The following is a 72,089-nucleotide window of genomic DNA, read 5'->3' as shown; positions in this document are numbered from 1 at the left end:
TGATACTAGGGACTGACTGGAGCTTGAGACAACCAGGAAATGACAGGCACTCAGAATTATTTAAGAGATAGAGAAGAGGGAAATACAAGCTTGTTAATTTCATGTGAAAAACAAAAATGCCTGCTGTGATGGTCATTTTTCATCAACTTGACACAAAGTGGAGTCATCTGAGAAGAGGATGACTGTAGATGAGCCTGTGGGGCGTTCTTAATTGATGATTAATGTGGAAGGGTCTGGGCCTCTCTGGGTGGTGCCAACCCTGGGCAGGTGACCCTAGGGTATATAAGAAAGCAACTAAGTAAGCCAGGAGGTGCAAGCCAGTAAGCGGTGTTCCTCCGTGGTCTCTGCTTCAGCTCCTGCCTCCAGGTTTCTCTCTTGAGTTTCTGTCCTGCCCTCCACCAATGAGGGACCGTGACTGGGACCTGTGAGTTAATAAACCCTTTCCTCCCTAAGTTACTTTTGTTTGTGGGGTTTTATCACAGCAGTGGAAAACAAACTGGGACACATGCTTAAGTTAAAGGAACTAGGATACATGAATGAGTTATATCTGGGAGATAATATAAACACATGAAATCCAAATCAGCACAAGATAGGTCTCCCTGTATGCTTCTGCATTGAAAGTAAAATATTTAGGGTAGACAGCTAGTATGTACCCAATCCTAGAAGCTTGTGATGCTTTACCCTAATAAAACTCATTACTTCCCAGAAAATATTTCCAGACCCTCTGGTGCATTCCTCAAATATTTTCTGCCCAGAGTTATTTACAGAATGTGATAGTCAATGACGTGATTGCTGTGTTATGTTTCTCTTAGTAGGTTCTGTGCCATGTTCTGCGGCTGTAGGGTCCCCAAAACTAAATCTAGGACACATCGCGGGAGTGTAGCGAGATTGCCTCTGCCTCTACGATAGCTACAGCCCAGTGAATGGGAGAGAAAGTAAAAGCAGACGGTCACAGAAGGATGTGATAAGTACATAGTGTAGACACAGACAGGAGCTGGGGGCACTCAGAGAAGGGCAGGTTCTACTGCCTGGGAACGAAGGAAGCAAGGAAGAGATGGAAGCATCTGTTGACAAGATAATTTTTGAGCTGTGCCTGGAGGGCATTTGCCCAGAGAGAAAGGGAAGGCAGAGCATCCCTGCATGATGGAACAACATGCAGAAAAGCCCACAATGGCGAGAAGCTAGATTCAGAGGCTAGTGTGGGCTGCTTTGGATGGGTTTTAGGGGGGAAATGGAAGAGAAATAGTAACCGAACGCCAAAGGACTAGGCGTGTGGCATTAAGGGTTTTGACTTAACAGGAAGCCGGAGATGCCGCGTCACTCACATGGATTCCTCAGTTGGGACAGTCATTGGGTTTTTGCCTTGCAAGAGAGGAAGTCTAAGGGTCAGGGACTGTCTTAGATGAGGGGAATAAGAAGAACATGAGAGCCAGAGGATGCGGAGGCATGTAACAAAAAGACATCTTCTAAAATCAGATGTGCTGTGCGTCAAGGCAAGTCTAAAGATATGTGCTGGGTGAGACTGAGCCACTAAACTCACGAACCCACTGCAGCTCTGGTTATTTGCATAAGATCTATACAAGATTGGGCCCATCAGCATTTTAACATGAATGGGAGAAGCCTTCCTTGAGGAACTATTGGCAGTTACCAGTTGCTGGCAGAAAGGGTGTCATTTTCTTCAATGGTGTAGTTGACCATGAGTAAGAAAAAACAAACAAACAAACAAAAAACCTCTTACTCATGCTCATACAAGGAATTCTAATTAAATTCAGTTGGTCACACACAGAAAGAAGACAAGGGTATGAAGGAGACTTTTTGGGAAGAAAGGTTTTAGAGAGAGAAGGAGGGAAGTAGAAGGGGATGGAGGTAAAAATAACTAAAATTCACTATGTCCATGTATAAAACTGCTAACAATTAAAACGTGCAAAAAGTATAAAGGCAGAAAGGAAAAGGGGCCGTCTTCAGTGACTGGGAAACCGGTTAAACACGTTCTGGAAGCTCCATAGTCTTCATCCAATTGTCACCTTGGTATTCACCCCTTACAGTCCTTAGCCCTTCAGTACATTGTTCCTATAACAATACTGCATGCTGATTGGTGTTTAAGGCTTGAATTTGCCATTTTAACTTATACATTTTAGTCAGAAATCCTCCAGACAAAAATGTTACTGCAGGAAGAAATTTTTCTATGGGTACCATTTGTTCCAGAATCTTCTGTTTACTTCACCTTACCTGCATAGTTGCCATCATAATTTTATGTTAAAAAATAATATTACAGACAGAAAAGTTGGACTACAAAGCTGTGTGGGGGTATTCTTAGTGCATAATGACCATTTCTAGCAGTGTGGTCACTCTTAACAGTGATGTCTGAAAAGATAGAATTGATCATTTGTCAAAGTGATTTTAAAGATGATTCTCATATAAATAACATTTGGTATACAGGATGTAAAATTATCTTTTTGAAGCATAACAATTAAAAAGGTCAGTGTTTCAAATATTGCTTTGATTTTCAGTCGAATTGGTTGACTTACATAGTTGCTGCAATTAATACCTTTGGAGAAATGTTTCCAAGAGACATGGTGTGTTAGTCTGCATTCTGCTGCTATAACAAAAAGCTTTGAAAATCAGCCCCCAGAATGCCTATAAAATCAAAGCAGAAAGGCTTGGTTTGGCTCCCTGTTTCAGAGATTTTATTCCATGGCTGCTTGGCCCCAATACTGTGGACCCTAGGCAAGGCTGACCATCATGATGGAGAGTGACAATAAAAGCATACTACCTACCTTGTGAACATGATGACCAGGAAGGAGAGATGGGGAGAGAAAGAGAGAAAATGGGGTAACCTTCTACAATATGATTCTAGTAACATACTTTATCCAAGCGTGCTGCAGGTCTTAGTTGCCATGGTGGTACAAAATTATAAACCCATCAATTAGCCCAATGATCAGGACAGAGCCCTCAAGATCCATAAGCTTCTGAAAGGCTTATCAGATAGCAACCATGCCTTGAGCATATGGCCTGTGAGTGACAATTTAGAATTAAACTACTACGGTTGACCAACACCAAATTTACTTGTTTGAGTCAGGTTTGATTACAGAAAAAAGACATCCACAAAATAGAGGTTGAAACAAAAATAAAAGTTGATTTTTCTCGCCGGGCAGTGGTGCACGCCTTTAATCCCAGTACTCGGGAGGCAGAGGCAGGCGGATCTCTGTGAGTTCAAGGCCAGCCTGGGCTACAGAGTGAGTTCCAGGAAAGGCTCAAAGCTACACAGGGAAACCCTGTCTCAAAAAAAAAAAAAAAATTGATTTTTCTCTACATAGAATCCTAAAAGTAGGTAGCCCAAAGACAAGATTAATGTGGGGATTTAACAAGGTAACTCTATGTGGTTAAAAGGCAGTTTATTTTGGAGTAACTTACAGCCAGTAAAGGGGTTGGTTACAGGATCCGGGAGAGGTGAGGCGCAGTCCAGTGGGGTTCTCTGGAGAACTGAATCTGCCATCCAGCATCCAGGATCATGAGGAACCAAAGTCCACCCCGGATGGATCTCTGGTCTTAAGGGTTCCCATCTCAGCCACACCCCAAGGGCAGGTCATAGGTAGGCATGGCAGTTACCTGCTGCCTCAGTGAGGCGGTGTTTCAAGGTCAAAGCTGGAAGAGCTCCCCACTACCCAAGATCACTTGAGAAACGGGTATACCCATCAAGGTTCTGTTGTTTTGTTTTAAGCTGATCAGCTTTCACCATTGTATCTGCTTCTGAGCTATAAGATAATAAAGTATAGGGGACAGGGAAATGAGTCAGTCAGTAAAGAGTGGGCTGTTCAAGCATCAGGATTCAGGTCTGGATCCCCAGCACCCACGTAAAAGCTGTGCATAGTGGCACTCTGTCTATAACTCCAGTGAATGGACAGGCAGATACCTGGCACTTGCTATTCCAGTCTTTCTATTTGGTATGCTCTGGGCTCAGTGACCCTGCCTCAGAAAATAAGGTGGAAAGCAATGAAGCAAGATACCCAACATTGATCTCTGACCTTTACACACATGTGCATATACATCTATATACACACTGTATACATAAATAAAATTTAAATAAAAAGCCCAAGATATTTACTGGATATTAAAGGAATAAGTAGGGTAGGGCAGGGGACTGGGAGAGATCAGGAGACAGGGGTGGGTTAACCAAGCTAAGGCTATATTAAAAAGCTTTATGGAAACCCACTAACTAGTAAGCAAATTTCAATATATATATATTTTAAAGTTTGAATGTTGGCCCATCTTGCATGGGTGGACAGTGGTGTTCTCTGATGGCTTTGGTTATTAAACAAAAATCACAGTGCCATAAATGGGATATCTTTCTATGACTCATTGGTCAGGGAGGCCCTAGAAGTCTCCAAAACAACAGAGGCTACTGCCATTGCTCTCCACTACCCACCATAGCTACATGGTAAGACCTTAATGCTGAAGACACCATTCACTTTGGATGCAGGATGTAGAAATCATCTTGAGCAAACCAGCAACTTTCTCCTTCCTGGCTAGCTTTCTTAGTGCCAGAAGATACCATGCAGGCTTCTAGGGGGGAACAGATATTAATGGTCTTACCCAGTGCTGGACCCTGCATGCTACATATCTGACCCGCCAGGCTAGATGTGTCCACTGATATTGCAGTGGTATGACTGTGAGGGACAACCAACTGCTCTCTGGTTAGATTTGAGGTCTACTCCTCAGCAAGGAATTCCAGCCTAGCAATGCAAATATGGCTGGGGAGATCACAAGCCCTAAGGTAGGTAGAATCCACCATTGTTGTTTTGCTAAATAGTCACTTGCCAAATTACCCTTCTACATATTTAGATTTACTCACATATATACTCACATCTATTAGTGATGCTCTCAACCTTGGCTATACTAGCTTCTTTCTGAAGTGAGCAGCAGTCAGTACAAAGACTCAAGCTCTCAAGATGCTGAGAATAAGCGACGGTGTGTGTTCAGCTACAAATGGGACATCTTTGTCAGTCTCCTGCCTCCTACAGGGCACAGGGAACGTCATGGCTGAGGAGGCAGACTGGATGTGAGAGCTGGAGGATGGGAGGAATGCTCAGAATTGCTGTTTCTGGGTCCGACATGATTATCACACTTAAGAACCAACAGCATCTATAGTTACCTATACAAGACCCACACAAGATCAAGCCAGCCAAAATTCTGACAAAAATGGGGGGTGGGGAGGAAGGCTCAGGAGGAAGGCCACTCTCCTGAGAAACTATCAGCAGTTGAAGGCTGGTGGGGAAGTGAAAATTGCTCTTCTTTGGGGGTGTGGCCTGGCAGGTTTCCTGTGCTCCCAGTCCATGGCCCCATGCTCACGCACATAATGGCAATAGTAATTGGGCCGAAGGGGTTATAAAACAAAAGAAGAGGACATGAGTTGGGAGGGGACATAATGTAGATGCAGGGGAAAGTTGTAGTAGGAGAAACGAGGGATGGCTCGGACCATTATTTCACTGTATATATGCATATAATTAATAAATTTTAGAAAAAGACAAGCATAGAAGAGAAAGAGGTCCATACTGACACACACCTCCCTTTCTTTTTGGCAGTGCTGGAAATTGAACCCAGGACTCTGTGTTTGAGACACTCTACCACCAAGCTGTATTTCCAGCTCCAATACCAGCTCCCAAGTTTTCTGAAGGAAGGTTCCAAATGTTTTCTCATTTAGATGCAGACAAGCGCACACATGGTGGGGGGGGGGGGGGGCGCACGTTCCTGAGTAGCCATGATCCCAGACACAAATCATGAATTCTGTTGCTATGAGCAAAAAAAAGAAAAGAAAAGAAAAGAAAAAAAAATGTATTGGTAGATGCCAGGCTGTCTTTTTTGATACACATCTCCATGGTTCAAACATTTTTTTCTTCTGGAGCTGAGTTGAGGATAGGCAAGAATGGAAAGAATAGTCCCCAAAGGGGCAGTGGGAATAAATATGGTATGATAATTAGGTTCATCTTCCTCTTAAAAATTTGAGCCCAATAATTCCATTTCATTAGCTTTTTGTTTGTTTGTTTTTGTTTTGAAGTACCACAGACAGATCTGGGTTTAAGATAGAGATGAGCTAACCTGTCAGTCTTCAGACTGCATTTCGTGAAAGCACAAGGCAAATGTTATAGAATAAAGAAATACAATAAATGAATAAATATAGGGGGTTTGCTGGCTAAGTGTAAGTCTGTGACGACAGCAAAAGTATGAGGAAGCCCGGGCACTGCAATCGTGGAAACATTTCTGTGGCTGTCTCAGGGTTGGGTACATCCTGGGGAAGCTGGGTCTTTCTCAGGGCTAAGAGTTCTGAATGAGCAAAACCTGATGTGGAAGTAAACCAAGATTCCTTCTAAATTAGTCCCAAACTCGCTAAAATTTGATATGGGTGTTAAAATAAATGCAATTTCTGTTTCCCAACATGATAGAATACACGAAAATGCCATTTGGGCCATATTCATTAAGTTGCACTCTGCTCTTGGCTCCTTCGCATGCAGGATTACATTTCAGGCAGGGTATAAGCTTTCGTTTTTTAATCACTCCAGTTTTTCACTCTTTGAGAGAACCTAATCTCCTCAAAAGTAGAGTAATGTTTAATCTCTTCAATGAACAATGATTCTTAATCTATCAGGAGACAAGTAATTATAAAGACATTCTAGAGTCTACGGAATATAAAGCTGGAACCCCCTCAAATTCTAAATCCCGTTTGAGCTAATCTGTAGCATATATATAGCCATGATTGAGATCAATGAAATCTAATGAGGTGTAAAACACAATTTTTACGTAGGATTATGCTAACTCGTCTTCGACATCGGATTTAGTGACTTTGAGGTTAACTGAATTTTATGGCAGATGTTAAGTCAGTTCATTTCATTACATTCAGTTAATTTTAAATTCTCTATAAAAAGGTATATTTTTAAATATATGCATATCCTTTTTCAAAGACTCTTGAAATTGGCTTCTCCTTTGGGGAAAAAAATTAAATATCAAGAAACAAAGAAATAAAGCAGGGTTCCAAAGTTTTTTGGAAAATCTAAGCCAAAATGAGAGTAAGAAAGTACACAGCTCTGAAATGTCTGTGATTGGAAAGAGTTCTCTCCAGCTCCCACACCAAAGCCATAATCTCTGTCCGAGTCTGTTCTTTAGTTACATAAAATATATTTAATTACAGATAAATTATATGAGGCAAGCCATCATTAAAATGTGGAGGAGAGCCCTCGGGTGGCTCCCTATAAAATGCTAGATCTGATTATCCCAGGCAGGGGCAGCAAAGGGAAAACTGTATTCTACAAAAGATGCATTGTTGGCTTGTGGCAATGCTGGAGTTTGAGCATCCCTTCAGAGTAATCCAAAGTCGACTAAGACTGGTACTCCCTGGATCTGCTAGGGACCACTGACAGTACAAAGCACAACCCCCAGAGGCTCTATATGTGACTGACAATTTCTCCACAGTGCTCCCCGGTTTTAATACCCTCTGTTGTCTCAAAGTTTAAATTATTTGTTCAAAAAACTAAAGGGCAAAAGTGATGATAGTTTTTAAAGGATAAAGAAAACAAAATAACTTTGCTTAGGTCTCTAGGAAGCAATGGATTTTTATAAGAAAGGATATATTTCACTGCTAGCCTTCTTGGTGAGAGTGGAATACGTAAAACTGTGCCTGCCTAGGTTTAGAACAAAAATGACTTTGTGATTACAATTAAGATGTTAAAATACTTCCAGGTCATCAGTTTACAGTTCATTTCTGAACATGCACGCACACACACACACACACACACACACACACACACACACACACGGAAACAAAAATAGTGAACATTGTTATTTGCTTTCATTTTAAAATATTTATTTATTCTTATTTGTCTAAGTATGTTGGCTGCATACTTATTTATGTGCATCTGGTGCATGAAGTGCCTGCAGATGTCAGAAGAGGGCATTGGATCCTCTGGAACTGAAGTTATAGCCGCTTGTCAGCTACCCTGTGGGTTCTGGAAACTATACTTAGAGCAGCAAGTGCTTTCAACCATTGAGCAGCTTTCCAAGTCCCTTGCTATTTCTAAATTTTAAAATTGAAAGTATGTCCTCAAACATAGGTCAGAGCTTCTTCTATGAAAGTATATCTGAAAGTAAATGTAAATTAATTTATTTTCTTAATTAAATTTATTTTTGGCAATTTTATACATAGATAATGCATTTGGATGACTCTCACTCTTATGTTCTCTGACTCCTACCACTGTTAACACTCCTACTCTACCCTACCAGTCCTTTTCCCATGTTCAAGACTTTTCATTTTGTTTTGTTACCCACTGAGTATAACCAGGGCCATTTTTGTAACCACATATGTTGTGGTGGCTTGAATGAGAATGGCTCCCATAGACTCATATATTTGAATGCTTGCTTCCCAGTTGGTGGAACTGTTTGGGAAGGATTGGGAGGTGTGGCCTTGTTGGAGGAGATGTGTCACTGGGAATGGGATTTGAGGTTTCAAAAGACCAAGTTGGATGGAGTTCTCTCTCTCTCTCTCTCTCTCTCTCTCTCTCTCTCTCTCTCTCTCTCTCTCTCCTATCTGTAGATCAGGATGTAAAGCTTTTAGCTACTTCTCCACCATGATGCCCCACCCTGCCCTGCCTGGAATCACATTTTCTGCCATGAATGATCGTGGACTTTCCTCTAAGAGTGTAGGCAAGCCCTAATTAAATACTCTCTTTTATAAAAGTTGCCTTGCTCATGGCGTCTCTTCACAGCAATAGAGTAGTGACTAGCACAGGTACAAAATTATCTGATGAATCAGGGTGGGCTCAGAAGAGGGTATGCAAGTCAAGACAATGACTCCTTCCCCTAGAAGTCACCAGTAGCCAATAATTTAACAAGGAGGTTTAGGATTTCATGAGCCCCTTCCTACCCCTGATTGGCTGTTGACAGGCCCAGATTTGTTGGGCTCAGTACAAGCAACTCTAGCTTCTGTGAGTTCATGGTTGCAAGGCCCGTGTCATGCCAGAAGATAGCATTTCTCTGTCCTTTGCCTTATCTTCTGGCTTTGACATTCTTTCTAGCCCTTCTTCTGCAATATTTCCTGAGCCTTAAAGGGAACGATATCAATGTCCCATTTATGGTTGTGCACTCAGATTTCCCCTTTTTGTGGCACCGCGAGCATCCCAGAGTTTCTGCACTGATTACCATTTATTGTAAAGAAAGCTGCGCTGGTTAAGGCCAAGGGTAGCATTCGTCTTTGAGTATAAACCTAGATGTTTAGAAGGGCAGTTTGACATCATGTCAATTTAGATAAGCAACAGTAACTCAATCCTTTTGAGGGTCTAAGACCTCCTCCCTGTTGGTGTTTGACTGGGTTTATTGTATTAGACTTAACATCCCTCCTGTGAAGTGGACCTTGGATGCTGTCAGAGACTATGGTTTGGTGACACCATAACAGTCACAACACCACTGCACCGTAGGCGCAGCTTGCCTAGAACATTGCCATTGTAGTTTGTTTCTCTCTATATTTATTTATTTATTTATTTATTTATTTATTTATTTATTTATTTATTTATTTATTATGTATACAATGTTCTGTTTGCAAGTTTCTCAGCTGGGTAAGAACTGCTCATGCATTTCCTCCCCAGCAGCCTACATAGCACTTTCCAATATCATCAGAGTTAACCATGTACTATCATAGGAAGAAAACCCAACAGTTACCATCTTCTCAAACAAGTTTAATTACCACCTACCACCTGCTACAATGTACCATGTCATAATAATATAGGTTTCTAGTCTTAAGAAGCATCCAATTAAGTTAAAGTGATAAGACAAATCAATGAAATGAATATATGTACAACAAAGCAATTATCTCGGGAGTTCAGGGGGAAATGACTAAAAGGAAAACTATAATTATTGTGATTATTAAGTGTCTCAGGGTTTTTATTAATGTGAAGAGACACCATGACCATGAAAACTCATATAAAGGAAAGCACTTAATTGGGGCTGGCATACATTTCAGAGGTTTAGTCCATTATCATCATGGTAGGAAGCATGATGAGATACAGGCAGACATGGTGCTGGAGGGGTAGCTGAGAGTTCTACATCCAGATCCTCAGGCAGCAGGAAGCAAGAGTTGACACTGGGCCTGGCTTGAGCTTCTGAAACCTCAAAGCCCACCCCCACTGACACACTTCCTCCCATAAGGCCACAGCTATTCCAAACAAGGCCACACCTCCAGTAATACCACTCCCTATGAGTCTATGAGGGCCATCTTCTTTTAAACCACCACATTAAGGTTAGAAATATTTTCACAAGTAGTTAAGAATTTTAAATTAAAATTTGACTACTAGTCGAAGTAGGTAAGATTGATAATATAATATAATGCACCAACTTGGCTAGGCTATGATGCTCAAATTCTTAGCTGAATTCTGAACTGTATCTGTGTGATGCAAGACTCTTCGGATCCCAATAAAAAGCAATAGCTGGAAGACTGAAAGCTCAGGGGAAGGTTCAGAAACCGCCTATTTTCCATGAGACAACCTTTAGATTCCAAATTAGAGTGACATACAAAAGTCAGTGCTTCCATTAAAACCTGGGAATGGCTACGATTTATGAAAAAAAATTTAAGAACTAATGATTATGCTCTTGAACTAAAAGCAAAATTGAAATATACCTGCTCTAAGAAAGACAACAAACCAAGATTCTTTAGAAATAAAAGTACTTTCTAGTAATTTAGCTGCCTGGTGGAGCTAAACTTTACAAAGTTTAGAGAAATGTAATAAATCCATAGTATCTAAGACTTCTCATCCATAATTCCCACTATTCAATCAGAAATCACTGGGCATGAAAGAGGGAAAATATAGGTAACATAGAGCAGAAAAGGTTAATAGAAGTAGATCTATTAATGTCGCATTGTTAGAATTAATGGATTTTAATAACTAATGACATACCAATAAATATATGAAAAGATAGAGATGGAGTAATGGGATATTGGGAGAAACAGTGTGTCTAAAGAACCAAATGGAAGTTGAACTGAAAAACACATAATTTGAATTTTAAACAATGACTGAATGAGTTTACCAGAATAATTAGTTAGCTTGAGTATATGTCAATAGAAATGATTTGAATTGATATGCTGAGAGAAGAAAGATTAAGGAAACAGCATTTCCATGGCCTTAGGGTAGTGTCTGGTGATGTGTGTGTGTGTGTGTGTGTGTGTGTGTGTGTGTGTGTGAAAGAGAAAAGATACTTAAAAATACCAGTGAAACCCTGGCAAAGAGCTATTTTTAATTTGATTGAAACATCAACTCCACATCCAAGAAGCTTAACAAATCTCAAAATTCAAAGAAAACTGTGTCTAGACTTGTCACAATCAAAGCACCAAAGACAAATCTTAAGGGGAGAGTTCTTCTTCCAGCCATCAAAGGAAAGAATGCCACAGATCAAAAATCCTAAAAAGAATGGCAACTAATTTTGAAATCCGAAGCAAGAATACAAGGGAATAACCTCTATTAGTTGATGACAGAAAACATAACTGTCAGTTTAGAACTCTGTATCCTTAGACATGTGGCATAAAATGAAGATATTTTTACAAAAATGAAAGATGAGAAAATTCATAGCCAACAAATTCATACTTCGGGAAGTTTTAGGTTAAATTTATTAGATTTACGGAGATATTGCCAAATAATTCAGACCAACAAAAACACTAGAAGGCACTGAAAGTAACAAAGGTACAAATACTCTTTTTCTTTCCTTCTTTAATTTGGAGAACAAGCTATTAGGTGTTTAAAACAACAACAGCAAAGGCAACATATTGTAGAATTTAAAAGATACAAAAAACAAAATGTACAACAATAGCACAAAGAACAATAGAACTAAACAGAAAAACTATGATATGCGAGATGATATGATACTAATTCAATATAGGCTGGGATAATTTAAGGATGTATCTTTCAATCTCTACAGGAGTCACTGAAAACAGAACACAGGAAATGAAAGTAAAAAGCCTAGGAGGCAACGGAACGAAGTAGCATGAAAGAGGGATGAAAGGGTGGGAGACACAAAGGACAGACAGGCCAAGGAGACAAAACGTAGCAAGATCCTAGTTAAAGTCAACCATATCAATAATTACATTAAATGTTCGAGGACTGCACCCTCCAATTAAAAGGCAGTGATTACAGACTTGATAAAAAAAGCAAAACCCATCATATTCTATTTAGAAGAAATATACTTTAAGGATAAAAACACAGATGGATTAAAAACAAAAGAGTGTTATAGTCTACATCTAACATGTTGAGGTACTTCAAAGTTGCTACTCCATTCTAATATATATATATATATATATATATATATATATATATATATATATATATATATATATATATATGTACAAACTGAAAAAGCAACAAACTTGAGGCTCTTCCCTCACCCTTATCATTTCCAACATACCAATTGGAGAAACAGACAAGAGGATACAGAAAATTATAACTTACCAGAACTGAAAGTTCTGTGGGAATTAGTCTAGAGAAACCTGTATTGTACTTAAAAGATTTGGGGGTTTCAGAGTACATAAATTGGAAAGATAAAAAGTGGTGAATTCTACAAAAGATGGAATCTCACACTTTTTTTAATCTCTGGAAGCTCCATGGGGATCTCACAATGGAGACCAGAGAACAATCTCCATAGTCTTCTGGGTGCGGAGAACTCATTTAGAAATGGGAAGGCATTCTTTCCCCCTTAACACGCCCAGCCTGCTGGGTTTATTAGCGTCAAACTGACATGAGAGGAGATGGATAGACATACCCATCTGCAGTCCTCTCCAGCCTTCCATGCAGAAGCAGGGAATAATAAAGTCTACCCTCTACGAGTCATCCAGAGTTATGGCTAGGGAAGAATAAAAGGAGAAACAGATGTGCCTGAGGATTTAATGACATGGAGGTACCGGCTCACTAAGAATTCTCATCATAAGACTACAGAACACATTTCCTCCCCACACACCTGACTAAAGACCACTTTCTGCAGCTTCTCATAGCCACGGCATCAGCTCTGCCTTTTGACAAAAGGTCACAAGGCATCCTGAAGGGCAAAACCAGTTCAGGGACTGAAAAAAAATGTATTAGAACTCGATCCACAAATGGAATTATCAGAGTTTGAATTTAAAATCACTGTGATTAGTATTCCAAGGGCTGTGATAGAAAAAGACAACATGTAAGACCAGGTGGATGAGGTAAGAAGAAATGGAAATTCTAAAAAAAGAAGAAAAAGGAATCTTAGAAGGCTTTTAATAAACATATCAGAAATGAAGAATGGCTTTGATGATCTTACCAGAGATTAAATGTGGCTAAAGAAAGCATCTCTGGTATTAAGAATATGACAACGGAAATTTACAAAACTTTGAAAAAAAAAGTAGTAAAAAACATAGAATAGGATATTCAAAAACTATTCAACAAAAGGTGTAGTTCATATAGCATGGGATTCCAGGAGAAGCGGAAGAGGAAAGGAGGGAAGAGAAGCAATGCTGATTAAAATGTCCCCAAATCAACATCAGATGTGAAATCACAGAACCAGAAGTACACACACACACACACACACACACACACACACACACACAGACACACACACACACACAGACACACACACAGACAGACACACACAGACACACACACAGACACACACACACAGACACACACACACACACAGACACACACACACAGACACACACACACAGACACACAGACACAGACACACACACAGACACACACACAGACACACACATACACAGACACACACACACACACACACACACACACACACACACACACAAATGACCAAGCAGAACTCATGCCAGAAAACAAAACCAAGTGCTACATTTAGGAATATGATGTTCCAATCAAAGAATATCAGTGACAAGGAAAAAAAAAGTTCAGAAAGAAGGCAGAAAGAAAAGCACTTTGTCTATACAAGAATAAATATAAGAATGCTATTTAAATCATGAGAAATTGCATGAAACAAGATAAGGGTACAGTGAAATAGCTGTTCAGAGGGAAGGTCAGCAACTTAGAATTCAGTATATATAGAAATTGGTCATCAAAAGTGAGGAAGATAAGGCCGGGCGGTGGTGGCGCACGCCTTTAATCCCAGCACTCGGGAGGCAGAGGCAGGCGGATCTCTGTGAGTTCGAGGCCAGCCTGGGCTACCAAGTGAGTTCCAGGAAAGGCACAAAGCTACACAGAGAAACCCTGCCTCGAAAAACCAAAAAAAAAAAAAAAAAAAAAAAAGTGAGGAAGATAGCTGGACGGCGGTGGCACATGTCTTTAATCCCAGCACTCGGGAGGCAGAGCCAGGCGGATCTCTGCCAGTTCAAGGTCAGCCTGGTCTACAGAGTGAGATCCAGGACAGGCACCAAAACTACACAGAGAAACCCTGTCTTGAAAAAAAAAAAAAAAATGCGAGGAAGAGCCCGGTACGGTAGCACACACATGTAGCCTCAGCATTTGGGAGCCTGAGGCAGAAGAATCTCTAGTTTGAAGTGAGCCTGAGCTCTACAGTGACTATGAGGTCAGCCTGTGCTACATACAGAAAACTACCCTCCCCCCCCCACCCCAACTCCATGACCACCATCAAACAGAAAAGGAAAAATAAGGAAAGAATTACTTGCTCAGAAAAAAAAAATCTGGAAATTTGTTGTAAGTAGGCCTGCTTAAAGGGAGTATTAATAAGAAGTTCCTCCAAGAGGAAATCAATAATATAGGTAGGAGTTCAATGCTTCAGGAAACAAAGACTATAAGAGAAGTAAAAATACAAGTAAAACATAAACTTTCGTTCTTCTTATTTTAAGATTTATTTTGTAAAAAGTTATCCTGATGTGTATTTGATTGTGTGTCTTTGAGTGTATGTCACAGTTGTGAGTGTATCTGTGAAGGCCAGAAGAGGGCATCAGATCCCCCTGGAGCTGGAGTCACAGGCCAGGAGCTGAGTGATGTGGGACTCAAATCCAGCTTCACTGGAAGAGCAGCAATCACTCTTAACTGTTGGTTATTCTCATTTGATTTAAGAAAACAAAAACTTCAAAGCAAGGGCAACAGCACATTCGATGATTAGAAAGTGTGTGTAAATGAAATTAATAATAATGCTTACATGATGGACAGGAGGGAGCAGTTAGGACCCACCTCATATTTGAAGCAGATTTTTACTGACTTCAAATGTACATTGGGAACTCTAGGCTAAATAATAAAAACGGTTTTGAAAACTAAAATTAATTTCCTGAGGAAGAAAAGAAAATGGAGTCATAAAATGCTCAATAAACACTACAAAAGGAAGAAAAAATATAAAACAAAATAGGAATAAAAACAGCAGCAATAAAGAAAAACCATAATCAGCATGGTATATATTCATCCAAACATATTACTAGTCATTTAAAGTTATATTTAAATATTATATATTTTGTAGTGTTTTAATATTTACAAATACATAAGTATTCATTTTTTAAAATGTTATAAGGGTGGATCAAAAACCAACATTTAACTACTTATATTCTTTAATTAATCTATCTTAAATATAAGGATACATATAGATTAAGAGTAAAGGGATGGAGAAAGATACCATAATAAAACTAATTAAAGCAAGCAAGCATTAACTTTAAATTTCAGATAGAATAGACTTCAGATAAAGAAACATTCAGAAGAAAAAAAGAAATACAAGACAAGAAGCATAAATTATTTAATGTGTATGCATGCAATGATGATATCAAATTATAAGCCAAATGGACATAGTTTCAGGGAGAAATACAGGAATTAACTCCATTATATAGAACTTCAAGGAGTAATACAGGAATCAATTACCTGTAGCTGTACATTCTAACTCCCTGGTAACCAAACTGAATGTATCTAGAAGGCAGAGAATACAGTCAAATCCAAGGCCACTTTAATCAACTAGATAGCATTGGCAACTGTAGTGTGTTCATTCAACAACACAAGAATAAATATTCAACAAGCAAATCACATTCTGGGCCATAACACATTTTAACAAGATTTCTCGATTTTTTTGTTTTGTTTTGTGAAATCATTCAATATCTATTCCCAGACAATAAAAAAGAGTTAATTAATGGAGACAATCTTAAAATATTTGAAAATTAAGCAACGTGCTTTAAATAGCACATGAAAAACAAAGAGAAATTAGTGGAAACAGTTAAACTACTTTGAACTAAATGAAACACAATGAAAGGACAGAGAATGTGAGATATAGTTCAAGTGATACTTAGGAAGAAACCTATGGCAATAATGCCCATTAGAAAAGAAGGAAGATGCAAATCAATAACATAAGCACCTTACTTTTTAGGGAACCAGAAAGAAGAACAAATGAATCAAAAGTAAGTGTAGTAAAGAAAACAGAGTTTAAATCAATGAAATTGAAAAATTGCAAATCAATTGAGAAAAATCAAAGAAACCCAAAAGCTGCCTACTTGAAAAGATCAATAAAACTGATAGACCTTTTATAAACTCAATTGAGAAAAAGAGAAGACAAAATATTATTAATATCATAAATGTACAAGGGACTGCTTTAGAAATCTTTCAGACATAGGAGGATTTTGAACTCTTTGTCTACCAATTTGATAACCTAGATGAAATAGACCAATTCCTTGAAAGATATTATCTACAAAACTTGGACAAACAAGGAAAAGTAGGCTGTCCAAGAAGTCTGTTCTCTAAAGCACCAAGACCAGACAGGTTTACTGGTAAATTCTGTGAACTATTTATGAAGAAGTTATATCAATTCCTTACAATCATTCCAGAAAGTGGAATTGAAACCCTTGTGAATTGCTTATATGAGTCCAGCATTATTTATTTATTTATTTATTTATTTATTTATTTATTTATTTATTTATTTATTTTTGGTTTTTCAAGACAAGGTTTCTCTGTATAGCTTTGGAGCCTTTCCTGGAACTCACTCTGTAGTCCAGGCTGGCCTCCAACTCAGAGATCCACCTGCTTCTGCCTCCCAAGTGCTGGGATTAAAGGCGTGCACCACCACCACCTGGCTAGTTCAGTATTATTTGTTGCCAAAACTAAATAAAGACATACTTTTAAAAAGGAAAATGCAGTGACAATCTCATAAAAATACAAACAAAATTTCCCAACAAAAGGTTGGAAAATTGAATTCAATAATAGGAACTAGGCATGACGATAATGTGGAATTATTTGATTTCAGGCATACATATATGGTTAGTTAAGCATTTGAAATCAATTAATTTAATCCATAACATTATCAGGCTAAAAGAATAAAAATTACCCATTTATATCAATGCATAAACACCATTCCCATTCATCTAATAACACTTTTTAAAGTGGGAATAGAGAGAGCGTAGCAAGTAAAGAAAACTCACATAAAGCCACACTAAATGTATACTTCATAGTAGATTTCTCATTAAGATAAGAAATTATACAAGGACAATTCCTTTAAGCACTTCTTTTTGATGTCTTATCAGAAGTCCCAGAAAATTCAGTGAGGAAAGGGAAGTAAGTGGTATATGATTAGGAAGGCAGTAAATTAAACTGCCTTTGCTCCCAGATGACATGATAGTACATACATAAGAAACCTGGGGCTGGAGAGATGGCTCAGCAGTTAAGAGCACTGGCCTGGCTGCTCTTCCAACAGGACCTGATGTTCGACTCCCAGCAACCACATGGTGGCTCATAACCATCTCTAATGGAATCTGATGCCCTCTTCTGGGAATACATAAAGTCATACATGCAGATAGGGCACTCATATACATTAACTAAATAAATAAATCTTGGAAAAAAAACCTGAAAGAATTGACAAAAACTTTTTGGAATTACTAAGCAGTTTTGATCAGTTGCAAGACACAAGGTTAATAAGCAAAAATCAATTACCTTTCTGTAAATAAACAATAGACAAAGGAATTTGAAATAAAAATCCCCACAACACAACTTTATCAGCATATCCAAAAATGAAATAATTATGCATAAATCTAGCAAAACTTTCTTAAGTGCTATGTGAGGAAAATTAAAACAAAGTCCACCTCCGAAGAACTAAGGAAATGCACTGATAGTTCATATTCATGGACAGGAAAGCTGTATACTGTCAAGATGTCATTTTCCCATCTTTACCTACAAAACTGATACAACCCAATCTAAAGCCCTGTGAGTTATTTTTTGAATAGCAACATACTGACTCATTGATTTTGGTGTTTTTATAAAGAAGTAACTATCCAGAATAGCCAAAACAATATTGAAGAGAAAGGATGGATGATTGGCACCACTTGACCTGAAGATGCTACAGAACTACAATAATCTAGACACTGCTTGGTCAATGAAAGAAGATTGATTAGTGGGGTAGTCTAGAATAGAACCACACAGATACAGACAGCTGATACATGACAAAGTAGCAAAAGTAATAACGTGAATCAGTCTTTTCAACAGATGATGCTTGAACAACTGAACATATACATGCAAAAAAATGAAATGCATAAATTTCACCTCTCATAAAAATTAACTGAAATAGTTATGAACAAAAAAATTATAAAAAACAATTAATTCCCCAGAAATCACAAAAAAATGACACTCTAGATGCCCTTTGGTACTGTGTTTTTAATTACTGTGAGAGATAAAAAAAAGACCTGAAAAACAAACTCAAGGAAGAAAAGGTTTATTTTATTTTGGATACTCTTTTAGTGATTACAATCCACAGTTGCCTGGCTTCATAGTCCCTGGGCCTGTTTTGAGGCAGAACATTATGCAGGAAGAATGTGGGGGAGCAGAAATGCTTGCCTCTTGACAGCCAGGAAGCTTAGAAACTGGGCCAAGAAAAGATGTATCACCTGAGTGCACATTTGCAGTGACCTGGTGCCTATAACCAAGCCCTACTGTCTGAAGTTTTCACCACCTCCTAATAATGCCCATTGATTGTGAGTCCATCAGTGGACCAATGCACCTGTCCGCGCCCTGACAGCCCTGTCATCTGATGTCTCATCTTTGTTATTTCTAGGAATTTATGGTTGTCTTCTTTCTGTGACAGGTAGAAAGTCTGCATAGATTAAGTTTTTGTTGCATGTAGATATTTATAGAATGTTATATCAAATTATTGTAGAATATGCATTCTTTGGGGGAGTATATAGAATTATCTCCAAAATAGACCACACACTAGGTCATAAGGCAGCAGAAAATCATGAATAATCAATATGCCTATAAAATGGTGCACCAAAGAAATTCAGGTACAAGAATGGCAAAAATTAGAAAGACATGATAATAATGGATTTTTAAATCCACAGAAATCACAGAAACCATATAGCAGTGGCAAACAGTGGTTTGGCAGTTCATTGAAGATGTTCCCACAAGAGATGTAAGCACGTGCTGGTAAAATCTTATGTGATCATATCTGTAGTATACTTTTAAAATGATTGTCTCAAACTGGAATGAACTCAAATGGCCATCAAAATGAGAATGGAAAAGGAAATTGTGGTATATCCATTCAATGGAATTTAACTTAGTAACTCAAAAAGGGTGGTGGGTCTCAAAAGCATTGCATCAAGCAAGATCAATAGCATATACTGGGGCTAGAGAGATGGCTCGGCTGCTAAGAGTGCTCCCTGCCCTTGCAGAAGACTCTGGTTCAGTCCTCAGCACACACATCATGGCTCACAGCCATCTGTAATTCCAGGACCAGGAAAACCGATCCCTCTCTGACCCCCACCAGCACTGGGCACATACATGGCGCATGTACAAACATTCATACCCACAGAATATACAACCCGAAAAACTTTGAAAAGAGTATGCACTACATGGTCCTATTTACATAATGTTGTAAACAGACAAATTTGTTGCCCAAACACTGAACCAAAACTTTCTGAGTTGGAGATTACCTGTATATAATGAATTCTCTCTCTCTCTCTCTCTCTCTCTCTCTCTCTCTCTCTCTCTCTCTCTCTCTCTCTCTCTCTCTTTAGTTTTCCAGGACAGGACAGGGTTTCTCTGTGTAGTTTTGGTGCCTGTCCCGGATCTCGCTCTGTAGACCAGGCTGGCCTCAAATTCACAGAGATCCTCCTGGCTCTGCCTCCCGAGTGCCGGGATTAAAGGCGTGTGCCAACGCCACCTGGCCTGTTATGATTTTCTTAAAGGCTATGATTTCTATTACATGTAAATTATAGTTCATTAAAAATAATTACAGTAGGAGGACAAGTTATTCTTACTTTTCTTCTTAGAAATAAAAATCCATTCCACCCTCATTTATCCTCACACTTTAAAAATATGCTCATCTATTTCTCCTTTTTTTCAGAAATGAAAGGGCCATCTAATGTGTACAGTGTAAACAGAGTTGATACCAAGCTATGGTTTTGAAGGGAGAAAGTCCAGAAAAAAGTGAATGAATAATTTTATCTCAATCTTATCAAGATGCAACTTTGAATTTTCAGACACTCTGGAGGAATGGTTATCTTTGTACTTACAGCAGGAATAAAAATGATTAGCATTGCTGCATACAAGTGTTATTTATTTCAGCCTGCTTTCTATTCCAGTCCTCTTACCCTTTTACTTTCTTTGGGGAACTCTGTAAGAAAGGAATTCCAAGCTTCAATTCTCCATCTCTACTTTTACCTTAATGAGATGTCAAGGAATTCCAGAGACTGCCATGGTCTCGAAAAGGAAAGCAATGTTGCTAGTATCTATTACAAATCTCCTCTTCTGCCATAAAATAGTTCAGTTTTTTGTTAGCTTAGAGGCCCTTACCCCAAAGTATATTTTACTTACTTCTATATCAGTAAATTCAGCAAACATTTTTGTCAAATGCAAAGGTAAAACAATTATTTCTGCAACACAGTCAAGGCCATTTCGGTCACATTCCTTTAACTTGAAAAATCCTGGCAGCCATGTTTTAGAGAATTTGATGACTCTTTTTCAACTCTTTGGAAGGAGGCTGCCAGATGTATTGCTGTGTTCACATATGTGCACGCATGGGTGAATAAAGTAATTAAATGATCCTTCAGTCATTTGCTAAACCCTTACAGAGAGACTTTGTTAGAAAACTTGGCATCTCCTCCTCTGCTACAGATCTTGCTTCTCTATTTCCACCCAAGTGTTTGGTGTCTAAAAATTATACTTAGAAATTAATTTACCTTATGTCAACTGATGAGTGAGATTTATCTTAATTTGAATAAATCACAAATGTCCATTCATTGGTTATGATCCTTGTTAAGGCATCATGCCAAGTGATAGCAGGTGTCTGGGCCAGAGTTGACTCAAATATAAGATGAACTCTTTCCTGATGTTCAAAAGCTATGAGTCCTTAGTCTGACTTTGGGCCAAATATCTAATTCCTCTGAGTGATGGTTTTCTTGTCTAGGAAGGAAGAAGGCTGATTATAAGGGATATAACTTTCAGTTCTACAGTTCTGTGGACATTGATTGATAGCCAACGAAGATGTTACTGATATCATAGCAGGACTTGACTTAAATCCTTTGTATGAAGATGAAAAGTTAAAACCACAAAGATGCCTTGGCCATGTATCAGAGTCTAGCATAAAAAAATGCAACATATAGAAAGTCTAGCATATAAAATCAGTGATGGATATGGCCTTTATCATTATGAAAGCTTATCTTCAAGCTTGGGCCAGAGGCTAACATAAGAAAGGCTAGTGCCAGTATATAACGAAGCAGAAAACATTACCTAAATGCTAGAGATTAGAGGCAGGACCTCAGCTTCTAAGTGACACTTCTAAAAGGCATCTTATCTCCAGTGTCTCTTTCTTGGTCCATAGATTTTACTATGATATGGATCAACTGATTTTGTCCCACATTCTCAGCAACCAAACAGAATCACAGTGAGTGAACAAAATAACGACCCAGGATCCATTGGTAATTTACCGAGTTCAACATCACTAATCAAGCTTCAAATGAGCCTTCTACTAGAAGGAAAAACCAACATAAAATTAGGAAGAATAGGTATATAATTTTAACATTTTTTTTCTCCTCAAGGTTAAGAAAAAACAGTGCTTTAAATGCTATTTCACATTGTTGGCTCTGTTCTACAGTTGAGTGAAAAGTCCCTAAAAATAAAATTGGCCTAAGTAGGCACAGTGTGAGGATGTTTACTATCTATGTGGTTAGGCAGAAGTAGCTGATATCTTTACAGGAGATACCCAGCTTCTAGTAGAGGAGAATGCCTGTACTTGCTGGGCTTCTGGAGCAGGGACACTCTAGCTTTGCTACTGTGAGACAGGGGAACACAGTCTCTTTCCATTCATTTTTATAGCTTTCCTTATAGCAGCCTGTATTTTGGTCTTCTTTTCATGGGTATTCACATGTTTTGACAGTGTTTTTTGTTGTTCTTTAGTTTTTATTTTCTTTGACCCTTTTTATTTAAATGAACCTTCAGAAATAAATGTTTTCACGTGTAAGTTTTTCATTTGTTAGTATTTTAGTCCAATAAACTTGGAACACATTTGTAATAATATATTTCACATAGATCTTCATCCAGTAACAGAGAGAAGGAAGTTTAAGGTACCTTTCTGGTCTGCACTAGGAGTAAATTTGTGACACAAGCTAGAGTCAGCCATTTTGGAAGAAGGAGCCTCAATTGAGAAAATAGTCCCACCAGATTAGCCTGTGGCACATTTTCTTGACTGATGATTGATTTGAAGGGCCCAGCTTACTTGTGGGTGGAGCCATCCCTGGGCTGGTGGTCCCATCCCTGGGCTGGTGGTCCTGGGTTCTATAAGAAAGCAGGCTGAGCAAACCATGAGGAGCAAGCCTGTAAGCAGCACCTCTCCACGGCCTCTGCATTAGCTCTTGCCTCTAGGTTCCTGCCCTGACTGTCCTCCGTGTTGGATTGTGATATGGAACTGTAAGCTGAAACAGTTGTCTACTCAATTTGCTTTTGGTCATAGTGTTTTATCACAACATTAAAAACCTTCACTAAACCAAGAATCTACCTATGCAACAAATATTTTCTGAATCCTTACCTTTCTGTTCAAGATATTACACCCTTCTCTCTGAATCCTTACCTTCCTATTCAAGATATTACACCCTTCTCTCTGAATCCCTACCTTCCTGTTCAGGACATTACACCCTTCTCATTTGAATGAACTCACTAAGCCAGGGGTCTGGAGATAACAGTTGACAAATTGAAAGGGAAAGTTGTAACTAAAAAAGAAAACAATGTATCTTTTACATCTTTAGAAATGTAAGTTGAAAAACTAAAAAACTTTCCCTCCCTCCCTCCCTCCCTCCCTCCCTCCTTCTCCCTCCCTCCCTCCCTCCCTCCCTCCCTCCCTCCTTCCCTCCTTCCCTCCCTCCCTCCCTCCCCCCTTCCTTCCTAGGTCATTATAGTCCCTCAATTCTATCAGTATCTTGATTCTGCAACCAATTTAGCATGCACCTAGCACACAACCACCTCTCCTGCAATAGATCCCAAATGTTTTCTTTTAAAATTCAGCCCAGGTTTTCTGAAATTGGAATTCACATGCAAGTCATTTGTAGGATTGAACATACATCTTATAGTACACACTGGCATTAAATTGAAACCTGAAGGATGAGAAGTCATTTGCGTGGGCAGGAAGCCAAATCATTCCTGGAGTTCTGCATGCAGGCAATAATTTACATCGACAGGTAGACAACATGTTATGTGCTCTTGGTACAATGATGCCGCAAAGCTTGGCAATGACTCATAACTCAGCTAGTGTTTAAAAATGCTCAAAAAATGTGGTAAAATGGACGAAAATTTGTTCTAGTCTGAACTCAAAGGTAACGAAGCCCTTGAGATCTGACAAGAGAATAATGGAACAGGACCAAACTAGATGATAGATAGATGCATAGATAGATAGATGATAGATAGATAGATGATAAATAGATGGATAGATAGATGATAGATCAATAGATACATAGATATATAGAAGATAGGGTTTTGGGTTTCGTCCCTCTACCATTTCTGCTACCATTTGGGACTTGAAAGAAGAGCTAGTGACATCTGTTTTTATATTCATTGCTTCATTTATTTAAGATAAAATAAGTAGCATCTTACCCTCCTATTTTATCATGTGATTGGTACTATCATTTTCCCTTATCTCTTTTCTATTTCCCATGAAATTGTCAACTGTGAACTAAAGAAATGCAATATAGCCGTTTCCCTTAAAATTAGTGACATTTGTTTTCTGCTAACAGCTGGTGGGAGCAGGCTAGACAGAGGGGAAAAAAGGGACAAGCCACAGTCAGTGGCCTGCCTAATGCCGGCATAGTCAAAATTCCAAGACAATGATGACTGCAGATTTATGGTGAACACCACGTTTCCAGGGCCAAACTCTATTATTTTTTCATTTTCCCGAATAACAATTGATGCTTTCTTTCCTTGAATTTGCCCTACCCACCCCAAACTCCTTTTATATAACATTGGGGGGAGGGGGGAGAGACACAAATAAACAACAACAAAAAAGATAAAGGACTTCAACCTTCAGTCCAGTTAGCCAAGAAATGAGGAAAAGCAGCCACTGAGCACACCTGGAATGGCTTCCTCCGCCAGCTGTGTCCTGTCCAGGCACACTGCAAAAAACGCTGCCTTTCCTCTCTGTCACTGTGTGCACCCAACAGCTATTCTATTATAATCTGGGTCCCAGTGTACACTGCAAAGTGAAATCAGGAATGTTCTGCCTTGTTGTGATAACAAGTCTCATTTGCTCGGGGATCAGACTGTTTCTCTCTAGACACTCAGCTCAGAAAGGTCTGGATTTCGGGACAGTCCATGGTGTCCTTGCCCTCCTGGAAGTGCTCACACCACTTCTCCTGTGACTAGGGCAAAGTTTAAATCTTGAATCGGGAAGAGTCTGGAGCAAGTTCCCACAGGTGGTACTGTTCAAATAGTGGCCTAAAGTGCTTCCTTTGTCGTTAAAACCAACCCTGTAATCTGTCCCGAGTGAAATGGTGCCATTGTTTCAGAAACACCAAAGTGGATGCCTGCATTAACCAGGACAAAGGGCACTTTGTCTGATGAGGCACTTGTTGAATAAACTTGGTAAACAGTAACCTGTGAATAATAGAAAAACCTCAGACCTCGAACAACAGATGTTACTCAATTTTCACTGTGGCCGTGTTTTAACCGTCCTTTCCAAGGAGTCTGCACATGTGAAAATCAGAAAGGAAATTGTGTTCATCATCTGAAGTGCAGTGTTTCCCTCTATGTCGAGACTATTCCCAGGCACACAGTAGGGCCCTTCAGTGTTAGGTGGAGAAAGAAATAGAATGAAAGAAATTCTTGTCCGCTGTCATTAGCTCTCTTAGACAGCGTTAATGATACGTCTTAGCTCCCTGAAAGCTATGCACACCCCTAACTCACTCACAAATGTTTGTTGTATACCAGGAAATAGTGTCCTGCAAATTCCTACACCTTACAGCCTCACTTACTGCAAAGTTATTGTACAATATGTCAAGACTCCTTTCCACATCCTGTTTTTGTCTATTGACACTAGTACTGTATTTAAGTAGATGAGTGAGATAAATAACTTTCATTACAATCATTAAGTCAACTTAGTTCAAAAGAACATTGACGCATCGGCTGCTTTTCCATTTAAATAAGAGTATATTTCCCCCTTTTCTTCTCCATTCTTCCTTTAGTTCTGTGAACTCAATTTGTTTTTCTGAAAATAGTTCTTTTCCCATTCTTGATAGTCTTTTTATAAGAAATATTTTAGAACAGTTTGCTGGTTTCTGGTAAGATGATTAGTGTATCAGGGTTCCCTTGATGCCCCTCAGACTGATATTTCTTGCTAATTAATTTGTAAACTCTGTGTTGCGATACACACCTAAAATCCCTGTCATTAGAAAGTTGAGGCGGGGGGGGGGGATTATTTGCAGCCAGACTAAGCTATGTAGAGAGAACCTATCTCAAAATAAAGTAAACTTTACCATACCCAGTTTCCCTTTATGGAGAGCTAAGTTGGTTTGTTTCATCTAAACTTCAGACAGTCATAAACCACATTAATCCAGGTGGAGGAAAATACCCTTTTTGTGTGCTGAGATTCAATACATAGGTTTGGCTGCATCTACCCCACCAAGACACCAGTAGGAAGCATACCCTGGGGGAGACCACAGAAACATGCTTACCTCTCCCAAGATCCTTCTCTGTCATTTTCTTTTCTCTCAAAACATAGTGATAGCAAGGACAATGGAGGAATTATTGGAGGCCAAGGAAGACACTTATTCTGTCTTGCAGAAACAATCAAAGTGAGGAGAGAGGAGTGCTGAGCAAGAGATAGTAGCAGTCATTTCAAAGAATATACAGTTAGGGAGAATACAACTCAGGACCAACTAAATAATTGATAGGGCCTAGTGCAAAGAGAAAAATGAGAAGCCCCTTGACAAAAAGTAAAGAATGCAGGCCTTCGACTGCAGACCCCTGAACAAGGACATGTCACGGTGCTCAACTGGTGAATGAGCTCTTTGGAAGTTGCCAATAATCCCTCATTTATTTGTCCACTACCACAGTAGAGGCCCAGGAAACTGGGCTCAAATGGGGTTGTAGCCCAGGAAACAAGTGCATGGCACACTCACCAAGGTGATCAGTGTCACTGGAGTTCTGGATGGTGGCTTGATAGTTCCAAGAGTGAAGGAACAAGCCATGTGGTCTTTTGTCAAAAACTGGACTGTTAGAATTATGGTAGTGAATTCTCAGGGAGACACTATTTAGTTTAAGACTGATTTGACTGCTGGTCGAAAACAAACAAACAACAACAACAACAACAACAACAACAAAAAGCACAAATGTGCTTTGTGTTAATAAAGTACCACTTGGAAAAGAATGCTGAGGCTAAAACATGACCCAGGATAGCAAATGATAACTCTATACTTTGGCTGGAACATATATCTTCCTTTGGCTTTGTTAGGCACTGTCCATTTCAATGCTAACAAGACACATTACTCACAGAGAGAACACAGTCCAACATGAATATAAACTTTCACACAGTAGGTTAATGTTGTTCAGTGGGCGAATAGAAGTTCTAACAAGGAGGGGAATGTCATAGTGGTTAAAAGTGTCTGGGTGGACAAGGCAACTCAGCCATTTAGTATGTGACCCAAGCAATGAATACAACCCTTTGTGCCTCACGTTTCCCCCAGCAGTGCCCATTGCACACAGTTTTGCAACAATTAAATAGCTTCATGATCCCAACACACAAAAGAGACTTGGTTATGCTGTGATACTATCTCAGTCTTCTTAAGACAGGTATGGTGCTAGAACAGCAAATTCATCTGGGTAGAGAAAAGGAAACACCAATGTAACAGGTATATATACTCTTCAATGCCAATTAACTGTTTTGTAAGTAGATAAGACATTATTTAACAATGGGAAATACTTGTAAAGCCAGAACCATAATTTAGAGACCTAACTTATTCAAATTGATAAGATTTTTATAAACTATGGGAAAATTTTTCCAATAAACTTCAAAGTTGAAAACAGGTTTAGAGGTGTTGTTTCACTACCTTTTTTGAGTTTGATATGTAATGTTGAGCCTGTTAAAAGACAAACCAAAACCAAAACAAAACATGTTTTGGTCATTTTCATACGTACCAATACTGAATAAAATCAATATGAACTTCACTTTCATACAATTTTAGCCATTTCCTTACAATATTCTTTCTGCCGTTAGTGAGCAGGGACCACCTCACCGCAAATACAGGCAAAATTCATCCTGCTGGGATTCTTTACTTCTCATCTAATAACGCTGAATGCCTGGTATTGGAATACTCATTCATTGCTGCTCAGGGAACAATTTCCAGGGCATTATTTACTGCAAAGCCCTGATTGATGACAGTTTTGACTGAGTCAGGCAAATTTGCATATTCAAGGGATGGACATGGCAAGTTGTTGGAGAAAGCTTGAGAGGTCAGAAATTGTTCAGGCTTTAAAGCAGTGCACAGTTGGGATTTTCATGACCATGAAGCATTTCTTTTGCTGAAATAGACAGAACCAAGGAATATGTTCTCATTGCAGAAAAGGATTTGAGTCTTAGGAAGACGAAGTCTCTAGCATCAACCTTCCTTCATAGGCAGACTCTGAGATTGATTGTGGGACTTAGGACATGGGGGGTCTACGGCAGCTTCATTCATTTCCTCTCTGGTATTTAGCACACCTTAACTCACTATCTACCAGCCACACAGACACTGGCATTCAGGAGTACTTGTGGAGTTCCACATACCTAGTCCTGAAAGGACTTGTCCAGTATAAGATGGAAGCATCAAATTTGTTTTTCCCAGTCTCATCTCCTCTTCAGAGCATTAGGTTCTGAAGATTTCCCTAAAAACTTAATTCAAAGGCAAAATGATGATGTTTTTGTTTTGTTTTTCAGATTTGATTGAGATCTCTCTGAAATACTTCCGGAAACCATAGAAATTTCATTGTAGCCTAATCACTAGGTAGCAGGAAAAGCTGAACCAGTTTGTATAGTTGCCATGATCCACTTCCTACACAGAGCTGAACTGAATGATTCCTCCATCTTTATCCATTTGTATCTTCTGTTTTCAAATTTTCATGTCAAATGCACACTTTTCTAGCATTAAGTCAACATATTAAGTTCAGACAATGGGCCACTTAGAAGTAAAATGGAAAAAAAAAAAGAAGAACAACAGAGGATCCTAGCAGATAGCTGCATAACAGAAGTCTATTATTCTAAGAGCAAGGAACCATTAAGAGCACTTTCCAGGCATATTTTATAAGAACGTATCCTCTATATTTTTTAATCCTTCCATGACAACTCCAGGATTCAAATCAAATCTTGGCTTATTGGGATCACTCATAGTTTAGGAAATATCCCAGTTGAAGTCTAAAGGAAAATAAATTTTCTAATGTTACTCTTCCACCTAAACCAACATAGACATGTGCCTTCGAATCTTCTTAAATTAAAAACCTCAGGAGATTGTATATAGAAATCTGGCTTTGTAGTTTCTCTTGGCAATTCTGAAGGTGAAGAAGCAATGATAAACTTGACGTCCTATGCTGGTTGGAGTCCCTCAGACGGAGCATGTCATCTCTTCCATGTTTGGACAATTCAGTTTTTCCTGCCTCTGCTTTGCTGGCATATGTTTTCTTCCTGATCTCACAAGTTATTTGGCAGGGATGGGGCATCAGAAATATGTGCTCCAAGTCCATTGTGCTCTGAACTTGGTCCATGGGCAGCTGTTTTGTTATGTGCATCTACAACTCCTTGCGTGAAATGCCCTTGGTTTTGGACTGTCTCGTTTCCTTTTTCTCCTAATGTGCCGTGAATCTGTGACCAACTATCTCCACCATGTTCTCTCAGTCAAGGGTTGTTCTAGTTTCATGAAAAGAAATCAAGCAGACATTTTTTTTTCTAGTCCATATGCTTTGCAATTCTCTTTTCTTAGGAACTGTCTGTTTGATGAGTTTCTTTTTCCTAATTTTCCTGTTTTGTATTAAGATTTTTGATCTAGAGATAATAACTAATCATGACAAGTTGATACTTAATTTCAAACAAGTGGACATTTTTAGCTTCTAAGTTAATATCCATCACTTCAAAAGTGTTTTGAGAAATATTTCACATATTATAAACTCGCACATTTAAAGTAGAAAAATTCAGAGTTTTAAATTTAAATTTTATTTTGTGGCATGCTTAACCTGAAATCTGCCATCTCCATCTTTTTTTGTATTTCATTTTAAATAAGCAATACAGAATTGTAGACTGCAGGTCCAGTATGACACAACAGATCTCTAGAGCTTATTCCTCTTGTTCAAGTGACACTGTGTGTTCATTGATAAATAATCCTCATTCCCCTTCCTCCAACCTTTAACCACTACCAGTTTATTAATTGAATTTATTAATGATTATTTATAGTACCTCATACAACATGCAGTATTTTTCTCTGGCTGACTTCATTTGCTTATTACTATACCTTCGAGGCTTGTTCATGTTGTTGCTTCTCCAAGAGTTTCCTTCGTTGGAAGTATGCATTATGTACTCCTTGCCATGGTGGACTGTCATCCTGCAGACTGGGAGCTGAAATAACATCTTCCTGCCTTCAGATTGCATTGCTTCTTGCCAGGTACTTTGTCTCAGCTGTGAGAAAAGTAATTAATATACTCATTAATCTTCTGATGGACAATTATGTTATTTCTGTCATGGCTATTAGGAACACTTGCAATGCATATGGGTGTGCTAATAATTAACTAAAGATCTTCAATGACTTAGGATGAATATCCAGTATTAAAATTGCTTAATCAGTTGTGGGTAGCTCTAGTTTTGATTTCTCAGGGAGCCATCATCTTGTTTTCTATGGCAGCACTATTTTAGACTCACCAACCGTGCTCTGGGGTTCCAGTTTCTCCATATCCTCACCAATAGCTTCTTTGGCGTTTTTGTTTATTTTTATTTGTGTTGTGTTGTTGTTCTTTTGAGCCAGAGTTTCTCTGTGAAACAGCCCTGGCAACTTCTTTGTTTTAACACTAGCTATCCTGACGGGTGTGGTGATATCTCATTGTGGTTTTGATTTGTATTTCATTATTATTGATGATGAATAAAACTTAACTAAGGAGGGAAATGATTACATGCTAAAGCTGTAAAACACTTATTAAAGAAACTAAAGAAGGTATTAACAATTTAAAGATATGTGTTCATGGATTAGAATGTCTAATATTATAAAAATGTACACATTGCCCAAAGTGATCTATAGACTCAGTGCAATGTCTATCAAATCATGAGGCATTTTTTTTTACAGACAGAAAAAAAAAGACAATTCTACAGTCCATACAGAACTACAAATGATCATTGAGAGGAAATTATGATCTTGAAAATAACAGAGCTGGAGACATCCCTGTCTACTATTGTACAAACAATACTAATCAAACAGAATGACAAAAAAACAAATGTATAAACCAGTGAAATGAAACAGTGTGCCCAGGAATAAAAAGATACACACAGTTAACATATCTTCAGGAAGGGCCTGAGAATACTCAATGAAGAAAGGCTAGTTTCCTCAACAGGTATTCCTGGGAAAACTGCATAACTACATACAAAAGAATGAAATTGGATACCTGTTTACATCAAATATAAAATAAACTCAAATTTGATTAAAGAGTTAGAGGCAAGACCTGAAATTATGAAACATCTTAAACAACCATGTGGAAGAAAAGCTTCTCAATATTGGTTTTCATGTTGGTTAGTATTAACTCCCTCCCTCCCTCCCTCCCCCCTCTCTGCCCCCTCCCTCCCTCCCTTCCTCCCTCCCTCCCTTTCTTTCTCCTCCCCTCCCTCAGCAAGATTTTGGTATTAGTGCTTACATTTCAGTATCCAATCTGGTTTGTTAACTTATGTGCTGTGAGGAAGAAGTTCAACATGATGACTCATTCCATCTCTTCTCAGCATCGTTTATTAGACACTGTTTTATTTATGGCTCTTCCATGGTATTCCATTCTCTCTGCATCTACTCTCTGGCCAGCACCACAGACTTGATCCCTGGTCCCTTATCATCCTTCGTAAAGTCAGGAAGTCCGAATCTCACCAGGTTGTTTGTATTTTACAGGATTGTTTTGGCTCTTCTGGGATCCTGGAGACTTCATATGAATGTCACAAGCAGCTTGTGGTGTCCTCAGTTGTCTGTGATTCCGATGAAGGCCCAGCTGAATCTGAAGATCAGTGTGGGGAGAATTGCTATCCTTTGTTTTCCAATCTGTAACTGGAGGAAGTTATCTAGTTCTTTAATTTCTTTTGATGATATTTTATGTCTCTTTTTCTCTTTGTCAGTCCAGCTACAGGTTTGACAATTTTGTTGACCTTTTAAAAACCAGCTTTTACTTTCAACAATTTTCAGCTGAATTTCTAGCCTTCATTTATATATATGTACATATTCAAGCACATATATATACACACATATGTACATATGTAAATATACATGCACATACACATACATATGTGCACACTACTTAAACTCAGGATCTTGCAGATCCTAGTCAAGTGCTCTACCACTGATCTATAGCCCAGCTTTTTAGTGAATAAATTTTTATAGTAAAAATATTTAATAATATTTTTCTTAATTGTTTTATTATTTCCTTAGTGGTTGCTTATGGCTTACCATCAGTCTTAACTTATTCAAATTAGCTTCAAATGTATACTAACAATTCCATTGTGATACACACACACACACACACATATACATACTTTCATATAGTTCTATTCCCTTTCTCTTGTGACATCATTGATATAATAAATTTATTGTGTCTCTAAGCATCACAAACTATATAATACATCATTTGTGTAATTATTACCTCATAATATTATATATATTTTGAAAAATGTGAGAAAAAAACATATACTTAGGGTTTTGTTTTTATTTTGTTTTGTTCTCTTTTTTTTGATTTTTTGAGACAGAGTTTCTCTGTGTAGCCCTGGCTGTCAAGGCTGGCCTCAAACTCAGAGAGATCCACCTGCCTCTGCCTCCCAAGTGCTGGGATTAAAGGTGTGTGCCACCACTGCCCAGCTAGGGTTATTTCTTTAGCCAAACAAAACCCTGCCCCCACCTTGTCTTCTGTGTTTTATTGGAAAATATAGTATCCATTACTGGCCTATTAATGCAGGCATACAATGTTTTTTTATTTAAAAAAGATGTATTTATTTAATGTGTATAGGTGTTCTTTTTCTGAATGTATATCTGGTACCATGTTCATGCTTGATGCCCAAAAAGGTCAAAAGAAAGTGATGGGTCCCCTTAGACTGGACTTATAGACATCTGTGAGCCTTCACGTGGGTGCTGGGAATCAAACCTAGGTCTTCTTGAAGAGCAGCCAATACTCTTAACAGCTGAACCATCTCCCCAACTCCCATTTTTTAATGTAACTCATATGAAATAAGAAAAGAGAGATATTTGTATTATCTTTTAAGTAACACAATTATCTTTCCTAGTGCTTTTTACCAGCCAATGTGTTACCGGTTCCAGTGTGTACCACTTTGCTTTGATTCTAAATAATTTCCTTTAATATTTCTTATGAGGTGGGAAAGTGTGGTGATTGGAATGAGAAATGTCTTCCATATGCACAGGTATTTGAACACTTGGTTGCCAGTGGGTGGAGCTGTTTGGGAGATAATACCAAGCCTTCAGGAAGTAATGGCTTTGCTGAAGGAAGCATGTACCTGAGGGAGAACTTCAGGCATTTTCAGCCTTGCTCCACTTCCAGTTCCCTCTCTGTCTCATGTCTGTGGCTGAAGATGTGATTGCTCAGGTTCCTGCTCTGGCTTCCCGCTGCCTCGCCTTTCCTGCCGTCAACGACTCTCCCTCTGAAACCATAAATCAAATAAACCCTTCCTTCTCTGAGTTGCCTTGGCCATGGGGCTTTATAGAAAACTAAGATGAAAATCAGAATAACATATTGCACACAGATAAACTGTTGAATCGTTAGGAGTTTTTTACACTCCCGCTGTACAGGTGATCAAGAAGAGTTAGGTGGTTTGACTTTTCTTAAGTGCTGCACCAGACTATGACTTCAAAAGCATTTATGTTGTGATGCAGATACAAAAAGCATCTATCAAAGAAATTGGTTAATCATCTGAGAAACACTGTTTTCTTTTACAGATAGTTTTCTAAACTCACTCTTTATGACTCTTTATCACACTCTTTATCACAACAAAAGGGAGCTAATACAGTTAGCTATCAACAAATGATTCCAGTTTGCATTATTCTAGAATGTCTTCTATTGAGTTTTAATTCTGAAGACTTGTGGGCATAGAGTGATTAATTCTTCCTTTGAAGACCTCCTGCATGCTTGTTGTGAAGAGCTGTCTGTTATGCTTGGAGGGTTTCCCGATTTTCTCATTTTATCTTTGTCCTTCAACATTTCAGCCTTGTCTTTGGCTTTTCGAATTTTTGCCATGTTGTCTGCTCCTGATCTCTTTGTTCTTTTCCTACTTGTTTGGTGAGCCTCCTAAATGGGTAGATTAATTTTCTGGGTTTTAGCTATTATTTCCTTGAGTAATGTTTCTGCTCCTTTGTTTCTCTTCTTTTTCATATTTACACCATGCACATATTTGTGTGCTCAACAGCAGACCTCTTTCTTTTAAGACTGTTCATTTTCATATGTTTTTATTTCCCTTCTTGTTCTTTGAGTAACATATTCTCTATCAATATATTTTTATGTTGCCTTTGTTGTCATTATTGTTTTGGTTTGGTTTTATTAAAACAAGGTTTCACATAGCCTTAAACTTTGTTACTAAGGATTGCCTTAAATTCCTCATCATATGGACTCCAATTTCCAAGTGATTATGGGTGTGTGCACCATGCCTGGCCTTTCTATCAATGTATCTCCAAGTTTATTAATTATTTCTTCTGTCAATTCAAACTACTGTTGTGCTCCTCTGGTGAATTTTTCACTCTAGTAATAATACTTCAAAATACAGATTTTCTATCTAGTTTTCCCCTTGCAATTTATTTATTTTCATAAATATGATCTATTTGATGTAATATTGTCATAAAAATTCCTTTACTTCATTTTAAAGATTTTTACTTAACAAATGATAATTGTATATATATTAATGGTATATAAGAAGATATTTTTTTCAGTGTTGAGAACTGACTCCAGGGAGGTTAGGCAAGCGATCCATCACCAAGCTGCCATCCTCAAGTTAAGATGATATTTTGATGAATATATGGAGTAATTAAATTAATCCAACGAGTACATTAATAACATTGCACTTGTCTTATTTTGTGATAAGAACTTTACATTTTTATTCTGCTAGCAATTTTAGAATTCACAATACATTATTGTCAACTCCAGTGCTGTGCAATAGATCTCAAGCTCATTTTTCACTAGTATAACAAGCTGAACTGGGCTTACTATAAACATTACAGTGAACATGAGAGTATACCTATCCTTTTGACCCACTGACTCCAGTTCCTTTGAATATACACCAGAAGTGAAATTGCTAGGATATGTTGTAATATGGCTAATTTTTTTTTTTAGGAAATTCCAGATTGTTTTTTTCAAAATGTTAATTTCTATTTCTCGCTCTCATTGTCTCTCCTTTGTGTTATTTGATTTTTCAAGATAGGGCATCCCTGGACAGTGTGTGATACAGGCTGTCTTCTAACTGGAGATTGCCCCCCTCAGCCTTTCAAGTACTGGGATTACAGCATTCATCCTCATGCACGGCACTAGTTCATAACTCTATTAACCATTACAAGGAGTTCCCGTTCTCTACATTCTTGGCAACAATGGCTGACTTTCTCCTCATGGTTTTAGACATTTCTAATAGGCATGAGGTGATGACTTGTGGTTTTGGGTTGCATTCCTCTGGTAGTTGGCAGTGTAAGACATTTACTCATACCTCTCTTTTACAACATCTATTAAGAAAGATCTAATGAAGCCCTTCACTAAACTTTTCATTGACATCTGGCTATTAAGTTGACTTCCTTGTGTATTTTGGGTAGTAACTCCTTGTCAGATTATGATTTACAAATATTTCCCCTCAGTGTGTTGGCTGTTCCTTTATTTCCTTAGTCATGGCTTCCTTTGCTCAGTTCTTCGAACATACTTACAATGACTGTCTTGGAGAGGCTGTAAAATTGGACATGTGGTCAATCTTGGAAGCAGTTTCAGTGGTCCTTTTTTGTTCATGTGTTTTGTTTTGTCTCCATGTATGCATCATACTTGGCTATTTATCAGATGTCTCCCAGTTTACTGCTGGAATCTAGACCTTTCCAGTGATCTGGTGTGTCAGAGCCGGGGATTCATCTCCTCTTTCTGGCTTGTCTTTGCTGATCTGTTGATGGTTGACTTGGCTATTTAATAAAGTATTCTCAGTGTCTTCCCATTGTATTAAGCCTCTGTGGTTACCCCTCTAGGATCATAGCATTAGCTATGTGTTGAGCTGCTCTGGAGTGACAGTGATTCGGTATCACTTTTTCTAGTTTACTGACAAAATTAGATTTCTAAATTTCCACTCATTGCTTTCTCATAAGAAAAAAAGGTCCCCTAGTAACAGTTTACTCTCTAGTGGAAACCCATCCAATCTGGGCTCCTTAGGAACGAATATTCTTTTGGTATTTGACTTTCGTCTTGACTCCTGGTGCTTTCCTTTTGGCTGTTTATTTTTCCACATTTCCTTACATCTAAGTCGGTAGGCTATAATGTAATCTACATCTATCCAATAAATTGACCAATCTCCATTGTTTTTTTGTAGTGCCTCTGGCATTGAACTCCACACTTTGTTGCAAATGAAGCGAGTTTCCTTTAAAGAAGGGAGCTATCTCTTTCACAAGATCCTTTGCCCATGCAAGAGCCATCAGAATTTCAGCTGCAACCCTGGGGTGGGGACAGCTGTATGCTTTCCTCTGAGTAACACTGCTCCTTTAATGCTAGGAGCTTTAGGGGCTCTAGCAGCTTCAGGTCCTTTCAGCATGCCTCTTAGGATCTGTGACAAAGGCCTTTGGGGTGCTAGTATTTGCAGTAGCACCAGACCCTCTAGGAGTGATGCTGGCCTGAACAAAGGGGACCTCATTTATTTCTTTTTAAAAAATATTTATTTATTATTGAAAATAGATTTTCTTTCGTACAATATATTCTGATTGTGGTTTCCCCTCCCCAACTCCTTCCCCTTCCCCCCACTCACCCAAATTCACATCTTTTCTTTCTCTGCTTTATTAGAGAACAAATGGGCACCTAAAAGGGGAAAAAAAGATGAAATAAAAATAAGCCAAACATAGAGCAAACAGACAAACAAACAAACAGAAAAAAAGCCAAATGAAAACACAATAAACACACATAGATGCCTGGAGAGATAACTCAGGGCTTAAGAGTACCGGCTGCTCTTCAAAGGACCCTGGTTCAGTTCCCAGAATCCACATGGTGGCTCACACTGTTTGTGACTCCAGTTCCAGGGGATCTGATGCCATCTTCTGCTCCACAGGATCCTGCATGCATGTGGGGTACATAAGCTCAAACAATCACACACACATATGCATAAGAATAAAAGATAAATAATTTTTTAAAAAGAAACAATACTGATGCTGAGACACATATATTCACACAGAGAGAAAACTCACAAAAGCAAAATCAAAAGATCTTTAAGGTGATTTAACACAATCCCTGTTAAAATCTCAACACAATTCTTTACAGACATTGAAAAAAAAACAATACTCAACTTCATATGAAAAAAAAAACAAAACCCCAGGACAGCTAAAACAAGCCTGTACAGCAAAAGAACTTCTGGAGGTATTGCCATCCCTGATTTCAAGTTTTGCTACAGAGTTAGAGTAATAAAAACAACATAGTATTGGCATAAAGACAGACAGGTGGGTCAATGGAATCGAATTGAAGCCCCAGATGTAAATCCACACGATTTTTGATAAAGCCAAAATTATACAATGCGAAAAAGAAAGCATCTTCATACAATGGTGCTGGTATAACTGGATGTCGGCATGTAGAAGAATGCAAATAGATCCATATCTATCACCCTGAAAAATCAAATCCAAGTGAATCAAAGACCTCAACATAAAACCAGGTATGTTGAATCTGATAGAAGAGAAAGTGGGGAATAGCCTTGAACTCATTGGCACAGGAGACAAATTCCTAAACAGGAACACTGATATCACAGGCATTAAAAACAACAATCAATAAATGGGACCTCGTGAAACTAAAAAGCTTCTGTAAGGCAAAGGACACCATCAATAGGACAAAATGGCAGCCTACAGAATGGAAAAAGATTTTCACCAACTTCACACTCAACAGAGGCTTGATTTCCAAAATATATAAAGAACTCAAGAAACTAGACATCAACAAAACAAATAATCCAATTAGAAAATTGAGTACAAATCTAAACAGAGAATTCCCAACAGAAGAATCTCAAATGGCATAGATTTCTTTAAGAAATGCTCAACATCCTTAGTCATCAGGGAAACGCAATCAAAATGACTCTGAGATACCATCTTACATCTGTCAGAATGGCTAAGATCAAAACCACAAATGACAGCTTATGCTGGAGAGGATGTGGAGCAAGGAGAACACTCCTCTACTGCTGATGGGAGTGCAAACTTGTACAGCCAGTTTAGAAATCAATATGCAGTTTCTCAAGACCCAGCTACCACTCTTGGGCATATACCCAAAGGATGCTTAATCATACTACAAGGACAATCACTCAACTATGTTCATAGCAGCATTATATGTAATAGCCAGAATCTTGAAACAACCTAGATGTCTCTCTACTGAGGAATGAATAAAGGCTATGTGGTACATTTATACAATAGAGTATTATTCAGCTGTTAAAAACAATGACATTGTGAAGTTTGCAGGCAAACAGATGGAACTAGAAAAAAAAATCATCCTGAGTGAGGTAATTCAGACCTAGAAAGACAAACATGGTATGTGCTCACTTCTAAGTGGATATTAGCTGTGAAGTAAAGAGTAACCATGGTGCAATCCTCAGACCCAGAGAGGCTCTGTAACAAGGAGGGGCCAATGGGGGGAATGCACAGGTCTCTCTGAGTAAGAGAAATAGAAGAGATCTTGTGGGTGGACTGTTGTAACTGGACAAATCTTTCCCGCCTGCCAGTTCCTGAATGAACCATTCAGATGCTTATATTAAGGCTTATATTAATTATAAATGTTTGGCTGGTGGCTTAAGCTATTACTAGCTAGCTCTTACATTTGAATTAACCCATTTCTATTAATCTATGCACTGCCATGTGTCTGTGGCATTACTGGTCTGCTGGCATGTTGCTCCTTGGGCTGCTGGTTGGCATCTCCCAGACACTGCCCTTCTTCTCTTGTATCTCTGCTTGGATTTCCCGCCTGTCTCTATCCTGCCTTGCCATAGGCCAAAGCAACTTTATTATGAACTGAGACCCATGAGACCCATGGGAGAAAAACTCCAAAAATACTATTGAGCTTACTTCGTGTTGTTCATCTGCTGCTGGAGATCCCATTTCTTACCACATTCGTCGTGTATGAGTCCTTGGCATGGAAGGCTTGGGAGCAGAATGTAAAGTAGTACTTTGTCCCTGTCAGAAAAAGGTCCTCGGGAGGGGAGGGGAGAAAGCCCTGTATTTGGGTGCACCTGTCTAAAGTAAGGCATCTGTGGTACTGAGTTAAGCAGAGGGAGAAGGAATAGATTTTTGTCTCACGTACCACAGGCATACAAGGTTTCTTTTGAACAGTCAGATTTTCTTGAATGAAAACTTGTTCTGTGCCTGTATCTCCTTCCCACTATTTTTTTTTGTGGGGCAACAAGAGACTGTTTTAATTTAAATTTTATTTTATTTTATTTTATTTTATTTTATTTTATTTTATTTTATTTTATGTTTATAGGCATTTTGCCTGCATGTATATCTGAGTAACATGTGCATGCCTGGTGCCCAAGGAGGCCAGAAGAGGACATCAGATACAGATGGTTATGAGCCGCCCTCTGGGTACTAGAACTTGAACCCAGGTCCTCTGGAAGAGCAGCTGGTGCTCTTAACCACTGAGCCATCTCTTCAATCCACGTTTTAGTTCATAGTTTCCCTCTGCTTCTCTTGACAGCAGATCCACTGAGTTCCTGAAATGGTCAGCTCAGAAGTTCCTCCTTCTTGCTACTTTTACAGTGTTATTTCCACTCAAGCCCAACTTGGGAAAATATCACCATGCTCACTGTCTGAAGCACATTGGGTCATATGATTTTTGCTAACCTAATGAAAATTACTCTATGCCAATATGACATCAGTCTTCTAAAACACTGATGTATTCATTGTGTCATAGAGATGACTGACAGGAATAACCTGGTCTAAAACACTGATGCATTCACTGTGTCTCAGAGATGCCTGACAGGAACAGCCTGGTCTAAAACACTGATATATTCGTTGTATCTCAGAGACACCTGACAGAAATAGTCTGCTCTAAAACACTGATATATTCATTGTGTCTCAGAGACTCCTGACAGGAACAGCCTGGGTGAAGGAAAGATTGACTTTGGCTCACAGCTTCTGAAGTTTAAGTTCATGATTCCTTAGCCCCTTGTCTCTGAGGGGAGGCAGGGCATCATGGGGGCAGAGGATGTTCATCTCATACTAGACATGCAGCAGAGAAAGGGACTACGGAAAGGACCAGGACAAGTATATGTTTCCAGTGACCCAATGGCTCTCACTGGGCCCATTTTTACCACTTCCCAATAATGTTGCCATATGATGAATCCACCAGGAAATTTTGTTACTCATTAGATGAGCGCCCTCACAGTCAAAGGCTATCTGGAAGTTCTCTCGTAGACAGGTGCATGCTGAGGTGTGCTGTGTTAATCTCTTAGGTACCTCCCAATTCAGTCAACTTGAAAATAAAACCTCACCACCACAGCTTTTCTACAGTGCCATCTGGGGAGTGAAGGAATGATTTTACATTGCAAATTGCATTTTGTGTCTCATAGAGTTTATTCTACTTAGAAGTAAATCATCTGATACCATTCCTTATAGTGATCATAATGGGGTGACCCCGCTTATAAATTTCTCTAATCCAACTATGAGTGTAACAGAAGGTAGTAAAATATATATTTCCTCACTATTCTTGACTTTAATATGCTTGAATTTGAAGAGAAATATTTCTTTTTAACAATTCATATATGCTATGAATTCTTACTCATTTTACAGCAAAATAGCTCCAATTACGAAGACTTCTGCCATTTGACCTTTTCTACATCTCTCCTCATCCTGAAACGCAATGCTCTGCCTTGGTATAAATGGCATTGCTGTAAGGTGTGACATTCACATTTTAGTATAACCTTTCTGATGTTTCTGAATGTAGGAGTACTGCTTCAAACCACGGAATTTAACCAATAACATTAACCAACTGTTTCATAATGAGTTATAGAAACCTTTAAGCAAAGGGATGTTTCTGTGATGATGTGGCCTAAGAAAGCAGAGAGAACATCTGCTTTTCACCTACAGGAGAGACATCCAGTGCTGTCAACCCCTAATCACCTTAGTGTTCTCCTCACCAAACTTGGAATGCCATTTTTCTAGGCATTTTTGGATCATCCCCTTTTGTCTCTGATTTAAGACATGTGAATGAACTTGAATATTAATCTTTGAAAAAATAAAATTTGGGGGAAGCATTTGTTCTCTAATGCCTGAAATAGGAACCAGTGTTTGGATAGTTTCTAATCACTTAAAGGCTGCAGTATGATACATGTTAATCAAAGTATTTGAGAGTTCATGAATAGCACTGCAGTGTTATGCTTGGGGGACAGAGGGATTTTTTTTGTTAATGATTGTTCTAGTTATCATACTAAATGATGGGTATCATTATGATATTTGATATTTATGTATCCTTCTACTTTGCCCATTCATGCTCACCCCTTGTTTGCATTCTCTTGTTCCCACCCACCTCCCTTTGGTCCTTCTGATATTCTGAAATATTCTCCTTTGCTTTCATATCAACACACACACACACACACACACACACACACACACACACACACACACACACACAGAGTTTTTATATTTTGCATATGAAAGGAAATATGAGTTGTTTGTCTTTCTTACCACCCATCACTCCCTTATTCTCTCTTTCCTCTCCCTTTGGACTCCTTTCTCTATCCACTTAGTATCACTTCACTTCCATGTCAGATATATATGACATCTATGTGTTTACATATATATGCATGGGTCTATAAACCTAGATTCTGCATATAAGAGAAAACATCAACTATTTGTCTTTCTGAATATGGCTTACTTTGCTTCACATTATATCTAATTCCACCTATTTCCCTGCAAACACCATAACTGCGTTCCTGTTTGGGGTTAAATAAAACTTCACTTCATAAATATATATCACATTTTCTGGACCCATTCCTCGGTTGATGGGCACATTGACTAATTTCCTTTAACTCTTGTGAATACTGCCTCAGTAAACATGGGTGTGCAGGCATTTCTGTGTATGCTGATTTGGGTTCCTTCAGGAGTACAGCAGGAGCAGGAAGAGCTATCATCTGGTAGTCTGATTTTCAGTTTTGTGAAGAGCCTTTGTACTGGTTTCAGTATCAACTACATTCATTTGTATTCATATCAGCAATATATGAGAGTTCCTTTTCCCTCCAAATGACAACCAGCTTTTGTGTTTATTTTATAAAGATATTTCTAATGACTCACAAGTTATAATTTATAAAGAGTAACTGGCAGTTGACAATTTCATTACATGCTAAACTAGTTTCGAGTAAGAATATATCAAAGAGAATTGTTGAGGGGATCCTTAAAACTGTGAGTCAATTAGCTTTTTTCAGGCATTTAGTCTATTTTAAAGATGGGTTTGCTTTGCTAAGGATGGTTATGGACTTATTTCTATGATAGAATTTTTCTTGTGACTGACTTTTGTGCCAAACAACTCCTATTATTTATAACTGTGAAGTGCTGATTTTTTTTTTTTTGGATGTGGCTCACAAATTTGAACACCTGGTCACTATCTGATAGCGCTGTTTCAGAAGGTTGTGGAACTTTTAGGAGGTGCAGCCTTGCTGGATGAGTGTGTCACTCCTTAAATGCATAGTCTATTCATATATATATATATATATATATATATATATATATATATATATATATATATATATATATATATATATATATATATATTTCCATTAGCAGCATCATACTCAAACACTTTGCATCAATGTTTTGCCCATAAAGGATTCAAAACTTCTAGAGTATCATGTTGTTCATCACTGTGGTGAGATGTCTGTCAAAACAACCTAAGGTGCAGTGGATTTCTTTGGATGTCATGCCACAGAGGTGTCAGTCCATCATGCAGGCATCGAGGAGCACTGCAGCTCATCTCCCGGTGGCCAGGAAGCAGAGAGAGTGAGCTAATGCCTGCAGTGCCCTGGCTAGCTACTGTTTTCTCAAGAAGAAATGAAGCCTTTTGAAATTCTCACTGAACTTGCATGGAAGTTGTAGTTCACTTCTGGGAAGCTGGTGTATTAACAAGACTAGATCTTTTGACTTCTTAGCATAATGTTTCCCATTCACTAAATCTTTCTTTCTGCAGTATTTTCTTGCTTTTAATATAGATGTCTTATTCTTGGTATATAATGGTTTGAAGGCTATCATGCCATATCATAACTGGCATTTTTTATATTAAAATTCATCTATTAATACATAGAAATACTATTAAATTTTTTATTTTGACTTTTCATTTTGTAACTTTGGTAAATTCACTTACTAGATTTTTTTAACTCTTTTGTAACATTTTGAAGATTTATCATAAAAATAATATTGCATGATTAAAACAATTTTGTTCTTATTTAATTAAATACTGTTTTCCTTATGCTGTTTGTTTGAATCTATTGAACATGCTAAGTAAAAATGATGAGACTGAATAGTTCCTGTTATTAAAGAAAAAAGTGTATAATAGTTTATTATTGCTTTTATGGTGTCTTCCCTTTTTGACAGATCAGGAATGTCTTAGGGTTTCTATGACTGAGATGAAGCACCATCACCAACTTGGGGAGGAAAGTGTTTATTTTGCTTATACATCAGGGCAGGAACTCAAGGCAGGAACCTGGAGGCAGGAGCTGACACGGAGGCCATAGAGGTATCCCTCTTCCTGGCTTGTTCATCAAGGCTTGCCCAGCCTGTTTTCTTATAGAAACCAGGACTACCAGCCCAGGGATGGCCCCACTCACCGTGGGCTGGGCACTCCCCAAACAATCGGTAATTAGGAAAATGCCCTACAGGCTTGCCTACAGCCAGATCTTATGGAGACTTTATCTCCATTGAAGTTCCTTCTTCTCAGATGACTCTAGCTTCTGTCAAGTCAAACCAGTCAGGACAAAGAGGCAGGGAGAGATGAAGGATGGTATTCACTTCACTTCCTCTTTCCCCTCTTCTGTTCACCTTAAGACCCCAGCCCACAGGATGGCACAGTCCACATTGAGAACAGGTCCTTCCCATTCTAAAGATGCCCCCATAGACACATCCATGTTGTGCTATTTCTTAATGCAATCAAGTTACTCATTAAAGTTAACCATCACAGCCTTCAAAGTTAAAATTTCCTTTAACCCTTGCTTAATCTAAATCCCACATTTTTATCTTCTTTAGTCCAAAATATGACCCATTTAGAAATTTAGTTAATTTCAAATTAAATTTCTTTTGTATAATATTATTTTAAAAATTATTTAAACTTGATTTATTCATTATTTGGAGATATAATTATCTTTATTAATTTCTTTAGTTAATTCCATTATATTTAGATAATAAATCCTACTCAGTTTCAATCTTTTGAAATTATAAAAGACATATTAATAGAAAATCTTTTTTTATTTTTGTTTTTTGTTTTTTGAGACAGGGTTTCTCTGTGTAGCTTTGCGCCTTTCCTGGATCTTGCTCCATAGACCAGGCTGGCCTCCAACTCACAAAGATCTGCCTGCCTCTGCCTCCTGAGTGCTGGGATTAAAGGAAAATCTTGAGGCTTATTCAAGAGCCCAAATATGGTCAGCCTTATGAATGTTCAGTACATTCTTGATATGAAAATGCATTCTTTATTTATTCATCTATAAATTTCAATCTAGACAGGTCAATTTGTAATGTTATATTGATTTTTGGTCCATTCCTAACAGTTATCAAGGTAAGAGTATTAAATATCCAGCAACTGCTATGGTCTAAGTAAAACTCACCTGTTGAAGCATAATTATTGATATAACAGTTTTAGGAGGGGGAACTTTGAGAGCCGATTAAGTCATGAGGCCAGAGAGGAGGTTTTTGTTTTGTTTTCTCTTCTGCCAAGTGGTAACAGCATTTGAGAAGTCATCTTGGAAGCAAAGATTGACACCTATCCCCAAATGGAGCTAGCAATGCCTGGAGCTTAGGCTTCCCAACCTCTTGAACCTAGGAAATAATTTTCATTCTTAATAAATTACCTGGTTTCAAGTATTTTGTTATAGTAACACAAAAAGTCATGTTGTGGGTTCAGTTATTTTGTGTTTTGGTTGGTTCTGGTTCTATGATATTCAGGTCGTACTTGCAGATGCATTCATATTTAGGATTGTTCCATGTGCTTGATAAACTACAACTTTCCCACCTCTCTGATGCCACACATCACCTTGAGGTTTGGTTTGTTAGTGATACAGTCAACCATCTTTCTTATGACTCATGTTAGTGTGTTTTATAATTTAACCCTGATTTTTTTCAATTTATCTCCTACTTAATTTGTCTTTCTTATAGATAAAGTATTGAATTTTTTAAAAGTCTGGTCTGATAATCTCTTCCTCATATTCTTCTGGGGTTTTTCATTATTCCCATTCTATTTTTTTCTTTTAAAAACTTCTTAAATTTATCTTTTTAAAGACTTTGACTAATATTTTCACTATAAGCATTTTAAAAAATTTATTCCTTTTCTCTACAACACATCATCATATTTTCCTATGTTTTCACTTGTATGTCGTATTTTTATTGGATGTTGGCTATTCTAATGGTGCATTGTGTGGAGTCCTGGCTATATTGAATTTCTTTTAAGAGGCTCCGATTTTGTTCTAGCAGCTAAGTATTGTGCAACCCTCTAATCTTGTCAACTTTGAAGTTAAACTTTGTTATTTGAGGTCTGTTTTTGTTTATTTGTTTTGTTTATTAGTTTTATGACTCTTGTTCTAGTAATGATTGGTTTCTCTGGGGTCTGTGTATACTGGTTAGTAAGTAATGGAGTAGACAAGAATTACGTTAGTATCCAGAACCACAGGACTTCCAATGTGTCCCTTCAGCTATTGGCTGAACCTCTCCAGCTAATCCTCTTCCCCACATAGCTCCTTGTTATCTGCTATTTTTTACTGCTCCTTCTAGTCACGTCAGCATCCCATAACTATGACCTCAGTCTCATCCATTCAGCAAAACTACTTTCCCTGCTTGTCTCCAGGAGCCTATGCCAATTGTTAAGTGTCTCTGGGCAGAAAGCCAGGGCAAATAGGGAGCTCAATTTATGTGTTTTCCTTCTCTCAAAGTTCATAATCCTGTGGTTTCTGTGTCCAATACTGAGAACATTTGCTTTACCTATCATGTCTTGTTGCCAGGCCAGTACAGCCATAAGCAGAAATTCCTGCCTTCATGTTTAAAAAAAATAGGAGTTAGCAATTTACATCTGGGGGTTTAATGTCTAGCCTTTTATAACGAATGAGGTTTTAAGTTTCAAAAACGTGACATGGATCAGACTTAAACATTTAAAAGTATAAAAATAACATTTGACTCCTCTTACAAGATTATAAATTCATAGTAGAGTATGTCTGGACTTTTCTGATTCGGAATCTTCTTGTATCTGTTTGAAAGCCCTATCTACCATTCTAAGAGAAAGGTCTTAATGAGAGTCTCCCACACAGCAGAATGTGAGACTAGGTCTTGAGGACTAGATCTCAGACAGCAGACATGGACATGCTCTCAGGACGTAGGATGGCCGAAGATGAACAGTCTATAGCAAAGGAGAAATAGCTGGCATGAAGGTCAAGTCTGTGGTAGCTACAGGCTTTATTTTGGCAGCAATCTCCTAAGATCGTGGCATATGCTGCCAAATCTAACAACCTGAGTTCTAACCTGGGGACCCACACCGGAGCAAGAGAAAACCAACTCCTGCACATTGTCCTCTGATCTCCAACACACACACACACACACACACACACACACACACACACACACACACTACAATTTTTTAGAAGTTTGTACCCATGGGTATAATAGGACCTTACTTGTTGGAAATCATAAGCCCAAAATGATTTTGATTCATATATATATTATTCTTGAAGACTTTCAATGCCATTATAGTAGCTAACATTAAAAAATGTTCCTTGTTTGCTTTTTGCCCAAGTAGACATAAATTACTGTCTTTGACTAAAATCCCAGTGTTTTGTATTTCATTTTCATGAAATTCAGTATTTATATTTTAGTATGCCTATTTTCATTGAAAATGCAGCAATAGCAATTATTGGATGGTGTAATAGCTCACCATTCCCAGCCAAGAAGACTTACCCATTAACGTGGGGCATGAAAAATTCAGTATCCATTATTAGCATGGAAACTCTCGTGAATATTTAGGGCTGCATTCATTTCTCCCAGGGCAATGGCTGACTTGGGGGTTTTTACAAATCCAGCACTAGACCTTTCACTTCTGGGATAGGATGGCAAATAAAAGGTTTTATCTGCACCACTCTGAATGAAAAGTCAGAGCAACAGATGATGAGCTGGATTTCACAGAGAGGAAAGGAACAGCCGCAGGAGTCAAGAAAGGGTGACCAGACAGGTAAAGTGATACAGAGAAACAGAAGGCAGGTGGCCAGAGACATAATAGAGTCAGCCATTCTGACCACAGAGGTGGCAGCAGCGTTACCGCCTCACAGATAAGCCTGGGAGAGAGAGGCTGCCCTGGCGACAGCAGACTGACTGGCAGTGCTACCCACAGGTGAGACCCACAGACCTCCAAGGTCTTAAATCCAGTAAGGAGAGTCGGTTTCATGGTGAGGCTACCAGCATGGAGGCCCAGAATGGCAGAAAAATTTCACTGGTTGCTCCCCACATCTAAGAATGCTACCGCAGGTGCATCCTTGAGGGGAAATCTATTGTTTATGACTCTCTCTCCCCCAGCAGCTGTCACTTGCCAGTAGCTGCTCAGCTAAGGGTAGGACTCTGTGATCCCCTCCCCAACACCTGCTGGAATTTTGGTCGGCTTAATCTCCTGCATGCCCTGGTGCATACATTCACAGCCACCATGAGTCTCTGTGGTCAAGGTCTGTCATGGCCAGAAAATGCTCTTTCAGAGTAGTCCTTCAGTGTAGCTGACCTTCCATGATCTCTTCCACGAGGACCTCTGAGTCCCCCCTATCGACTGTCTCAGTGTGTGTGCATGTCTGTGTGTGTGTGTGTGTTTGTGCGCGTGCGTGCGTGCGTGCGTGCGTGCGTGCGTGTGTGTGTGTGTGTGTGTGTGTGTGTGTGTGGTGTAATACAGACTAATGCCGAGCACTCTGCAGAGGCTAGGACAGTAGTTAGGAACTTATAGTGTGAACCTTGTGTGACGACCATCAGCATAATAAAATATAACTTTTGTTGTACTAACTATGTGTTAACATCTTCTTGCTCATGCTAATCAACACAAAAGATATTTTAAAAAATCAACACAATACCTCCAAAGGTTCACATCTGTTGAGTAGCGAAGTCCAAAGATATCAAAGTGAGCAAATGCTAGACAAATAATTCAAAATGATAATTTTAAGCAGGGTATAAACAAACTGGTAAATGAAGAAAGGGAACAATACAGGATATGAAAGAGAAATTGAATATGAGATAGAAGTTCTAAACAGAAGAAAAACACCACCACCCAAACACACAGAAATCTTAGAAATGAAAACCTTTGTATATCAAAATAAAACTCAGAGCAAAGCACCACCTATGGACTGTGTCAGATAGACAATAGAGTAATAAAATAGGACTGAAAGAAAAGATTGGTAGATTATTACATTCAGATACTAACAACAACAACAAGAAATTATAGGCACAACTTTAAGACATCTAGCGACACAATTAAGGGATTATCTATTGCTATGAAGGGACACCATGACCAAGGCAACTCTTATAAAGGAAAATATTTGTTTCGGGATGGCTTACAGTTTTATAGGTTTAGTCCACTATCATCATGGCAGGAAGCTGGATGTGGTGCTGGAGAGGTAGCTGGGAGTTTCTAATTCTAGAAAGGCAGGCAGCAAGAAAAGAGACACTGGACCTGGCTTGAGCATTTGAAACCCCAAAGCCCATCCCCAGTGACACACTTCTTCCAACAAGGCCACACCTACTCCAACAAGGCCACACCTCCTAATCCCTGCCAATTAGTGCCATTCCCTAATGAACACGCATTCAAATATATGAACCAAGGGGGCCATTCCTGTTCAAAGCATCACAGGGATCAAACTTGTAAATCTTTGGCATAGGAAAAAGAGCTAAGACAAAGACTGGCAGCATATAAAAATCATCCAATCAAAGAACAGGAGAAAATTTCCAACTCTGAGGAAACCCACAGACATTTAATTTCAAGAAGCATTTGGAACTACAAATAGGTAGGCTCAAACAAAAACCTTTCTACGTCATATGTTAAATACAAAAGTGAACAGCAATTCATCTCAAAAGCTTCAGAAAACAAGTGCCAAGTTACTTACAAAAGCAAACCCAGGAGAATGGCAGCAGACTTCTAAACAGAAACACCAGAGGCAAGGACAGAGAAATGATTAAAGCCTTGGAAGAAAATATCAGCCAAACAAAATTACTGTAGGCACTAACATTCTCCTATAAAACCCAAGGAGAAATAACGGCCTTCTCTGATAAGCACAAACTAAAGAAATTCTTCATCATTAAACCAGAATTCCAAAGTACGACACTGAGAGAGAGAGAGAGAGAGAGAGAGAGAGAGAGAGAGAGAGAGAGAGAGAGAGAGAGAGAGAGAGAGAATCATGAGAGTATAGGGGAACAGTGAATCTCATTAGAAGAGCAGATATACAAGTAAGAATTGAAAAAGAAGGCGGCATCATCTACTCAGTAAATTTGCAAACTTAAAAGATGAATGAAGGAGAAGAATACAGAGCATTTGATAAACACACACACACACACACACACACACACACACACACACACACACTAAAACAAAACCAAGTAATTTGTATATACCATTTAATAACAACCCAAAACATTAATCTCCAATTAGGAGGCACAGATAAACTAACTGGATTAAAATATAATTGTTGTCTGCAAGAAACTCCCCTCCTTAAAAATGACTCTTTCACAGCCTGAAAATGAATGGATGGAAAATGGAACTCTGATTATATGACATCCAAAAGACGCAGGAGTACTATACTACTTATGGTAAAGAAGATTTCAAGTCACAATTAGTCATCAGAGGTCAAGATGGTCATTTGATCCTACTAAAGGGAACAATCCATCAAGAAGATATGAGAATTATAAATACATAGACATTGAATGTTGTGTCTAATTTCACAACACAAACACTGCTGAGCTTAAAGGGCTGAGTCCTAAGACAATAATAGTAAATTTGATACCCTCCTTTCACCAATAAATAATCTAGATTGTCCTTCTCCCCCCTCAAAAAAAAAGCCAGTAAGACTGTGCTGTTAAACTGGGTCATAAATCAAACTGATAACAGAGTTCTACAGAATATTTCAGCTGAAGAATAACTCCCATTCTTCTCAGCCCCCTATAAAACAGTCCAAAACAGGCTACAACTCATGCAGCAAAGTAAGTCTTAACAAATGCAAAAAAAGGAGAAATAATTTCTTTCTTGTCAGATAATAATGGAATAAAACTAGAAATAAATATAAAGAGAAAATACAAGGAATACACACACATGGAGTGTCAACATAAAGTTTTTAAATTATTTTATTTTTTCTTTATGTGTGTGTGTCTATGTGAGTAAATGCCACTTATGTGCAAATACCTATGGAGGCCCCAAAACAGAGTTGGTTCCCCTTGAGTTGGAGTTACAGGCCTTCATTGTGGCGGTTTGAAAGAAAATGGCCTCCAAGGGAGTGGCACTATTAGGAGGTGTGGTCTTGTTGGAGTAGGTGTGGTCTTGTTAGTGGAAGCATGTCACTGTGGAAGTAGGCTTTGAGATCTCATATATGCTCAAGTCATGCCCAGAGAGACAGTCCATTTTCTGTTGCCTGAAAGTCAAGATGTAAAACACTCAGCTGCTTCTCTAGTACCATGTTTGCCTGCACAGAACCATGTTCCACCATAATGATAATGAATTGAACTGTAAGCAAGCCACCACAATTAAATGTTTCCCATTATAAGAGTTTCCGTGGTCATGGCATCTCTTCACAGCAACAGAACCCTAACTAAGACACTTGTGAATAATTACCATGGGTGCTGGCAACAAAACTTGGGTCCTCTGCAAGACCAGCAAGCACTAGAGCCTCTTAACTGCTGAGCCATCTCTCCAAGCCCAGAAATATACTTCTGAGTAAACAGAAGGTCACTGAAAAATTGGGGAAAAAAATTTTAAATTCCTAGAATAAAATAAAAGTAGAAATGTGTCTTACCAAAATTGTGCAATATCAAGAAAAGCTAAACTAAGAGACAAGTTTGTGGTTATGAGTGCCTACATTAAAAAGAACAACCTGAAAAAAGAATGATGAACACATATCAAGGTTTAAACAAACAAAAACTAACAGAAATTAAGTCTTGTAACTACTTTATAGAGGGGTTTTCTCAATGCTGACAGGGAATGACTGAACCAGATTTGACACTGAGTCCTGCATGATGCCCCTGAATGCATTTCCTGGTGGCAAAGGCTTACCTTGTCTGTCCCATGTTGATTTGAATTCATTAGCCCAATGCCGACCTTTGCCACACCATCTGCATATTCCAGAAGGCTGGGGCCTTATGTTTGGATCTAGAAAAACATTGTTTCTAGGAATACTTTGCTTACAATACCTTTTCAGATAACTTGGTTTACTACAATTAAAACATCTAACCTTTTCATTTTCTTTAAAATTTTTAGAAATCACCTCAGCTATCCAAGGATCAACATAGCTGTGAGATCCAATATTCACTGTATTTCTAATGCATTCATCTATTTGTGCTGATCTTGCCTTTAAAGGCCTAATCACCCTTTTGCATTCTAAATTACTATTTTCAAAAGCCAAAAACTCAATTAATTAATTAAACATTTGTTTATGAATATACAAATTCTACTATCATACATTATATAGGAGAATTGTGTGCATTAACATTTTGTAATTTCCTCATTAGTGTACATTAATTAATTAATTAATATTTGTCTAACTTCTGGATCTGATATCATTCTACTTACAGCTGAAGTCAATCTTTATAAAAAAAAAATCAGTGAAGGCTTCTTTTTAGCCTTGTGTAATTTTAGTAAATGACTCAATCTTCTTTCCTGATTCTTCAACCCTGTCCCAAGCATTCAAAACTGCTATACAGTATAGGGCCAAGGTGTGATTATCAAATCTAAATTGCCTTTGCAAATCAGCATACTGACCTTCACCTAGAGCTTAGCCAGTCTTGGGAAATGTCCATACCTCTAGCCCTACCTCGTTGTACTATGATCCTAGATTCCTCTCTCCACCATATTTTCCATTGTAACTGAGGACCAGCTTCCAATACGGCTGTAGCTAAATCTTTTCAATCTTGTGGAATACTTCTGTTTCACATTGCCCATGAATTTAACATCTGCTTCACAAAAGATGAATGCATATCACATGAAACTACTGCTTCCTTAAAGCTCTTCAAACCAAACATTTCTATAGGATCCCAGCTAACTTCTGAATAACTTTGGGGGTATATATCATCTGGTAGTCATTCTTGAATGGTAACTGGATAAATTAGGTTGGTTTTCTAATAACTTTGGGCCACCCTCCTCCTTTTCATAATGCAATGTTTATGGACCAGAAGAATTCATAATTTTAGATTACCATATTACCAAAAATGACCTCCAGATTCAACACGATTTCTATAAAAAGATCCAATGACATTCATCACAATTTTTAAATTTAAAATTCATAAGAAGAAAAAAGAGACAAGGAATTAATATTGAGGACATATTGAAAGATTAAATGCCCAAAACAAACTATCTGATCAATAATGGGCAAATGAACTGGATAGACACTTTCAAAAGGAGAAATACAAATATCCCTATAATATTTGGCAAAAAAATTCAACATTCTTTCTCATCAGGAAAAGGCAAATCAAATTACATTGATATGCCATCTCACACCAATCAGAATAGCTGTCATACACACACACACACACACACACACACACACACACACACACACACACACACACACAGAGCAAACACTGGCAAGGATGTAATGGAAAAGGCATTCTTGTACAGTTTTGTGTAGCCACATGTAAATCAAATAAAGGATACCTCCAAACCGAAGAACATAACTCTCACATGCAGCTCTGCTGTTCTGTGTATACATGTAAAGGAACCTAAGTCATCAGTCTGCAGACATGCCTGCACACCTGTGTCTACTATGGCATGATCCACTATAGCCAAGAGGTGGAATCATTACCAGATAAACAGATAAAGAACACGTAGTATATACATTCAATGGTGTACTCCTCAGCCATAAAGAAGAGTAAAATTGAGTCATTAATACCTCATTCTTTCTTTCATATGCAAATGTAGAACAACAATAAAAAATCAGTAGAAGGGGATTGTGGGGATGAGGAAGGAATAAGGAAGAGGTTGAGGTGGGGAGACAGTTAGAGGAGCATGACTTAAGTGTATTTTATGCAGGTATGAAATTATAAAATGTATTTTGTGTAATTAATGTACACTAATGAGGAAGTTACAAAATGTTGATTCACACAATTCTCACATGAAAATGTAGGGTAATAGAATTTGTGTATTCATAACCAAATGTTTTTATTGGTGATATCATAATTCTAAAGAAAACCTGAGCTGTAACATAAAATTCACACATTAATTTGTTCTGTGACAATGAATACTAAAACACAAACTGATCCCAGAGTTACCCAACGTCTATTGTGTATGTTTCTCACTAGCACTGAAAGTTTGTGAAAACATCAGTCACTCCTACCAGGATCAGCAAATACAGTTATTATGTCAAATTTTATTTGAAATAAAAAAAAAAAAAAAGATGTTGCACTGTCTTTCTGACACAAGATTTTTTTTTTAAATTGCTATGGCTTGGACCAGACTCAGAAAAGAAGTGTCACACCTCCAACACAATGTAATAGTTAAGTGTGAGATTATTTTTTCTCCAAAAAGTCATCAGTGACAGTTTTGTAAGTTTAGAGTTCCCTGCTTAATGGAACATGCTGCCCTGCTACTCTGACACCACACTGCGGATGACATTACTTAGCAGCCCATCTGTTTGAGGGCAGTTCTAATCCTAACCCTTGCATAGAATTGCAGGTGACAGGGAAGCCACTGTCATTTCCTTAGGGCCAGTTCTCTTCCAACTGAATGCTAAATGTGATATACTCTCCCCTGGTACTTGAAGCTTATAAACCCAGCTGGCAGTATATACACACCAAATGAATTTCTCACTTTGTAATTTCTCACTGTCTTAGGTATATATATGTGTGTATATATACATATATACCTATATATACCTATATATATATATTATGTGTGTGTAATCTATGTTGGTTTATTTTATTACAAATCAACATTTGAGAAAGTATAATCATCAATGCTGATGATTTTTCCAGAAGGGAGATTACTGGAAGAAATCTGTAACTAATGGAGAGTGGCCCTTTGTTCTGAGGGGAAACTGATTTGGAGGAAATGTTCAGAGTGACATTATTGTCTGGGGCACGCTCTTAAAGCACTTTTTTTTTTAAACTATGCAATTCTCAGGGTTCAGGAATGAATTCAAAGGCAGCATCTAAATATAGGTACTCAGTTTTCTAAGGTCATTTTATATGATCTGTCCTTATCAGATGACTTGTACATTCCAGGGAATCCTCCAGATGCTGAGACCAAGCCCAAATCTCTCTGTATGCACAAAGGGAAGTATGCCTGTGCTGTTTTATGGAGTTAGAATTTGAGTTTGGGGTATCAAGAGAAATGGTGAAGTTGCTTGTGGGAAATGAATCAGGAAGCACTCAGGGAAAAGAGCTAGAAAGTAAACGAATGCATCTGAACTGAGAAAGCACTCACCTCTGTAACCTCCTGATGTTGCAGAGCTCGAAAGGCTTTTTACAGTGTCTGATAAGATGCATTTCAGTGGAAACAATTAAAAGGACTCCAGAAGGAAAAAATAGGAAAGTAGCTTGCCCTGTGCTAGATCGAAGTGAGCTGTTATTCAGCCATTGACTCTATCCTAGTTAGAATAAGTTCATTCACTAAAAGAACATTCGAAGTGCTACCATTTTCTGCATTTCTCTGTGATACACTGAAATCTAGATTTCAGTGATCGATAAAGTTCAAAAGTAGGAGATCAAGAGAAAGAGAGAAGTTCATGACCTAAGGATGGATACAGATTTTTCACAAGTGAGGATTGACCAGTCTGTTTGCCAGAGAGGAGTTGACCTGGGTTTCCCATGCTGGTGTCATACATCATCATGCCAGAAACACACAAACAGAAGCATGGGGATTTACTAGTAAATAGATATAAACTAGTGTGTGAGTTTTAAGTTTCCAGTTTAAATTTTTTTTTTTTCAGTTTTAAAATTTTTTGACTCGGGATATTTACTAGATACTGTTAACTCTTGGCAAGAGATGGGAAGAAAGGGCTGGATTCTTGCTTTCTCTGATACATCTATTGGTCAATATATTCACTGAGGCTTAGCATTTCAGTGCATGGTGGCTCACTAGGAACAGCCCTAACGATCTGGAGATACTTGAATTCACATCATGAAACTACTTTTTCTAGGATGATGTGAAGGGGAGTGTGGTCATTGATAACCAATGCCAGCATGGCTGGATTTAGAACTCCTTAAGGAGACATTCCTCTAGCTGTCTGTGAGGACATTTCAGGGAGTTTAGCCAAGGAAGGCAGACCCAGGAAAATAGAGAAGGAAAGAAAGCCCGCTGAGTACCAGCATCCTCCTCTCACTGCTCCCTGATCAACCCAGAAGTGAGCATGTTCCAACCATGGCTGTGAGCCTCTCCTGTCACTAGGAACTCTCCCACCTGATGACGTTTAACCCCTTGAACTGTGAACCAGAACAAGCCACCTCTTCTCTGTAGTTGGTTCACCTCAGGTATGTGGTCACAGCAGTGAGAAAAGTCATTAACATTGAAAACCGCTATAGAGATGCAAGCCATCATTGTGAAAAACCTGACAGTATGGCTTGGAGACTTTTCATTTTCCAGAGTAATGTGGTGAAGTTTGGAGCTACAGACTAAAGGAACCTCAGAGCAGTATACAAAGAACATCATAGGTCCTCCAGAGGAATGTCTCCGAAGTGGACTTGCTGACACTGATTATTGACTACCACACTCCTCTTCACACCATCCTACAAAAATTAGTTTTATGACATGAATTCAGTTGTCCTCACATCATTAGGACTGTCCCTAGTAAGTCATCGTGCACTGAAATGCCAAGCCTCAATGAATATATTGACCAGTGCATTACTGATGGATATACCAGAGAAAGCAGAGTCAAGCCACCTCTTCCCATCCCTGGCCAAGAGTTCAACATATCTAATAAATATCACAAGAGTCAGAATTTTTATAACTGGAATTTGAAAATCACAGGCCAGTTCAAATTCATTCAAACAGATCATCAGAAACACAGACAGTAAGGCTCGTGAGGTTTCAGAAGAGACTAGGATTCTATTTGGAATTGAACCCCAGGCCTTCATGTAGGCTCGTAAAGAATCTCACTGTGTTTTGCCCATGTCCTAGAAATTTGAGTGGGGCTGAATTAAAAAGAAACGGACTAAGTTGCTTGACAGAGAAAGTGTCAAGACAACACAGCATGCTAGCTGTGGAACAGTTAGTGATTATTGCTCTTAGATCTGCAATGAAAGAGCAGCATGATATGAAAAATGTGACGTTTTCCAGGAAAAAAAAAAAAAAAGGCAGGGTCAGGGAGTGTGAGCAAGTTAGGGTGGATGTGGAGAAAGCAGCCATAGATTATTAGAGATCCAGAAGACAGTAAGAGACCACACCCTGAGGGCAAGACCTCACCCATAAAAGCCTCCAATTGTGAAAATCTAAATTGATTTGAAATGGGAGAGCTTGAATTGAGACTGCCACCCCGAAGTTTTCCTGCCTTCAACAACCACTTAGGGAGGTGCTTTCCCAGGCTCAGTCTTCGAGGCATAGAGATGTGCTTGAAGCGTTAGAAGCGGTGGGTGTCTAGACCAGGTGTTTCTGGCTTCTTGGCCCCTTGTTCAAAGGATAAAAGCAAGACCTCACACAGATTTGCACGAGGAGCATGGTAACTTTATTGAAAGCAAAGAGATAAAACAGATCAGAGAGGGCAGGATACACTGTTGAGCCTGAACCCAGGCCACAGAGTGAGGGCTCAAGCGTCCTTGGTTACTCCCTGGAGTCTCTTTCATGATGTAAAGGAAGGGAAGGCTGATTATCAAGAGACATAGTTTTCTGGCTTTCTATTTTGATTGATAAATTAGGTCATATATCCACTTTTTTCTACTATAGATACCCCTTCCCATAATGACTCATTTAAATCATATGCATGCCTAATTATATGTACATAGGATCATTCCAAAGGTTTATTTTGAGGACACAATTTTGCCTTATTGCACATGTATCCCAAACAGTTTTTTCTAGATTGGCCTTTGTGGTCTTTGAATCTGGATATACTGGGGATATATCTGAATAAAAATTATCCTAATGTTGTTAGGGGTTGTCTTAGAGTTTCTATTGCTGTGAAGAGACACCATGACCACAGTAATTCTTGTAAAGGAAAACATTTCATTGGGGCTATCTTGCAGTTCAGAGGTTTAGTCCACTATCATCACAGAGGGAAGCATGGCAGCATACAGGCAGACATGATCCTGGAGAGGTAGCTGAGAGTTCTACACTTGGATTGGTAGGTAGAGGGAAGAGAATGGCACACTGAGTGTGACTTGAGCATCTGAGACCTCAAAGCCCACCCCCCACTGACACACTTCCTCCAACAAGACCATACCTTCAAATAGGGTCAAGCATTCAAACACATGAGTCTATGGGGGTCATTCCTATTCAATCCACCATGGGGAAGAAGAAGCTTATTTCATTGTCCAGGGGTTTACTTGTACACCAGGGAGGAGTCCAATGTTGCCTAGGACATTATGGGCATGTACCCACAGTACACATAGGTAAAAGAGCTAGATTGTGGAGTTTATTATTCAAAGAAAGGGGTATGAATAACCCAATCCAAGTGGAATCCTAGGTTGCTAAATTCTTCCTGTGCTTGCTTAACTCAGAAGGGGCCAAGATACACCTCAAGCTGGTGCCAGACTTGGCAACAGCATCCACGTGATGTTCCTTTTGCAGGCATTCAAAGTACAAGAGATACAAGAGATTGCAGCCTGCACCAAATTTCAGAAAACTCTAAGGCCAAGTAATGTGTGGTGGCATTATGTTTCCTGGAATGAGGCCCTCAGAACACATGACATGAAGCTTTGAAAGTAAAGCCTAGTTTACAATGGAGATCCCCAGGTGTTTAAGACAACAGGACTATGGGACATTTGTGGAAGAAAGTTGAAGGTCTTAAGCAGAGTCAGCCTAAGAGAGGAGATATCTGTGCTTTGGGCAATGGGACTGAAGAGGATAGGCTATCCATGACCACTGGAATCCAGATTATGCTACCTCAAGCTCCAGATGTTAAATATCAAGCTACAAGACTTGGTGTGTCCTGTGAGTCACTCTTGCTGTGGTTTGGTCTTTCCTTTCAATATTCTCTTTCCCTATTTTGGAATATAAATATTTATCCCATGCCATTATGTTTAAAAATACATATTTATTTATTTGTATCTATCTATCATCTATCTATCTATCATCTATCTATCTATCTATCTATCTATCTATCTATCTATCTATCTATCTATCTATCTATCTATCTATCATCTATCCATCTTTATTTATGATCCATCCATCCATCCACCCATCCACCCATCTATCTATCTATCTATCTATCTATCTATCTATCTATCTATCTATCTATCTATCTATATCTATCATCTATCCATCTTTACCTATGATCCATCCATTCATCTATCTATCTATATCTATCTATCTATCTATCTATCTATCTATCTATCTATCTATCTATCTATCTATCTATGTGTTTGCTCTGCATGCACAAGGCCCTGCGTTCAATCCTCAGTATTACTACCTGTCCCCCAAAGTTTTCCAATAATATGTCAAACAGAACTTAGAATTTTGTTGTTTCCTTATAAAGAAAAGAAATTCTAGGTTTATACATGAAAAATTTAAAAGTATATGCCAGAGTTGAAGAGCAATAAAATGACTTCAAGTCAGAGCAGCAAATCTGGGACCTAGTAAATTAGAACAGGGACCAAGAAAATTGCCTGAAGTTTGGGTTTCAAGATGTACCTAATGTGCTTTAATGCCCATGTATGAACGCTGAAGCATGGCTTTGGCTGAGGCAACTTGAGCTGCATTTGGATAGCTCCCATCTCCCAAGTTCATGTTGCAGTTCAGCTGCTGTCCTGTTGGTGTAAGGGCGGGACCTTTGCCTTCCACCTTCTCCAGCAGGAGGAAAATGGCTGTGACTTGATCACTGGCTTCCAGCCTGCAGAATGGGAATGGATGTCTCCCAGGCCTGCAGCTTGCAATGTTCCAGGGGTTGGGCCCTAACTTTGATCTTTCTGCACAAATAATTTCCTCAAGACTGTTTGCCTGAAGGATCCGAAGGGTAAGAAAATGAAAACAAACAGAAAAACTAGGTAAAAAACATGGAGGGCTGAAGGTCCAGCAGATGCTGGAGTAGAGTCAATGAAGGAGAGAAAACAGAATGTGGAAAATAGCCTATCTGAAGAGCAGTTTGCTTGAAGACGTCTCAGATGGCAGAATAACAAAGAAAGGAAAATCCTAAAGAAAATCGTGGGGAGGAGATATTTCCCACAAATGATGAGCCAACGTCATTGAGCTGAGAAAAAAGAATGAAATGAGAAATTTGTGTGTAAGTGTAATATTTTCTTTCTTTAAAAATTAATGCCAAAAATGTGGAAATATTACTGTGAAATTTTTGCAAAAGGTATATAATATCTGCTCGGTTACTTCCACCTTAGTTACTTGTTTGACATATTTCAGACTTAGAAATGAAAATGTGAAGCCTGGAGTGTGAGATCAATAGAGGGCTTGCCTAGCATGAATGACGCCCTGTTTCAGTCCAGCACAACAGGAAGCCTGGGGTGGGAGTCCTGATGATAATCCCAGCTCTTGGGTTTTGGAGGTAGGGGGATCAGATGTTCAAAGGCACCCTCACCTACAAAGATTTGTAGCAGACAACCTAGGCTGTATGAGACCCTGCCTAAAAACATATATATGAAAATTTGAAAAGGAGTGTTTAACATTTATAAATAAAATTTCAATTGCTTATTACAATAACTTTTGTCTCCTCATTTCAATACATCAAGTCTCAACCCCAAGTAGTAGGTATCAAACACAATTAAGAGGACCCTGGCTTCTATTCATTTGGATGTCACTTAACGATTACCTTAATGGTAGAAATGTCATTTATATGAAGGGTTGTCAAACCACAGCCCTCAGACTGCTGCCTCCTTTGGTAAGTAAGATATTATTGGAATACAAGTACATATATTTGCTGTGTGGCAGCTTTCATTCTATCCAACAAAGTTAAAGATTTGAAAGCTTAAAATGCTTCCTGTTTACTCCTTTAAGCAAAGATTTGCCTTAATGATGCTTCTTTTATTTCCCTTCAGCAAATTAGCAGCTTATTTTTTGCAGTGAAGTCACAAATCTTACATAGACTTAAGAATAACAATTAACTCAATTTAATGGTCATAGGTTTGTTACAAAGGAAACCTGATGTAAAATTAAACATCAAAGAACTCTAAGAATATCTCCGAGTGTTTGCTTGGTTGCATTTTCTGCCTTCAAGAGTCTCAATACTCAAGCAAGACTGGTTTTTGGGGTATCATGAGGTCCACTTAGTCATTCTGATTCTTCAACAGGATCAATTACTCTCAGATACACAGTGCTTCTCCTGCTGCCCAGGCCCAGCCAAGCCCAATATAATTTTACATTAGCTTAAAAAGTAGAGAAATAAAGTATTTATCTGGGCATGGGCATTGTTGTTTTTAAAATTTCTCCTTCCATATACATCAGTTTCATATGGAAAAAATGGAAATACTGGCTCTTTTATAGATATTCAAATGCCTAAAAAATCACATTATTGTGCTATTAACTGTACATTATGCTCAACAAGAATAACCCTTCCATTGGACATGGGTAGAAAGGGACTCCAAAATCTCTGTGTTTGTTTGAAGTGCAGGAAGGCCTTTTTCTTGTTTCTTTCAACTGGGGGAAAGCCAAGTTCTCTTCATTAAGACTAGATATGTTCCTGATTTAATCACTTAAGTCAATAGCAATTATAACAACAGCCTCTTTGAAGATATATTATGACTTGCTGCAAACCCAACGAGGAAGATTACTGCCCCTGCACGCCATGTTCTTTCCTTTCTGAGTCCTCTTCCCCGTTCTGATCATCTTGTTCTTTGGGACTGCCTCACCCTGGCACCACCCTGCCCTCACCCTGCCCTCACCCTGCCCTCACCCACCTTCCACATACCCCTGAAGTTTGCATCTGGTTAGTGCCCTTTGAACACATCTCCTGAGGCTCAGCTCCTTTTATAAGCCTCCAATGGTCAGCTCACAAATGAATATTGAATTAGTCCATTTGTTAATTAGCTAATCATTGGTAAATCCCTAAAACCTATAATGAGCTCTCTCCTCTCTGAATTCCTGTAGTATTAGTAAAAAAAATTATAATAATGAGTCCTGGATAATGTGTACTTTTTATGTGCAAATAAAATATTATCTTTTCTGTAATCTCCTTCAAGGTCAAAGAATGAGAGACAAATAGACAGGATCATATGATGTGGCAAAGGACTGGGATTTCGTTTTCTTCCTCTACTTTTCATTTTACGTCAAATTTTCCAAGATGCTGAAATGGGTAATTTCCAAAGAGCAACAAACAGCTCCCAAATCCCATAGTAAATTAATTTATAAGGCTATCTTTCCTTACAGAAAGCTTACAGATTCTCAACACCCCCACAGTATACTTCCAGATTACTTCTGTCCCCCCCACCCCCAGTTTTCCCCCAGACTTAATTCCTCTCCCTCCAGGGCTGGGGAGAGCCTTGGCTCAGTTTTGTCCTGTGACTGTCTTACATTGTAGTCTCCATCATCACACATCGGTTGTGCTGTCCAGAATAAAATGAACTTGTGTGCTTTCCAACTCTGGTCTAATGAAAAGTCCAGCAACTCTGTTTTGCCTTTTGGGCAAGTAGTCAGGGAAGCTAGGTGGTTGGAAGGCAGTCCAAGGATGAGGGAGATAATAATGAATGTCTGAGCTGGTAGTCTTCCTACATTTTTAGGACAAAGAGAAGCATTTTCAAGTATTCTGTAATGAAGGAAGATTTATGATGCACCAAAGCACAATAAGTTTGTCCCCATAGAGCGGAACTGGATGAGACAAGAGTGTTTTCCCTGGGATGATTCACCAGTGGTTCATACTAAGGGGAAAGTTGTGAAGACAGAATAATGAGCATAATTCATTCTTACCCTTTGAGAGAAGAATCTTACCCTTTCATCTTTGGGTCTCTAATAACTTACAAACATTTGTTGTGTAAATATTTGTTGAATAAGTCAATCAGTTTTTATTTTTCTGGGCTTTCCTGAGATATACTAGTACTGACTTCTGTTACTCTTTGGATGTTTATTCTAAAACTCTGAAACAACGTGTGTGTGTGTGTGTGTGTGTGTGTGTGTGTGTGTGTGTGTGTGTGTGTGTGTGTGGTCAATCATTGGTGTTTCCCTCTATTACTTTCCACTTGATTTTTTTTTTTTTTTTTTGGATGGGGCCTTCACTGAATCTGGATCTCATCAACACAGCTAGATCAACTGCCTCCCCCATGGCTGGGTTACAGATATGCCATGCCACACGGATCTTAGATGAATTTTGAGGCTAAGTACAGTTGCCCTGCCCTTAAGTAGGTAGGCCTCTGACCACCTGCAATTGCAGTCCATGTCCAGGGAGGTTCTTACTGAGAAATGTTACTCAGTATGTCATCACGGGCGGGTTAGGGAAGGCTCAGAAAGTTTGAATTGCGCCTGCCCACAGCTGCCCCCTTCACATATGTCCCTTTAATGCCAGTGTTCTCCTGTCCTTCTAGCTGCCTTGGACTTTTTACTCAATAGTCCAAGGATCCATATTTGTGGTACCCATCTTCTTTCCCATAAAGAAGAATAATGATCTCACTGAAAATCAGCTCCTTCTGTTCATCTTGTTCCTCAGTGTGGTCAACCTACTGCCCTACAGTTCTTCAGTATAAGTAGAATTCTTATACTGACTTTCAATGATTCAGTGATGGTAGTTTGTTGAGAAGGTAAACCTAAAAATACTGGTAGGAAACATAAGCAACAAATAAAGTGTAAAATATTACAATGTCAAGGTACCCTTTGGGTAATTGGAGGTCATTTTTTGCTGAGAATTTTAGGGGTTGGTGTGGCACATCTACCTGAGAGCCACCTTGCCAAAGGTTGAAATATTTATTTGCCAATTCCCAGCCCTTGGCTGCTGAAAGTGACATTAGAGTGATGGGCTAATCTTCCAACATTTCTAACCTCCCATAAGCACAGGAACAGCGCTTTGTAGAGCACATGCTGGCTGCAAAGGTTTACAAGACAAAGAGATGAGATGCTGGGATCTAGATGTGGGAACAGAATGCCAGTGGTATTTGCACACACCAGTAGACAAACATGCATCAACATGTTCCCCTCTCTCAAGGACTTTTGATTCCAGTAAGAGGAATGAGTGAAAATTTCGAGTGACTGTAACATATTATCTGAGGCTATATCTCCAGGAATATGATATATGGCTGCACTCTCTCCATCAGCAACTCTTTAAGACCAACTGGCATTAGAAAATAGGACAGGTACTGGAGATGAAGTCTCTTCCTTTAAGCAGCTTGGTGAGTAAGGAAGAGTTGAGTATTATATATTGCTGAGGGCTGAAGGGATCTCTAATGGTCAGGAAAGTGAGGGAGCTGGCCAACTTTGCGTATCACTCTAAAAAGAAGAAATATTGGGGCATATGCTTAGAAGAGTTGGAGAAGGAAGAGAAAGTAAGCCTATACCCAGGATGGCAACATACAAGGACTCCCAGGCTCCAGAGAGCAGGTGTCCCTTGGTAGAATAATGAACTGTCCAACATAGCAGAAATGGGTACGACCTAAGTCTGCCTCACAGTGGAATCACTTTAAATGTATAAGATAAATGAATGTTCTTTGTAGTTATTGTCTTCCTTTAGTCACAGCCATAAGGGTGCACTTGGGTGATGAGGAAACTGAAGCATCTTCCCATCTTTGACTTACCACTGGGGACCAAAGGCCTTGTTTTCACTATATTAGTCGATAGCGGTTCTATTAGTTCATTCTGTGCTGTTTAACCGAATGTCTTGGTTGGGCACTTCCTAAAGTAAAGAGATTTTCTCGGCTCAAAGTTTTAGAGATTCGCAAGCATCCTGCCAGACTCTGCTTCATTTTGGTGAAAGCTCTCTGGCAGTTGTTGCACACTGGTAGGAGTGAATGGTGAAGAGGTGAGTGGTACCTGCAGAAGAGGGACTCATCAATGGAAGGTGCCAGGAACTTTTTTTTTTTTTTTGCAGTTTTGCAGAAACTAATCCAGCTCTATGAGGCCTCCCCGATACCCACCTATGGATGGTGTCTCCAGGACTTACTAACTTACTAACTTTCCATTAGGCCCCATTTATAACCCTCCACACTGGAGCTTAAGTCTCTAGCACATGGACCTTTTAGGGACAAACTGTATCCAAACCATCAGAGTGATAAAAGAAGCAGATAACATTGATTGGTCATTTAGTATGTGTGAGTGATAGTGTGCAAGATACTTTACGTACAGTCCCTCACCTCATTGTCTCTAAACCCAAAGAAGTATATATTATCAGGGGCTCTGTATTAAAAAAAAAGGAGCTAAGACACTAACTTGTTCCAGATGTCACACATCTGTCTCACATCTGTGAGAGCTGGTGTGTGAACAGAGGGAGGCGAGTACCAAAGCCTGCACTCACCCATTCCCTATTGGATAGACTATTCAGCCTAAGCCCCCTACCTTTACCTACTCTACTTTAAGATCACTGGGATAGGACATGCTTGAAGGAGGATGTGTGAGAAGTCATGGTACCTCCTGAAACACCAGAGAAAGACTGGAATCTTGAAGATGTTTCTAAGTGAGTCTAGTCCTGAGACACCTCATGTAGCACCACGTTCAACATTTACTTACCCCTGAGAAGGGGAAACCTGAGTTGTAAATGGTTGTTTTGTGGGAATTGAGGTTAAACCAGGAGTTCTGCTCTTCTGTCTCCTGTTAGCAAGTTCTAGTAACTCCATCTCGCTTCTTTTCTCATCAAGAGTCAAAGAATGGGACGAGAGCCCCAACCACAGTGTTGTCTGAGATGGAAAATGAGATGCCACCCACACATTACAGGAGTCTTTCTGGGACTTTTCTCAGTTCAATTCAAGGGCCATAACTGATTTGGGAAAGTACTGTTCTTGTCTTGCTTCCAATTTTCTTGTGCCAGCCTTCTCATTCAGGAGCTTAGTGACTGGCTACTCCCTGGCATCCGTCTGATTTTCTCTCAGTTGAGTCTCCTAAAAGAAAAATGATAACTATTTATTTCTACTCAAAGTGATGTCTTCCCTTGTGGGGACTGGACGAAGTCCTGAGTGAATGTGCATTGTTGGCATAGGCACAACTATATCAAGGACCCCGATGTCTCAGATCCATGAGAATGGTAAAGACTTACGGAGTGAGGCATGGCAAAGCCTTCCTCCTGCCCAAGTATGAGTGTTTAGGAACGATTGACCAGTGTGTATAAAAGTAGTAACTGCATCTTCCTCTTGGATCACTACAGCCTAAAAATGCCCCTCCCCTGCTGCAGAGACCTCCCACCAAGGCTAGCTAACTCCTCCTGGCTGTGCTGGATACAATAAACCTGCTGCGTTTCCTGCATGGCCCATCAGTTATCAGCTGCCTCCAATCAGAGCAAGCACAGCCCACGTGATTCCCAAATTTCCTGCAAGTCTGTCATTATTTTCAATGTCTATCATTCCTTCATTCCTAAATCACCCCAGTCAGGTTTCCAGGACCAAGCCATACAGGCACGATGCATCGTTCAGTCAAACCTGAGAAACAGTGAGTCCCTCGGAGCTCAGGAGACTCGGGAACTTGGTCAGCACTGATTGAAAGAGCAAACCACCACCCACCCCACAAACAAGCAAACCAAACAAACACCTGGAAGTTGTTTCTTTGTGCTACAGGTGAGATGAGTTGCAAATGTGGCCTCAACACAGTTTCGAGACTGTCGGAATGGGGTTATGAAGGAGAGGTGGAGGGTTCTCCAGCGTCAGTGCAGACTTTTTCCTTTATGGACAGTGATTGACCTAGCATCACTGAAAAGGTGGTCCTTCCCTGCTCGGCTGTGTAGTCTTGTCACACGCCAGGCAATCAGACACACGGGGTTTTGCGGAGATGCTTTATTCTGCTCCACATAGCGTTTATCCCTGTTTCAGTATTATACTGTCTCAGTTTGGGTCACTTTACAGTAACTCTTGCTGTCTGAGAGTGGAAGGTTTCCAGCTTAGCTCTTCTTTTTAAAGATTTTATTAGTTTTAACACTTTATATTTTCACATATGCACACACTCCTGCGTGTACACACACACACACACACACACACACACACACACACACATCCTCTGCTATAACTTTTCCAACATGAGACAATATTAATTTTTATTTTACATATATATGGTATATGTGTGTGTGTGTCTATAAATAAATACATCAAAATGCAGTTAGGATGGAATAACTGAGTTTTTGTCATTTTTTGTACTAAGGTGAATATTTGTTGGACTTTTTCTTGTCATTATATTCAAATCAATTTGGGAGAAAACAAATGCCAAGTCTTCCAGTACATGAACACAGTGTAAAGAATTTTCTATAGTTTTGCTCAATAAGGATGTCAGTCAAGACCATCATCTTTTCTGAGAGAATGGTCCATCCCGAGTCTCTAATTTGTTTTTAGTTTAAGTGGGAGGATATTTCTCAAGTTTAACTGATCACCAGTGCCCAATTGTCAGCTGAGGCAATGTAGAAAGAAGACCTTCAGAAAAGAAGAGGAAAGCTTCCGTAAAACATCAAACAAACAAAAAATGAGAAACAAAACATGGCTTTTCTCCCGCCCCATGCTCACAGCTGTGCTGGCCATGACTCTTGCTCTACTGCCCTGTGTTTTCGTTTTATTATAGCCAACTTGGTATATTATGATGACATCCTTTATTGGCAACTAACAGAGATGTTTCTTGTGAATCATTTCACTTTTTGAAAATATGTACTGACAAGTTAGTTTCTATCAAACAACTTGCCACAGTTTTCCTATTTTCAAGTATTCTAGAAATCTGCTCCCTGTGTGTATTTAGTACTTGGTACATGATTGATTTGTTGAATAACCTACTGATAATACATTCTTATCACACACACACACACACACACACACACACACACACACACACACACACACTAGCAAGACATTTACTGCAATCTTAGTTTAGGTCCTTTTTCCTACTAAATCTGACTTTATAGCTACTTTAAAATTCATTGTCAGTACTGATAGGATTGTTGTTTATGATCTGATATGTCAAACAATTATGATTGGACACCATTAGGATTTTATCTCTGATTTTAAAATAAAAATCACTTCTTAGGGTGCCTCTACTCTAAGACCCAAGTTTGTCTATAAATTTATTTATTTAAAATATTTTAGCTTAAATCCCGAAAAAGACTACCCAATTCTAATTCCTCAACCTTTATAAAGTTCCTCCCCCAACCCCCATTCTCTAGTACCTTCTACATTTATGCTTCTTGGCTAAGTCTCAACTTTACTAACAAGCTAGCAACAGAAAACCCAGAATTTGTGTAAAAACTTCATGCTCCCAAGATTTCCTAGGTGGATATAAATCTTTTCTCCACAGGGTTCACAAAACTCAATACAAATTTAATTATCCTTCACAACATGGTCAAAAGTGGGGAAAATGAAGAAAAAAAAAAGAGATGAAATTTGTATCAAGAACAAAACCAAAATCCAAAAACCAATAATAGCTAAATAATACTCAGCACATGTGTGTTCCCAGATTAAAATCCAATGCTTTTAACCCCTACTGTAATTAACCTAATTCATCTTACTGTGTCACCTAAGATATATTTGTTATTTATAAATATTACATAGTTAAATGCTACCAAAGGGCATAATCTTCAGGGAGGTATGTGTCATTTAGAGAAATGATATATCTTGCTTTTAGAAACTCACCATAACTAGGGACAACTAGCCAAGCAAATATTAACACGTTTTTTAAAATAGAAAATGTATTTACTTTTACCAATAAATGAATTTGATATATTTAACATGCCAAGAAAGTCTAATGCTTGTGAGCGGCTCTAAGTGATATCTATCTACACTGGTGTGTATCAGGCCATTGTTGATGTTTGGAAAGTTGGCTCGTGAATTTCCAGGTGTGGGTTTTGATTGTTCTCCATTTTACTGTGTAAACTGAGATGCTGTGTGCAGCTGTCTTCTCCCAGATCATCAGGTGGCCATGGGCTGTCCGATTCTGTGAACACTGGTTACCACGGGAACCAGAGCCTTGTCCAGTATCACTGACCACCATTTTTACAAGCAGCTGCTTCAAAGAAGCTATTAAAAATATAGAGAAATACACTTAACTCTGCAAATGTTGTTCTTAAAGTTGTTTACTTTTGGAAAGAGAAAAATGTTTTCACTCTCCTGAAAATTAAAGACTATTATGATCATAATCCACAAATCCAGATTCAGAGAGCAGCTGTTACTATTTATTTAGTATTAATGAAACTTAGTGCTTTGAATACAACTTCAATCATTAACCTCTTATAACAGGGCAAAAAAATGTAAGGAGTGAGCAATAGAAACCTTAACAAAAACACCTATCTTGCTATATAATCCCAACACTTGGAAGGCTAAACAGGACTATGAGAGGCCAGCCTGAGCTACACACTGAGACCATATCTCTAACAACAATAGGCCAGAACTTTCAGGAAGAAAGAGTTTTGATTCTGGGACTGCGGAGCCAGAGACGTACAGAGGAAAGGACCCTGAGTTTTCAGGTTCCCATTCCCTCTTCTGAAAGTGAAGAATAGAGCTGTAGATGTACCTAGATGTCGATCATGATGTTATTGAATGTTACAATGAGGACAATAAAGTCTACTTTACAAGTTTGTGCACATGAACTTGATGATGCTCAGATGTTCGTAGGTCAACCACCTGTGTCCTCGTTAGAATTCTCCTCCCCGACTCCACTATCATAAAGTCCAGAACAACTGTCCCTCTATGACTAAGGAACAATGCTCTGCTGTTTGTATCAATAACAACCCTCGTTCAGAAATAAGGGACTCTGTTGTCTCATTTACAGTCATGGAGTAAGTGGAGTAAGTGTTCACAAATAACCTGTTGCTTTCAGTGGGGAAATCCAATCCTTTATGCTCTCCTACCGCAAAGTCATTAAACATGTCCATTCCAGAATGTTCTTCTTTCCACAAGCCCTTGCTCTGTTGTGTTCAGTACTCAAGACTTGTCCACAGCACAGCTTCTGCAGGTTAATCCTGCCTCGTCTCTTATTTCTCATTAGAATGTCTTCTACCCCTCTTTCCTTACCATCTCTTTAAATAATACACTTCTTTCCCTTTACACGGCTTTTAATCGCTGTTGTATATATTCATCAGCGAGGTTACTCTCCACTACAATTAATTAAAAGCCACACTAACAGTAGCTTCAACCATCAGGATACCAACTGTTTACATAAACAGAAGTCTGGAGGCCAGAGCTGTGTCTGCGAGACAGCAGATCAAATTAGACCCAAAGCTGTTTTATGGCTTCGGTGGTGGCAGAAACCAATCTGATTTCTGTCAGTCTGGGCTGAGTCAGTAATTGAAAACACCGAGCTGAAGGGAGGGCAGAAGCAACCAGCAGGCAGATCATGTCAGAGCTGGGGCTAGATAACACATACCAACCTGTTAAGATAAGCTATTATAAAGGACTTGACAACAACTCGGTCCCACAGAAATAACAGGTAACAAATCTGTTTCCTGGGAAAACCAGATGGAAAGGGCTGGAACGTTAATGGATAACTTTTACTCATTTATCACACATGAAATTACTACTTGCTGCCTTTTAGCCATCCTAGCCTGAGGAATTCAGGGCACTGGTGATTGACAACTCTTCTAATCTTCCAGCTCATATTCTGGTTGAGAAGACACGCATATAAGTAATTACAATTCCATGTGCTGAGTGTTCTAAACAGTCACACACAAAATGACAGGGAAACCACAAGACAACAATTTACTCTGCCTATGAGTGCCAGGGAAGGCACCACTGCAAAGGTGACCTCAAGGAAAGATGTCTTAGTTACCTTTCCTGCTGCTGTGATGTAACACCATGACGAAGGCAACTTAAGGGAGAAAGGGTTTATTCCTGCTTGTATAGTTGAGGGGTACAGATACATGGTAGGGAAATCGAGGCAGCAGGAGCATGAAGAAGTCTATAGTCAGAAGTGAGAACAAGGAAGGCAAGCGAGTTCTCAGTTTGCTGTCTCCATTCAATACAGCTCAGGGTTCCCTGCCCAGGGAACTGTCTCACCCACAATTCAGGTGAGTTTTTCCCTATCAAGTAATGCCATCAGGAGGAGAATTCTCAACAGGCATACCCAGAAGCCCATCTCCAAGGTGATTCTAGGTCCTATCAAGTTTACAGTTTTACATAGACCATTACCAGGGGGAAGACAGAGTCCAAAGACTGGAATACCCTAGGAAATAAATGTAGGGAATGAGCACAGAAAATGTCTCACAAGAAGCCTGCTAAATTTTGCTTCCATCAATGCCAGAAATGTACATTTATGATGCAAAGATTAATATATTAAGAAACTAGTAGGAATTATCTGACTCTGGTTCTCACCATATGCAGCTGATGAAAGTTTTAATACCTAAGGGACTCTATTATTTCTCGAAATGATAGCTACATAATAGCATACATTCATATTTCAAATAAGAGAAAGTCACACAAAACTGCACATGCTTGTAGTTCAAGAATTACATTCTGATTTCTGGGGTATTTGTAATTTCTACATAGAACAATTTGTATGACAATATATACGTTATATTTTCATATTTACTACTTATTTACAGAAACTGAGAGGTGGGAATGGGCTTTTATTTTTTCAGGCTGCTTGGCAGTTTAAATGTGAATTTTGCTTTAGGAAATGGAATAAAGGAAAAAATGCATAAACGAAAAAACTGTAATTCCAATCTAGTTAAGGCCCAGTCGCCACTACCAAAGCACAAATCACGTTGTTACAGTTTTATAACTGTTTTTAAATGCCACATGGCACACTCCTTGCCGTCAACACTGTCCCCTGAAAGCATATTGTCCTTGCTTCGTTTCTGTTTCAGGAATAACTCTATCCACTTAATTCACCTACCAGTCACAGTAAATAATATACTACACCCCCAGCTTAATTGTTGAGTGGAAGAGCAACTCTTTCAAATAGCTAGAGAGAATCCACTGTGTATTGCAAACTCTGTTGAAGGTGGGCAGCCAGATCACGTTTTTAGAAGCTCCAGAGCCCGACATTCTAAAGTCATGGTCAGTTCCCATAGTGCTCACAATTCCATTTTAACAGGCAATAGAAATCCATCAAGAGCCGTGGAGCTCTCCTGAGGGCCATTGCTTACCTGAGTGGTCATCCTTAAGAAACATGATCTCTTCCTACATCTCTTGTCTTTGATCTATGCCTTCTTGAGACGAAGAATGTCTTGTCCTTCTTCATTAACTCCTGTTAATTGTTCATGACCAAATTTTAGCCATATAGCAGGTATACCTAAGGCCCAGCACAGGTTAGTGCAATGGAATTCCATTAATTTTAATAGCTAAGTCTTCCAGTTGAAGAACATTTCAAGATGATCTTACACCTGGCAGTTTTATTTCCATTCTTGCATTCACCAGAGGCCACACTTACAGTAATCAGTATTAGCACCGTGAGCGCTCTGAATCGGACAACCTTCATTTGGGGGTAATCTGTGCACCATAAGGGGCCTCAGTGCCCCTGCCCTCTACCTCTGGATTCCAGTAGGTTCTCCAAGTTGTGACAAGTATCTCCTAGACATGGTCAAACATCTCCAATATCAAGACAGTGATCAGCCACATTTTTCACAGAAGTAATAAAACTTACACAGAAGAGCTCTTGTTGGAAGGACACCAACATAGCTCAGGAGAAATTGGCCCTTCATAGCTGCACTAGACGTCCTCTGGCCATACGGGGGAACCATGAGATGTTGTCTTATACAGTACCACACAA

This window comes from Peromyscus maniculatus, chromosome 4 (genome assembly GCF_049852395.1).
Source record: "Peromyscus maniculatus bairdii isolate BWxNUB_F1_BW_parent chromosome 4, HU_Pman_BW_mat_3.1, whole genome shotgun sequence".
Lineage (NCBI taxonomy): Eukaryota > Metazoa > Chordata > Mammalia > Rodentia > Cricetidae > Peromyscus > Peromyscus maniculatus.
Note: the sequence above shows the minus strand (reverse complement) of the source record.